Below are 72,089 nucleotides of genomic sequence, written 5' to 3'. Positions count from 1 at the left end.
CTGTTGGAGGAAAACATTCCATTTTTATGGAACTGTGTAATGTTTTTCGAGCTAATGTCCATCTGTTGCCACAAAATGTGTAATCTGTTAAAAATACTTATGGTTTGTTGTATTGTTTAGTTCATGTTTTGCCTTTTTTTAATGATGCACAAGTTATTAAAAAGATATTTTATATATAATAAATGATAACATTACATTTACAACAATGATTTAAATATATAAAATTACACCACAAACAACAACCCAAGTTTTTGTTATTGCAACGATCATGGTGGATTACGATCGGGGCATGTAGTTCTTTTGTGGCCAGCGCGCTTACATACGGAGCACATGTTTCTTCTTGATGAAAATGATTCTCCAACTCCACACCTCTTCTTATATGGCTTTATTCACAGTTTGATAGTGCTTGGGTCAATTTATGGAGGAGGTATTAATCTCCCCATAAGCTCTGCAGGAACAACCCAAGATTCTTCGAGAGGCACCGGAGTAATATGCCCACTATATGCCATTTTATATTTTTCCACCGAATAATATTGAGAGGAGTTATTGTAAACTTCAGATCCATATTTATGGCCATATTGATCTCGAAGAGCTGCCATAGCATGTGGATAAGGTATTTGTCCAAGTCAAAAACTCTGCACGTACAAGATCTTGTTTGAAGATTGACTGTGGAAATATCACCATTACTGGTGATACTGAATTTGTAGTCTACTATTTTATGAGATAATAACCTATTCCTCAAACTGACAATTGTTGATATTATTTTTTGATTTCGAGAACAAATCGGGTTCTTTTTTTGGACACTTAAACTGTACATGCCTTTCGTTAAAAAATTAGCCATAAATCTTGCTTATTTTTTCAAACATAGCCTTGATGGAGAATTCTCTTTCATCGCCAAATAATGAATTCACCGATTCAGCTATATTTGATGTCATAATATTGTACCTATACAAATGAATCACCTAGTATGACATCATACTAAACTTGTAACTCAAATAAGACAATAAATCGATAAGAATGTACCTATCTGCCAGACAGAATGCCCAGGTCCATCTCGAAACCGACACGTACGAGAAATTCTGCTACCTTGGGATTCACATCCATTATTTGATTGAAATGGTCTAAAAATTCCTCTCTACTATATGCTTTAGCTGCTCTATAGAAAAGGGTTACGACCCTTTCGTTGTGATAGTTGGTCCAAATGTTCTCTCCAAGATGCCCGATACAACAACCAAAGTAAGCTCAAGTGAAGAGACGTGAACCCATCTTTGAAATACTTGGATGCCTATCCGATACAAAATACAACTCTTCGATATCTTCGACGCAGCTTCACAGTTGTTAAAAAAAAACCATAAGAGGCATCACATTCCTTGTTTGCTACACAAAAAGTGACAGGAAAGATGTGATTCTCTGCATCCTGCTATACTGTCGCTTGCAGAACCCCATTATACCTGCTCCTCAAGAAGATACCGTCGACAGCTATGCCTTTTCTCAAATATCAAAAACCTTGAATCCAAGCACCATAGAATACAAAAAAGTACTTGAACCTTCCATTTTTATCAAGATGTAATGCCATCTTACATCCGGGATTTGTGGACACAATCATGTAATGGTAGGCATCTAGGGCTGCATACCCATGGTAGAGTGTCCCCCTAACCAAGTCCTTGGCAATCCCCATGGCCATATGTATATTTTAATAACTGACCAAGACACCTAATTTTGTAATAAGTTGATTGGCCATAACCTTTGTTGAAGGGCCTTTGCCATCGGGGAAACTACTCCTGAAATATTCACCGAGGACCTTTGCCGTGGCGTGAGAATTTTGGCCCGAGTGCTCTCCGAACCATATGTGTGATGCTTTTCATGTTTATGAATGACGAATCTATTAGAACTTGCGTACTTCACCGCTCCCAACCACCATTTGCAGTTTGAATTAGCACATTTGAAGCAAAAAACACTGTTTGAGTTAATCACCTTTTTTATTTTGAAAGCTTTTTTCAAGCAAGAAATAAACAAAGTGGTAGATAGTTCATTATTTTCCTTGAATGAAATTTCAATAAAAAAGCCAGTCCTGTCGTCTTGAAGATTTCCAGACTGTGTCGATTGAGAAGAACTGCACATCGTACTGGTCGCATCAACGGGCATAGGTGTTTGGTCATCATCTGGAATATTCATGTCTAGATCATCCAACCTATCATCAAAGATGTCTTCTTATCGTTCCTCTTCTATGTTTTGGTTCTCATTCTCTCTCGTCTTTTCAACCACGTACCCCCTTAACACCGGATTGGATGAATCACTAAGATAAGCACGTAACCAAACCTGATCGGTTATCTTGAAAGGCAGTACCCTCTGATTTTCAAAGGAGCTGTGCATGTAACTGATGATGAGTTCTTCCGATTGATAATTCAGTCCACAATAACTAATGATTAAGTTCATAAAATCATCATACAAAACATCACTTTGGACTATCAGAGCTAACATCTCTAGCATTTCACCCTCGTTCCAACGCCATACATATCGATTTCTCTTCTTGATCCACTGACCATGACAATCCACCCCTATTGTTATTGATTCCTCCATTAGTAGTACCTAAATAAAGTTATTTGTTAAAAAAAGTTAATAGTGATTTTATAGTGCCATAAATGAATCCCAACAGATGTGTAATCAGTCACAACAGATTACTTACCTGTTAGGATTCATGTTATGCTTCTAAAGCTGATTTCAATAAATGAGTCATTTGTTGTAACAGGTGAATCATATGTTGCAATAGACTATATATCTATTGGATTGATATTACAGTACTGAGGCACCTTTGAAGTTGATTCCAATAGATGAGTGATATGTTGCAACAAATAATTAACCTGTTCCAATAGATGACTCAACTGTTACAAAAGACGACGATCTGTGGGAATCGAGGTTAGGTTCTATCGCAACAGGTTACTAATATGTTGCAACAGATATTTACCATCTATTGGAATCAAGTTCGGGTTCTATTGCAATAGGTTAATAATCTGTTGTAACAGATATTTACCCTGTTGCAACAAAAAATACTTCTGTTGGAATCAAGTGCAGTTCAATTGCAACAAGTTAATAATCAGTTGCAACAGATATTTATCACATTGCACCAGATAACTAATTTGTTCAAATAGATAAATCATTTGTTGCAACAGATGACCCATCTGTTCGATTCATGTTACGACCTATAGAACCTTAAACATGAATCCAACATATCAGTCTTTTGTTGAAACAGATGTCTCATCTGTCGCAACTGATGATTTATTTATTTAAATAAATGGATCTTATGTTGGATTCATGATCGGATTCTATCCATTATTTGAAAAATAGCATAATAGAAGTTACCCAGATAAAAAATTCAACTAAAAATCATAATTTGACTTATCAAAGTCTCCTATGAAGTAATGCCAAAGTGGAAAGTGATGTACGAAATAAAATTTGACCTAAGAAATTGGTCTAATAGCAATAGCAGCGGTAACAACAACAACAACAACAACAACAATAGTCAACAAGAAGAAGATGAAGATGATAATGAAGTAGAAGAAGATGATGAATAAAGCAACAACAACAATGAACAACAAAAAAATTGCTAAGAGAGAGAAAACAACAATGGATGAGAAGAGTGAAAAATACGCCTTTTTTTCTCCGTTTCCCATTATATTAGGTAAACATTTGGATCAAAGTATAAATTTAAAAACTTCTGGGTTATTCTCAAACTTACCAAACTTTCTTAATCCATAAAAAAGTAATTGTCACCTCCACTCAATAATTAAGATTTGTGTCGCCTATATCTTATTTTAAAACTCTTTTGTCACCTACAGTCCAAAGCCCCTACTAACATATGTTCCATAAAAGATAAAAAAAGTAAAATTAACTTTGGCCGCACATATAATTGCGTAAAGAAACTAGTGCTATATTATAGTAAAATAATAATAATGAAAATACTCATAAATTTGAATACGTGTTTAACTATTAAATACAATAAACGATTCCTCCATAATTTCAAAACTTCACATGATACATATCATTACAAAGATTTATAATACATATAATTTATGAAAACATAATTATTTACTAATCACCTTGTTAAAATTATTTTAAGCAATTTATATAAAATGTAAAGTTTTTTCATATATCATAAATTTGATGTCTGATCAAAATGATATGCAAATACTAACATATGTTCCATAAAAGATAAAAAAAGTAAAATTAATTTTGGCCAAACATATAATTGCATAAAGAAACTATTGCTATATTATAGTAAAATAATAATAATAATAATAATAATAATAATAAAAATACTCATAAATTTGACTAAGTGTTTATCTATTAAATACAATAAACGATTCCTTCATAATTTCAAAACTTCACATGATACATATCATTACAAAGATTTATAATATGTATAATTTATGACAACATAATTATTTACTAATCACTTGTTAAAATTGTTTTAAAAAATTTATATAAAATGTATATTAAATACCTCGTGTTAAATTACTATAATGTATATCATGTTAACTTTTTTTAATTCTTTTGATTCTCTATATTTGAGGTAGTAAATTTCTCATTAAGTAGATAAATCACTTTAAAAAATAATTTCTTATTTATTATATTAAATTGATCTCCTATTTTTGACTTATATAAGACAAGATATAGAAACAATTCTTTAACATTGTGATTCATTAAAACCTTATTCCAATTGGCCCATTTTTGTTTGTCAAACCCCCATAAAGCAAATTTGATTATATTTAAAATCAATTTATGTATGGATTAATACTATTTATTGCTTAGTATGATTTTATGAAAAAAGTTAATTACTATAATTTTAATCTATTCTCTTGTATTATTTTAAATAAACTAGAAAAAAATATTAACATCAGTTATTTAATCTAAGAAAAATGTGTTTGACTTGATGGTAAAATAAGCATTAGGGTATATGATATTTTAATATTAACTATGAAACTTAAATAAGTTGTAAGCTAATATTTGATTTTGTAAAAATAAAAAGTTATATTTTATTATATAGTGTGATTTTTTATTATATATTATAGAAGAGTCAGTAACAAGGACGACCAAGGGAAATTTCGTACAATAATATAAGTTTCATCTTGAAATAAATGTAAATGCATCAAGAACAGTTAAATGACAAAAAAAACCCAACTAGCTTTTATATAAGAGAAAATACATCAAATCACCCTTGAACTTGTGGCCAAAACTTACTTTAAACCCTAAACTAATCGGACAATTATATACCCCCTTAATAACTTTAAAGTGAAATTTTTACCCCCCTAAAAAAATAATACCACTCTCACTGTGGAGAGTGAAGTACACAGGCCCCAATTTGATCCACGTCAATGCCATGTCATTGCCACGTAAGAAATTATAATTATATATAATATTTTATTTAAATTTATATATATATATATATATATATATATATATAAATAATACATATATATTTTTTTACCTTTTTAAATAAATATATAAAAATAATATATGTATATAAAAATAGTACATGTATGGGATTACTTTTTCTTTTTAAAATTTTTTATAATTTCTTACGCGGCAATGACATGGCTCAAATTTGGGCATATGTACTTCACTCTCCACAGTGAGAGTGGTATAATTTTTAGGGGGCAAAGAATTCACTTTAAAGTTATTAAGGGGGGTATATAATTGCCTGATTAGTTTATTGTTCAAAGTAAATTTTGGCCACAAGTTCAGGGGTGATTTGATGTATTTACTCTTTATATAATTATTGATGTTCCATCTACCACTCACATCACATCATCAAAATCCCTACATAATACTGAAAATATGGGCCCTCCCTCGTGTTACTCCAGTTATTAAAATATTCATACTTAGCATTCAATTCATTTTGCTTTCTTTTTATTTTATTTTGCTACTTTCAATTAAAGTAGATTAAAGGAACGTTTAATACGTAGACTAAATTATTTTGAAATTATAATTTTAGTTTCTAGACTATTTTATATCATTTGTGAGGTGGTATAAAATAATTCAATGTTTGATTGATAATATAAATTATCACATATCCATAATATATCTCACCTACCTCCTACCAAAAGAGCCTTAAGAGTATTCACTGAAAAAAAAAACATTTTCCCAGATTCGATTTAGCGTTATATGTAGATCAAGTATGAAATGTAAAATGAAATTTTATGATCTTAAACTAAAAATTGTGTGAGATATTAAATGTCCTTTAAATTTTAAGATTAATACATAGTAGATATTAAATGTCCTTTAAATTTTAAGATTAATATATAATTACACTCATTAAATTTATCAGGGTATTTCACTTAGATTCTCAAACTATAAGTCTTTTTTTCAACTGAACAATTAATAATTTTTTTGTGTGTGTTCTCACCATCCATTAGGTAGTGAACGTAACCGCATAAAACATGTCATCTTTTTTGATTAAACGCATTCGCCTTAATGAGTCTGAAAATTCATAAAATTTTAATTTGAGGCTGATAAGGTTGAGCCTATATTTTGAATTTTATGGTGTTAAACATTTCATGCAGAATTTTAAAAAAAAGATATTCAAAAATAAAAAATACTATTTTTTAAAAAAGCAAAATAATATACTTGAACAAAATGAGTAAAATAATTTTAAATAGAAATGATGCTTAATTTAAAATTCATTTCATTTAAATATTAAAATCTAATTTATATATGCAAACTAAAATAAATTTGATTTATTTTCAAACTTAACCTAATTAAAATTTGATAGAGAAAAAGTAAAATTTGGATCCAATTTACATTACTGACAATGTAATCATTTAACATTTATAATTAGCCACATTAAAATTTTATCACTTTGAGTAGATTGCTTGAGTTTCTCAAATTACCAAATAATTCATTATACTGTTATACATTCTTTTGTTCCAGACAAGAAAAATGACAAGATTTCTTTTTATAATAAGTTTTATTGATATATACTATAATGACAAATTTGAGTTTCCATAAGCTTTAAGTTTATACTTTAAATCTATCATAAAAGTTTTTTGGTCTAAAGCTTTTTATTGTGATCTTGAATTAAGAGTAGTGTTTATTGATGCCAAAAGAATTATCAAGAAAATAATTTTAGTTGAATTTCATGTTTGAATCAGTAAAGAAAATTTCGCGAATATTCATGAAAAATTTCATTATTTCAAGCTATTAAATTTTCTCTTCATGAATACTTGGTCAGAGTAAAATAGAGACTGTAAAGGAGAAGTAAAAGCAAAAAAAGAGATGAGATAGTCGATAAGACTAAATTTGATATTAGCTTTATATCATTTTTGGTTAATAATATAAATTTATCATAAATTCATAAGATATCCCACCTTAAACCTCCTACCAAATGACCCCTAAAAGTACCCACTAGGAAATAAATATTTTCTCAATTTCGATTTAACATTTTAACTAGATAAAGCATGGAATGTAAAATGAGATTTTATGATCTTAAATTAAAAATTGTGTAAGAAATTAAATATTCCTTAAATTTTAAGATTAATACATAATTAACCCCTTCTAATAAGTATTTCAGTTACACACTTTCAGTTTAATTTAATATTTTTTTTTTGTGTGTGTTCTCATCATCCATTACGTAGTTAAGCTAACCTCATAAAACATGTCATCTTCTTTAATTATATGCATTTGCCTCAATAAGTCTTAAAATTCATAACATTTCATTTTGAGGTTGATATTATATTTTTTTATAAAATATAATTTTTTTTATAAAACATACTATAGAAAAAAAATATTTTGTAATTGCTAAAACAGAGAAATAAAGAATAATTATACTTTTAATATAAGAAATATGTTTTAAAAAATCTAATAAGGAACAAAACAATATTTGTAAAAAATTATTCTATATAATCCAATTATAGTGATCTAAATGAAAATGATTATTATATAATAAATGAGAACAAATATAATAATATGTAGGAAAAGTAATAACACACGTAATTCTATTGCATGAATTTTTTTGTGAGGACTATCAGTCTTGTCCTATTGTCCCTTATGTAGAAGTATAATATGAAAATTTTAATCTAAAAATTGTGTAAGGTATTAATATCCTTTAAATTCTAAAATTAATACATAATTAAACTCTTCTAATAAGTGTTTCAGTTACACACTTTCAGTTCAATTTAGTAATTTTAATTGTGTATGTTCTCATCATCCATTAGGTAGTTAGCATAAAACATGTCATCTTCTTTAATTATACACATTTGTCTCAATAAGTCTTAAAATCCATAACATTTCAATTTAAGGTTGATATGTATAATTAAGGAGATAAAATATTTTATATGATTAACTTAACTATCTAATAGATGAATGAAAATAAGTGTAAATAATTTTTTTTTCAAAATTCAAATATATTTTATGATGTTAAACATGTCTTGGAAAAATTAGAAAAAAAGATATGCAAAAATAAAATAGTCATTCTTTTAAAAAAATATACTTGAATAGAAAGAGGAGAATAATTTTAAATAGCAATTATATTTAATTTGAAATTCGTTTCATTTAAATATTAATATTTAATTTATACTTCAAATTTATCATACAATTTTTTTTATCTAATGCTTTTATTTTTTATTTTGAATTAAGAGAATTGTTTATTGATGTGAGAAAAATTATCAAGTAAATAATTTTAATTTAATTTCATGTTTACACCTCAAAATACTCATAGTAAATAAAATGTTATTGGAAAATCCTTTATATTGGGTCCGTGCGAAGCACGAGCATACTTATCTAATATATATCTATAATCTATATCTATAATATATTAAAAGTATGAAGACCCTTAGAAAAGTGATTTGAACTTTTTACCCTTTATTAAAAGTCTCCGCAATAGATAAAATTATCTTTTCACTTATTTCCTAAAATTATTATATCATTATATTTATAATAAATAAAAGAATCTTAAAATATATGATAAGAAAAAAATATATGAAAATTTATTATTGATGGATTTTTTTCCTCCTTGTGTACTTGAGAAAGGATTCCTAAATACAAAATAAGAGGAAAAAAAAGATGATTTTTATCAAATTAAAATAATAAATTTAATAGCATCCTTTTTTTTTTTATAAATTAAAAGAAGGAAAATAACTAAAGCACGAGAATTTTTTTGCTTCAAGATTTGGTAGTATTAGACCTCTATTTTTTTTACATAATAAAAAGAAATATAATTTTAATAGTATATTATTGTTCGAACCTGCAAGAATTATGCTATATTTGGGAATCTTTATTATTTTTATATTATATTATTATTAGAAAATTTTATGAGTGCACCCTGGATGAAAAGCTTTCATATTTAGTTAATCCTTTTTGGACAATAGTTTGGATTTCTATAAATCGAGGACTCTTTCTTTCTATAATAATATAAAAGCATTTACAAGCTAAATTTTGGTGGAGCAAATATTTTTATAACTATTTTTTTGATGAGCTTTAAAGATGTTGTCTAATAATCTCAAAAGGTCAGACTTAATTGTATTGTTCTAATATTTCAATTATCAATTGTTTGTTGTAGCTAGTTTCTATTCTATTCAAGTTTATATTGAAGATGGATGTTTCGTCACATCTTTGAAGATTTTTTGGTGTTACGATTAGGTTTAATGGTATTGTTCTGAGATCTCGATTGTTGTGTAATACAGGTGGTAGATGAACGTTCAGTTGGACTTTGAGGAACTTTTTTATTAAGGTTACGGTTTAATCGCCTCATTCTAATATGTCAAGTATCATATTATTTTATTGTAGTTTGTAGGTGGTATATGAATGTACGGTCGAGCTTTGAGAAATTTTTGTGTAAATGTTAGTTTAATCATATTACTGTATATTAATTCACTAAGTCATGGAAAACACTAAGTCATGATTTAATTCAACAAATGATAACACTAAAACACTAGGAATCGAATAACAACAATAACTTCATTAAAACATGGTATTAAATCAAAGTTCATGGAGATTAATGGATGAAATCATGATTAAAATTAAATAACTTACAAAGATCATAACTTTATAATTAAAAAGGTTACTTGAGCTCCATGGATGAAAAGAATCCATGGATGAACATCTAACATACCTGGGATAATGAATTTGGGAGGATTGATGGAGAGTTCTTGAGAAATTGCCTTGAATTTGAGAGCTAGGATTTCTTGTTCTTGAAAGAGCGATTTTTGATTGTGAGAGGAATTAAAATAATGATGACTACTTAGGGTGTTTAGGGGTTAAGTTTTGTATTTTAGGTTAATTAGGGCTGTGAAAAAAGACCTAACTACCCTTAAATTAATTTAAAAATGGAAGCTGAAAACTGACCATCCTGATTTTTGGCCTTGGAGCGATGCGCTACTATCGCGACAAGCCACTGGAAAATGGACAATTGGGACTTGGACAAACGTTACGATGTGGTTCCATCACTGTAAAGCTTTGGGTGCCATTTTGGCCACCTCTACGACACGCCAACATCGCGTAAACCCACTGAAAATTGACAAACAGGAATTTGGCCTTCTCTGCGATGCGCCATGATAGTGGAGTCACACTGGAAGTTGGAAATTGTCATTTGATCTTCCTATGTGGCGCGCTGAGGGTTAAAATGACGGTGTTTAATGACTAAAACTTAAAATCCCCATAACTTCTTACCCGGTTATCGGATTTAGGCGAATTTTATATCGTCGGAAAGCTAATTGAATTTTCTACACAATGGCAGGCTCTAAACTGAAAAATAATGAGAGTTTCAGAAATTTTATATATGAATACTCATGCACTGGGACTTAGATTATGCTAGGGAAATATGGGGTGTTACAATTTCTCCCCCTTGGGATCATTCGTCCCCGCATGAAACTAGTTAAGATAAGGAAAACTGTTGTACTGATCTTACACACTGAAAATGCATATTTGATGCATGAAATGCATAACTGAACTGATTCATAAATGCACGACTGACATGAACATGATGTACAATTGAAACTGAGCATGATAGAGAAAAGTCTTAAGAAGATTTGGTACCTTATACTGAATTTTGATTCATGGAGAAGAGATGAGGGTATTTGGTCCGCATATCTTCTTCTGCTTCCCAAGTGGCTCCCTCAAGATACTGATTCTGCCAAAGAACTTTGACTAGTGAAACTTCTTTGTTCCTTAGTCTATGAACTTGATGATCAAGAATTTCGACTGGAACTTTCTAAAAGGAAAGGCTGTTCTGAATATCTACATTTTCTAAGGGAATAACTACAGCTGAATCACCAATACACTTTTTTTAACAATGAGACATGGAACACTAGGTGTACCAAGGCTAAATCGTAAGGCAACTCGAGCTCGTAAGCTATCTTTATGAAATGACTAAGAATTTTGAAGGGATCAATATATACGAGATTGAGTTTCCCTTTCTTGCCGAATCTCCTCAGTCCCTTCATTGGGGATATTTTCAAGAGCACAAGATCACTGACCTCTAACTCAAGATCCTTTATTGTCACATCTGCATACAATTTCTATCGGCTCTGGGCAGCCTTAAGTTTTTCTCTGATCAACTGAACCTTTTCTAATGTATCAAACACCAAGTATAGCCCTAGTACTGCAACCTCACCTACTTTAAACCAACCAATTGGAAATCTACATCTCCTACCATAGAGAGCCTCAAATGGAGCCATACGGATACTGGAATGATAAATATTATTGTATGTGAATTTAATCAAAGGCAAATGTTCATCCCAACTACCTTTAAAATCAATAACGCATGCTGTTAGCATATCCTCAAGAGTCTGAATGGTCCTTTCTGCTTGACCATCCGTCTGAGGGTGAAAGGCTGTACTGAGCTAGACTTGGGTACCAAAACCCTTTTGGAATGCTTTCCAAAAGTAAGAGGTAAATTGGGTACCACTATCTGAGATGATAGATAAGGAAACACAGTGAAACTTAACAAAATCTCTGAGATAGAGCTTGGCATAGTCCTCACTTGAGTAAGAGGTATGGACTGGCAAAAAATAAGCTGATTGGTCATCTTGTCTATGATAACCCAAATAGAGTCATGCTGACGATGGGTACGAGGCAAACCTTTTACAAAGTCCATGTTCACTTCTTCCCATTTCCACATGGGAATACTGAACTCCTGCATGGACCCACTAGGTTTTTGGTGCTCAATCTTAACTTGCTGGAATGTAGAGCACTTAGCTACAAACTCTGCAATATCTCCCTTCATCCCACTCCACCAATAGATCTCCCGTAAATTGTGGTACATCTTAGTGGCCCCTGGATGAATAGAGTACTGTGCACCATGCACTTCTGCAAGAATTCATTACCTCAACTTATCTACCCTAGGCACACACAATCTACTCTAACAACGCAAAATGCCATCTCCCCCTTCGGATAAAATCTCCACTTTATGATCTCTGACTGAATCTTTCAACTTAACTAGACTGGGATCTGTATCCTTCTTTTCCTTCACCTCAGAGACTAAAGATGACTCTGAGCTACTTTACACCCATACACTACCTTCTGCTGAATCGAGTAAACGGACACCTAGTTGAGCAAGCTGAGATTTCTTGAGCTAACTTCTTCTTACCATTCTCAACATGAGCTACACTACCCATAGACACTCTAATGAGAGCATTAGCTAGTACATTGGCCTTTCCTAGATGATACAGAATGCTCATGTCATAATCCTTCAATAATTCTAACCATATTCTCTGATGCAAATTCAAATCTTTTTGAGAGAACACATACTAAAAGCTTTTGTGATCTGTGAACACATCTATATGTACCCTATACAAGTAATGCCTCCAAATCTTTAAGTCAAACACTACAACTGCTAGCTCGAGATTATGAGTCAGATAATTTTTCTCATGAGGCTTAAGCTGTCTGGAGGCGTAGGCTATGACCTTACCTCTATGCATAAGGACACAACCCAAATCTACTCTGGATGCATTACAGTACACAACAAAACCATCTAAATTGTCTGGTAGAGTCAAGACTGAGGCTGAGGTGAGTCGAGGCTTCAACTACTGAAAACTCTTCTTGCATAAATCTAGCCACCGAAACTTAGCTTTCTTTCGAGTCAATTTGGACATAGGGGATGCAATAGAAGAAAACCCCTCAACAAACCAATGATAATATCTAGCTAAACCCAAGAAAATCCTGATATCTGATGGAGAGATAGGTCTAGTCCAGTTTCTCACTGCTTCAGTCTTTTGAGGATCAACTCTAATGCCATCACTGAATATAATATGACCAAAGAATGCTACTGATCTTAGCCAGAATTCACACTTACTAAATTTAGCAAAAAACTGATAGGCTATAAGAGTCTGAAGCACTATGCTTAGATAGTCTGCATGATCACTTTCGCTACGAAAATAAACAAGAATGTCATCAATGAAGACTATGATGAACATGTCCAAGTACTGCTTGAACACTCGGTTCATCAAGTCCATGAAGGCTGCTGGGGTATTTGTAAGACCAAAGGACCTGACTAGAAATTTAAAGTGACCATACCTAGTTCGGAAAGCATTTTTTGGAATGTCAAGTGCTCTAACTCTAAGATAATGATAGCCTGATCTGAGGTCTATCCTGGAAAAGTAATTGGCACCCTGAAGTTGGTTGAACAAGTTTTTAATTCTAGGAAGTGGATATTTATTTTTGATTGTGACCTTGTTCAACTGACGGTAGTGTATGCACATTATGAGAGAACCATCTTCCTTATGCATGAATAGAATAAGTGCGCCCTACAGAGAGATACTGGGTATTATGAATCCCTTCTCTAGGAGATCCTTTAACTGTTCTTTTAGTTCTTTGAGTTTAGCTAGAGCCATTTTGTATGGCAAAATAGATATAGGCTGAGTCTCTAGGAGAAGGTCTATTCCAAAGTCGATTTCCCTTTTGGGAGAAACTCCAGAAAGATCTTCAAGAAACACATCTGAGAATTCTTTTACTACTGGGACTGACTTAAGTGTAGGAGTTTATGATTTAGAGTCTTTGACTCACACGAGATGGTAAATATACCTCTTCAATATCATCTTTTTGTCTTTAAGGTACGAAATCAACTGACCCCTAAGAGTTGTAGTACTACCCCTCTATTTAAGGACTGGTTCATTTGGAAACTGAAAATGAACTATTCTGTTTCTACAATCAACTGAGGCATAGCATGAGTGAAGCCAATCCATGCCAAGAATGACATCAAAATCCATCATCTTTAATTCCACGAGATCAACTGAAGTAACTTTTTGAGCTATTGTGATCAGATAGTTCCTGTATACCTGCCTAGCTATAATAGAAATACCTACTAGGGTAGACACTAAAAAGGGCTCTGATAGCTATATATGGAATTACAAAATAAAGAGAAGCTCCAGGGTCTAGTAAAGCATAACATGTAAGTGAAAGTCCTGGAGCGTACAAAATTCTACATCAGGAGAATTTTCCTGATCTTGGCTGGACTGAAGAGCATATAATCTGTTCGGATGCTAACCATTGGTAGTACTAGAAGCGGCACCCTGCTGAGTCGGGTGATCAGATTGAACTGACGACTGATGGGACTGGCCTTGTTGGCATGCATCCCTACCTTTCTGAGAAACTACCCAACACTCCTAAATCCGATGGCTTAGCTTGCCACACTCGAAGCACACATCACTACCCGCTCTACGCTTACCCTGATGGTGTCTGCCACACTTCTGACATAAAGGATTGGTATAAGCACTGCTAATACTGACCTGGAACTTAGAGAACGGTGCCCTATCCCTATTGTCATTTCTAAATTTAGGTACTGGGGCACTGACTGAAGAAAGTACTAGGGTTGAAGATCTCTGATGAAACTGAGGACGGTTACCACTTTTAACTTTGGTTGATTGAAATTAAAACTACCCATCCTAGCTCTCTTGTTTCCTCACTCCCTCTCTTTAACCTTCTTCTCCTCTATTTATTAAGCATGAACCATTAGCCTATACAAGTCCATCTCACTAATTAGAATTGCGTTCCTACACTTCTTGACCACACATCAGACGCGCCAGACACAAACTTACTCATCTTGGACCCATTATCAACTACCACATGAGGAACATATCTAGCTAACTGAGTGAACTTGAGAGATTAATCCCTCACACTCATGTTGCCTTGCCTCAAATTAATGAACTCCAACACTTTGGCCTCTCTCAACTCCAATAGAAAGAATCTATCTAAGAAAGCCATGGCAAACTCTTCCATTAAAGGCCCTGCATCAATACCTCTATCAACTTTCCACTTCTTAAATCAAGTATGGGCTACATCCTGTAATTGATATGCAACCAACTCGGTACTCTTACTAGACGTCACCCCCATAGCATCCGTTACCTTCTAAACCATATTTAAGAATTCTTGTGGATCCTCTTCAGATTTAGATCCCATGAAAGAAAGAGGATTTATCCGGGTGAAATCCTAAATTCTAGTTGCAGTAGTATTGGCCACTGGGTTGGCCAGAACAATGGCTGGCCGTTTATCTTGTGCTACTACAGAGTTTACTAAAGTAGTGAACACAACCCTGAATTTTGCATGGGAAACATGCTCGTCCAGCGGATCTGCCTGGACGGGCTGAGGGGCTGGCTGAGTTCCTGTTCTTCTTGGAAGGTATGTTCTATAAATAAAAAAAAGAAATGAATTATACTGAGAGTTTAACTCGAGATCATGCTCAATTGCACGACATGAATACTTGAAAGAAGGGAAACTTCTCCTAAACGCCTTGTAGCCTCTCGTCCATATGTGTGGCGTGCTACACACCCATGCATAAGATTCTACTCGATGCGACTTTCAGACTTCCTAAGATACTTTAAAACCTTAGACTCTGATACCAAGTTTGTAACAATCCGAGACTACCCCTGGTCGTCACATGGTTCTTACAGTCCTGAGGGACCATAAGCTAACCCATGAGCTGGTACTTGCTATGAACACTGAATAGTATAATCATGAATTACAGAAGAATAACTGAAGTGCCATAAGGTTTTAATATATGAATTTAGACTGAAATATAAATCTTGAAAAACAACTGTCTGAATTTGATAAAGTACTAATAAACTGAACAACTAACTGACTGTAATGTCTGAAAAGCCTCTAAGACTGACTGACTGAGAGTTGATGGGACAGGACCCAGCTAACTCTACTGACTATCGAAATAAAGACATGAAATAATATAACCTGTCCTCGGGTGATGAGGAATCACCACTGCTACTGTATTACAGAGAATATGAGGGACTAAGTACGATCTGGGAACTGAGCATCAACACCTATGATATGAGACATCATAGCACAAAAAAAAGTATGTGATCAGTACTTTGAATATATTGGTATGCTATATGAGGTAGGCTAACATGCAAGGTTTCATGAACAGGAGTAATAGTCTATCCGAATATACATGTAAAGCATGGAATACTGAATAGAGAACATGAAATCTATAGATACTAAACAAGCATGGAAGTCTGTAAAATACTAAAAATACGTGAAAATCTGTAGATACTGAGGATGCATGACCAAACATATGACATGAACTAGATGAAATATGCAAACAAAAATACTAAAAATGACTGAAATTTGTATGCTTTGGTCAAACAACACTAAGATTGAATAACTGAGCTAGGACTGTAACTAAGACTATATATTAGACTGTGGGAGGTATCATCTAACCGACATTCCCTAATTTGAGCTAATCAGGGTCCAACCTATAATCCCAATTGGAAAGGTGTTAATACCATGCCACGGGTACTAACGTTGGCTGTATGGATCCACTAAACTGATATCATGTCCAAAGGACTAAGGGTGTCAAGCCTGAACTGATGAGTGACCCCTGCGAGATAGTCAAGCCTAATCTGATAGGTGACTACTCATATCCTATGCTAGATACGTAGTTCTAGAGTATAGGGACTGATACTAATGACTCTGCCTATCTGACGGGGAAGCTACCATCCCTACACTCGCTCAGTTCTTAATCCTACTCCCAACTGAATGAGACTAAAACACTAGACTATTTTGAATTTAACTGTCTGTTCTGATAATGCTCATGATATAATCTGAAGTTATTCTGAAGATACTGAGACAATATTAAATAAACAACTATGATTTTGCGTATTCAATACCCCCAGGACTTAAAACAATAGTAGTAGCATGACATTAAAACATTGAAGGACACATCATGATGACTCTTATTAAAACAATTGCTCTTATAGGCATTTTATCAAACACTTATAGTTCATGGTTTAAAATAATCATAGAATTACTAAAGAACCGGCATAATTGACATGGAATTATCATGGAAAACACTAAGTCATGATTTAATTCAACAAATGATAACACTAAAATAGGAGGAATAGAATAACAATAATAACTTCATTAATACATGGTATTAAATCAAAGTTCATGGAGATTAATGGATGAAATCATGATTTAAAATTAAATAACTTAAAAAGATCATAACTTTATAATTAAAAAGGTTACTTGAGATCCATGGATGAAAGGAATCCTTGGATGAACATCAAACATACCTAGGATAATGAATTTGAGAGGATTAATGGAGAGTTCTTGAGAAATTGCCTTGAATTTGAGAGCTAGGATTTCTTGTTCTTGAAAGAAAAATTTTTAATTGTGAGAGGAATTAAAATAATGATGACTACTTAGGGTGTTTTAAGGTTTAAATTTTGTGTTTTAGGTTGATTAGGACTATGAAAAAAGACCCAAATACCCTTAAACAAATTTAAAAAACGGAAGCTGAAAACTGACCATCCCGATTTTTGGCCTTGGCGCGATGCGCCACTATCACGCCAAGCCACTAGAAAATGGATAATTGGGACCTAAACAAATGTCGCAATGCGGTGCCATCACTGTAAAGCTTTGGGTGCTATTTTGGCCACCTCCGCGATGCGCCAACATCGCGAAAACCCACTGGAAATTGACAAGCAGGAATTTGACCTGCTCCATGACGCCATAATTACGGAGTCACACTGAAAATTGACAATTGTCATTTGATATGCCTACGTGATGCACTGAGGGTTAAAATGATGGTGTTTAACGATTGAAACTTAAAATTGTCATAACTTCTTTCCCGGTTATCGGATTTGGGAAAATTTTATATCATTGGAAAGCTAATTAAATTTTCTACATAATGGCAGACTCTAAACTAAAAAGTAATAAGCGCTTAAGAAATTTTATATATGAATACTCATGTACTGGGACTTAGATTATGCTAGGGAAATAAGGGTGTTACACTAATGAACTAGTTAATGAACCTTGCTTAGTTGAATTATGGTACCTAACAATAGTTGATGCATTGTTAATGGTATTGTCACGTTTAGCATAGGTGAAGATTAGTTGTTATTAATGACTAAGTTTACGATGCCGCTTAGTTGTTAAATGAGGATTTTTGTACTAATGAGGTTAGATAATAAAAGAGGTTAGTGATAAGAGATCACTAGTTAATAATGATTAACAGATGTAGGTTGATACGTGTATAAATGATGTATAGTGATCTTTTGCTAGATGATGATGACTAGTGAGATTATGATAGTTAGAAATATTTATTGGTTAATTGGAAATTAAGGTTTAGTTGTGAATCTTATCAAACTGTTAGATATTGGCTATGATAATGAATAATGTTTATGTGAAGAATTGGTTAGGCTAATAATTAGAGATCAGATGATGATTAGTGAATTAGCGGTGCAATAATGAGTACTGGTTAGTTAACAATGGGTAGATAAAATATATTGATGAGATAGTTATCTTTATGGTGTTACATTTATGGTTATGAGTAATTACTTTATGTTATTCTTTTATGTTAATTGATGATGATATATTGATACCCAGAAAGGCCATAGGATACTATGATAATATATTGATAATCGGCAAGGCTAGAGGATACTATGATGATATATGATACCCGCTAAGGCCGTAGGATACTATGATGATATATTGATACCCGAAAAGGACAGAGGATACTATGATGATATATTAATACCCAGCAAGGTTGGAGGATACTATTGTGTTGTATTGATACCCAACAAGGCCTAAGGATACTATGATGATATATTGATAACCGGTAAGGCCGGAGGATACTGTTGTGGTATATTGATATACAGAAAGACCGGAGGATACTATGATGAGATATTGTACCCGACAAGGCTAGAGGTTGATTATAGTTATGATGCTCATGACGATGATAGTTATGATGAGTTGTGATATTGATTGTGTACCTTGCATTTATTCCTGCATGCACATCACCAGTCACCAGTATACGCCTATGTCTATCAGCCAATAAGGGACGACTGTATAGATATGGCTGAAGAATATACCTTGTGTAACACTCCAAAATATGATCTCGGAATGTCACACGATGCTTAAGGCCACGAGTAGCCCCAAGCTAACCCTTTGAGCCTGCTACTATATTTAAACCTTACTTTAAGATAATCTAGTAAAGAAATAATATTGTATGATACCAAAAACTGAGCTGAATAAACTATAAACACTGTCTGAATAACAAATAATGAAAGTCTGTAAATCAACTAATAGTTTGAAAAGCCGTTACTACTAATGAACTAGAAAGCCATTGGGATAGACCCCCAACTGACTCATACTAACTGAAAACGATAATTCAAATACTATATGAAAGCTAAAAATCTGAAGAAGTAGACCCTCGAATCATGAGGCTTCACCAACTGTGGGAGCGTAGATAGAGATGCTCAAACTACTCAAGCTACTGATACTGAGCACCTGAACCTACATCATAAGAAAATGTAGCACATAGACATATATGTGGATCAGTACTTTGAGGATGTACTGAGTATATAGGGGTGCAATGCATAAGTAAAACATCATCATTCTTTATATGCAAAAGATGATTCATGTTAAACGTGAATGGCTCACATAAGCTAGAATGTCTAAAATACTAAAATATAAATCATGCATAGCAATTCAAACTTTATAAAATCTAGTGAGCCATACGTTTAGTTCTAAAAGCTGTACTTAAACATTCTCTTTAAGTCATACCATCTAAGTGTAGAGGGAGCTCACATAAAAATCTGAAATCTGAAACTAATAGCTTTCTGTAGAACTTAATCTGAGTAAAAACTTGTGGGCCTCTACGCTTAGTTTTCTAAAACCTTTTATGTAATTCTTTTCTTTTAGGACAAATAAACATTAAGAGCTTTAGAAATTTTGGAACTTTTGGACTTAGGGACTTTGAGACTTTCTTCTAACCGACATAAACCATGTGAGCTGACATGGATTCCAACGTCTTGCCCACATTAGGGAGAGCAGTTCTACCCTTGTCATCGAAATAGAGCCTTACCTTAAGTGATCACTATCTTCGCCCACTATGAAAAAATCATAAACCTATGGTGGCACGTAATTCTGGGGCATGAGACCTTGGAATCATACCCAACTTGGTGCTAAATACTAATCCCATACTTATTGCTCAGAACTTTTATGAAATCCACTTTAAAACAACACAAGGGTTTATAATAAAAATCAATTATGATTCTCTTTGTTTTAAATCATAAACCATATAAATAATGAGGATTCCTAAATTAGCTTGGATCAGAAGATCAACTTTCTTTATCAAAATCTAAAAATAGCTAATCATGGGATGCTTAAAACATAGTCATTCTTGAAATGTCAACATACAAACTAGGGCATAATGACCCATGCTTCAATTTCATGTAAAACACCATAAGTTTCATGCTTGATGATGCAAATATTCATAATTCAACTTAAAATCTAGAAAATATGATAATACACATTAATTCTTCAAAAGTAGACATGTAATTCAATATCCAAATCACTTAAAATCTCAATATCATGCAATTAGCAACATTGGGTATAAACCCTAACTTTAATTTCATAAAAATCATACAAAATTCAGTAAATTTGTAATTTAAAGTAAGTTTTTGGGTACAAGGTTGAAATATTTATCCTTGTTCAAAACCCCACATACCTTGGATGATGAACTGGATGAACAACCTTTCTTTTGAGGCTCTATTTGTGCTCTTGAATGATGGTTCTTGAAATTCTTGTGTTGGGAATCTTGAATCTTGAATTAATTTTGAAAAATAATGGTGGAATCTTGGGATTCTTGAGGTTAATTGTTGAAGCTTAGGGTTTTGGTTGAGAGAAATCTTGAGAAAAATCTCATAAGATGCTTGTAATAGCCTTAAATCTTGTGTTTTGATGGAATTGGGGGCTGGAAAAAGTCCAAAATGTCCCTTTTAACTTCGAAACTGAAAAAAATGAACTGGGGTCCCAATTTAATGGGCCACCGCGATGCAACACTATCACAGTGGCTCACTGGAAACTGACAAATGGGAAATTTGCGTCCTCCGCAATGCGGAGCTATCGCGTTATCCCAATAGATTTTGATACTTGGGACTTGAAACTTCAACGCGACATGCCACCATTGCGGTGTCCTATAGAAATGCCAATCGTGTTGGGCTACTGGAATTCAACAATTAGGAAAATAGGCCTCTCCGTGATGTGCCAATATCGCTAAGGTCCACTGGAAATTGACAAATAGGAATTTGGAACTCGTCACGACATACCAACATCACGATGGTCCACTAGAAAGTGACAAATTATGAAATTGTCCTTCACCGCGATGCGGTGACTGCCCAGTTGGCACACTGTCAACTTAAAAATGCTCTAACTTATTCACCAAGCGTCGGATTTAGGCAAATTTGATATCGATGGAAAGTTTATTTAATTTCCCACACAATGAAAAGTTGAAATCTAGAAAATTCTATGTGAAATAAATATTAATTATTTTGGAAGACATCCCTTGACATTCTAGGAACAAATTTAAGCTAGAAAAAGTTTGGGGTATTACAATATCTACCCCTTGAGAACATATATCCTTGAATGTGGTTAGCGAAATTTAGATGATGAAAACTAAGGCCATAACTAGAATATACAACTGAAAGCATGAATAAACTAATTGCAATTGCAAGAACTATCAAATAAATGGCTATATAAAGCTGAAACTTAGAATTAAAAGAGATGATATGAGGAAACTTGTTACCTTAAACTGAATCTGAATCTATAGTAAAAAAATAAGGGTACTTGGTCTGCATATCTGCTTCTGCTTCCCAAGTGGTTACCTCAATGGATTGATTTCGCCAAAGAACCTTGACTAAGGGGACTTATTCAATTTAATTTACCACATAATGAAATGTTGAATCTAAAAATTCTATGCGAAATAAATATTAATCATTTTGGAAGACATCCCTTAACATTTTAGGAATGAATTTAAGCTAAAAAATGTTTGGGGTATTACACCTTGTGTTATTGCGTGTTGATTGAACCTTTTGAGTCTTAGGTAGTGGGGGTACGCATATGCTCGGCTAGGTATTTGGTTGTTTGGAGTATCCAGTTATTCACACTGATATTGATATTATTATTATCATTGTTATGATCATTACTATGGCTAACTTATGAAAGATTGGTCGTTTATCTAGTATTGGGATTTGAGGTATGTATTCAGCCTATTCTATATTATGATCGCATTATTATGCATGTTTATATCATGTCTATATATGTGGATTAAAAACCCTGAGTATAATGGTATTAAATCCTGATAGTATTCTAATAGATTCTAATGAGGTCTTACTATGAGAACATGATGACCTAGGTTATGCTTTGAGATGGCCTCACATTTATATATATATATGTGTGTGTGTGTGTGAGAGAGAGAGAGAGTGTGTGTGTGTATAGCTATATGAAGCTATGACATTATCGTATATCCCTGCTTTCGTTTGTTCTTATTGTGTATTCATTTCTTTGCCTTGTATATTGCTATATATCTTTCATTTGCCCTTTATTCGTATATTGGCTTGGGATATACAGTTTAGCATTGACGTCTATTTAATGTAGATGGAATAGAATAGTTCACCCTTGATGCTTCCTTAGTCTTATTATGTTAGTCTCTTGGACCTAAAAAGGATAATTGTTCCTTATTATCTCATTGACTTGTGATATAATTTCTGGACTCTTGGGTGTAGTTTCCATTATGTTTATATATTGTATATATTTACTTTATCTTTTGAGTTTAGCTGGCAGTTTCTTACTAAGTACCACTCGTTTGGTACTCATACTACACTTCTGTAGCCTATAGATAATAGTACGGGTTATCACCGTTGATGTGTGCATCATGCAGAGAAGCCATGGTTCAGGGACTTTGAGTGAGCTCCTAACATTTAGAGTATTACTTATCTCTCTCTTATGTATTAGACTAGTCTCTACATTGTATTCAGAGATAAGTTGTATCAGTATAATTTCCTTCATATTTCTTTGTTGTATTCTTAATATATTATAAGCTCTTGTATTAATACCATTGGGTTTTAGGATTTACTTATGTAATGTTTTTTATCACATTTATTCAATATTATTTTGCTTATATTATTGGGTAGTCCGCTACTATCTGTTTTGAACTACTGGTTGGCTTGCCTATTGGTGGGTTATGGTAGGCGCTATCATGACCTGGGAAATTGGATCATGACAAATTGGTATCAAACCTTAGGTTTCATCGGTTTATCATTACAAAATTTAACTATTAATAGAGTCCCACGGATTGGTACAGAGACGTTCGTATCCTATATTGGGGAGGCTACAGTGAATTTTTTGGAAGTTTAACTATTGACTCCTTATCATGTGTCCACATACCTATGAACCTCGATCACATTCTTTGACTCTATTTTATCCTCGAAAGATGATGCGACATTATCAACAGATACAAATGGGACTTTAATATGCGTTTCTAGAATTTTAAGGCAACGTCGGTCTAAAAAGTTAGAGATAAATATTGAAGATATTTAGAAGCAAATAGAAAGGATTTGGGATAGTATAGGATCTAGTAAAGCTCGTGACTACTTCAGCTTTGAGGTTCGACATTGGGAATTTGAGTTAGGTTGTAGATCCCTCTTAACCATGGATGACGTTTCATTCATTGAGTAGTCCTCATACCGGAGTGAGTTTATTGACATTCATTAGGGTTCTTTACCAGTTTTGAGTACATGATTAGAACTCTCGTATGGTTCAGGCATTTTTCTATGTTATATCCTTCTGATCTGGACATTGATGCATGAATGTGTTAGAGGATTAGTATTGTCACTCCGTTTGGAATCGGAGTACTTGATAGTAGCTAAGTCTTCCTTCCCTTAGGATATTAATTATGAGAAGACTACAGAGAACATGTATGGAGACTTATAGAAATGGCGGCAAGAGGCATGCCATTAGTATATTGGTATTGTATCTCAAAGTAAGGATCCTTCCAGTAGAGTTCAGCTTTATTTGTAGCTCATTGGTTCTACGCATTTAGTATTTCATACTATGAGATAGTTGATTAGAAAAAGTTAACATGTATTCCATGCCAACCTAGAGTCCCTAAGATAGGCTACAATTTTGGGAAGGATAGATATTCTACTAGAGTTTGCTCCCAATGTCAGTTGGATAACCATTAGGGCTTAGTTTGTGTTCCTTACCATGATTAGCTTCAGGAGTTTTTGCTACCATAAAGAGAGCGGTTTTTGATCTAGAGTGTGTCTCCAGCATGAGATTTCTAGTCATTCAACTTATTTAGATAAACCTCATGATGATTGTGACATCTTCAGTTAGAGATAGTGCGTTTGGCTCCTTAGTTGATGATTTAGTTAGTCAGTTTGAGTTTGGACCCATTCAAATTTATTCTCCTCATGCCCATCAGGCATGTGAGTGCAGATTTCCCCATGATAGGTGTACTTTTATTTCCCACATTTATCTTTTATGATATGTATTGGTGTTTTCATACCCATTGATGATGATATGCCTTGATGAATTGATATTGGTTATAATGTGCCTTATTATTGAATTCATGATTATGTTACTACTCCGTGGTTTATTTTTTTAGTAGTAGATAGAGTAGATCTGTGATGATATTTTCATTGTATGTGTAGCATTTGGGTTCGAGAGCCATTTATCTTAGCACTTTGGCCTTATTGTGGCCCTTTGAGTGGTACATGATATTGATGTTTATTTTGGTATCGCCTATTTAGTATGCTGATATTGATATTGTTATTGATATTGGAACCACTGCGTAAGGTTATTTATATTACTTGATGTAATTAATTCTTGTTGGGTAGTTATATAGACTAATGTTATCTAGTTAGACTTTCAATTTCCTGTGATGTCAGTTGGTGGCTCGAGCAGATATAGCCCGATTTGATGATTTCTTTCCTCGAGCGTAGAGAGTTTGATTGTGTTCCCTCTTGGTTAGCTATATTAGATTGATTCGGGGATGTATTGTGGTATTGAAGTTAAGTTGACTTTCCATAGTCCTATGTGGTTTCTCGGTCAACAATTTAGTTACATTCCCGGTTCTTGAGTTGAGACTCTTAGACTTGCCTTCTAGGTTGTGAAGGTTTTCGCTCGGGTTATTCTTTTCTATATGGCCCATTTGTTAGATTGACCAGCTTGAAGTTTGTACTTTGTTTATGGCTATTTCATTGCCCGATAGTGATTTGATATTGATGTTGAACTATCATGGATTCATCTCATAGGTTTGTTGGGTTGGTTCCCTATGGATGTTTTGTTGTTAGTATGGAGATTGGATACTCCTTTGTTGTTGTGATATGGTTTTGTATAGTGGAGTTTGAAAGTTAGAGGTAGGTGGCCTTTCCTATGATCGCTTCTTGAGTTGGCAAAATGGAAATTCTTTATCTTGAGTTGTTGATTATCTAGTAATGGTTTTGATTTATTTACCTTAGTTTTGAGAGTGGAATATCTCTTCTTTGATGAGGTGATTCTTGGGTGGATTTTGAAAATCCCCATTTCAGAGTTTTTTTAGTCTAATGAGGCTTAGTGGAGTGGTTCTCCTTGATGATATGTGCTTATGGATAGTTTTTGCCGATACAGAGGTTTGGATTAGTTATTTTTTGGTTTAAGTTGCATTTTTTTCTGAGTTGCTAGAGTTATTGCCCTTGCTGGTGTGGTGTTCTGCCTTGGGGTAGTTTTGAGTATGTGTGGTCAGTTCATGCCCTCTAATGGATATGGAGTGGGTAAATTACATTTTCATCCTTTTGTATGGTTTTTATTTTGGTAGCTATATTTCGTGCCCCCATCTGATATAGAGTTGGTTGCTTGTGTTATAAGTCGGTGGTTATCCCTGTGGTGATTTTTGTTCTTTAGATATGTCTCGACTATGGTGTGGTATGATTTATCTCGGATATTCTAGATTTGGATACTAAAGTCGATTTGAGATAGTTGACATTGATATAGCCTTAGTGGCTCAGTTTTTGATTTGATGCCTTGGAATGGCGATTTAGAAGTATGATAGGTTTGGAATATGAATGCCTACCCGTCTTCAAGTTTGGTTTCGGGGTTGAGATTGAGCGATTCAACCTTGGTATTGAGATATTATCTTGGTGTTGTAGAGCTTGCGTACAACATTCATTTTAGACTTGTTTGGGTTCAGATTTCATTTATAGGCTAGTTGACCTTGATTCTCCAATTTTCTTTGGGAATTTTGGACGATATACTCAATGGGGGTATTATACTCGGGTTGGATTCTGTATGAATTCATTCTCGGGGAATGAGACATCCTGGAGCAGAATATTTCATGATGAGTAGTTATACTCTAGATTTTGAGATTTCAGTTTGATTTTTATCCAAACTGGTTGCAACATTGGCATGGATTGCATTCCTCAATTATCTCCATTTGCATGCCCAGATAGTTTCTTATGAGCTTATTCTTATGTTTGTTGTATAGACTTTCAGCTGATTAGCTTCAGTTTCTTGAGTTCTCTATGATGAGACTGTGTGGACGAGGCTTATGTGATTTTCCTCCTAGGTTGGAGTGGATAGAAAGTTCAAAATGATAAAGGAAGGATATATTTGGATTTAGAGTTGGTGGTATGACTCATGTCTTGGGTTGGTTTTGGTTCGGTTGAGCCTTTGTTTATTTATGTGGATTTCGATATGGTACCAGTGTGTCGTCGTTCAGTTTGTATGCATCAGCCTTTTCAGTTCAGTTGGAGGCCAGTTAGCGGTCGATATTGAGTTTTGGCTATTTGCAAGTAAAGTAAGGGTGCTGATAAAAAGGGGTACCTGTGTTGAAATTCCTTGGAAGTGTTCCCTTGCCGTGGAGGTTACCTGAGAATTCATGCATGGAGCATGCGGGCCTAGTACCTCATCTTTTTGAGGTTTTCAGATTCTTTCTATCCATTGCCTTCGGGGCCAAAATCCTTTTAGTAGTGGATAATGCAATGACCCTTCAGGTCATTTTTCATATTTTTACTTATTTTCGCTGTTTGATCTTCTCCATAGCTGCCCCAAGTCACTAATGACTTACTGGGACTGACGGTTCGGTTACCGGCAGTTCATTTGGTTTTTAGAGTCAATTCCCTGTTTTGAAGTCTTTATTGGTTTCAAATTGTCGCCGGACGAAAACTTTAGTGAAACAACCTTGAACGCAAATTTTGAATGCACCAACAGATCTGTAATATTGATTTTACGCTAGGTAGACCTTTAGTTTGGGTCCTAATGCACCCGAGCTCATTTCGACCTATTGGTCGGCAAGTTGGACAATAACAAATATGGGTGTGGAACCAATATTTGGTCGAAATGACCTCGAATGCAAAATTCGACTTCGCTGGAAGATCCAAAATATTGTTTTAGGACGATAACATATTGGGTGTGATTTTATAGCTTTTAAATCTCATTTTGACCCTCAGTTTGGAAAATTGTGACTTTGAGTTTCGGGGTAAACTTTGTGAAAACGATACTTTTTTGAAAATCTGATGTCATCATTGATTCCAAGGCATCTAATTTAGTATAGTTACATAGTCCGTTTGCGTATATCAGACTCCAAACGAATTTTGAGCACCCCGTCGAGTATTGTCTGGAAGGGAAAAAAGCTGTGCAGATTTTTCTGCAGTATTTAAAACAGTTTTGAGCTCATTTTTCATCTATCCTCTTGAGAGTTAAACCCTAAAATAGTGTGTGAGCGTAAAAGTGAAGTTTGTGGAAGCTAGGAAAGTTAGATTAATATCTATTTTTTGATTCTATTACAGATTTAAGGTAAGAATTCACCTTTTTCTTAGCAATTTCTTGTTAATTTCTCAAAACCGAAAAAATCTTAGGGCTTGATTTTAAACCCCAATTTCACTCCTTTTTCACTTTAATTAGAATTACTAGTTTTTCATTAATTTAACCTTCAAAACAATTTCGATTCTTGATTATAATTCGGATTTCAAAATTTTACCCGGTAAAGCTCAAAAATAATTTTTCTTCGATTTGAACCTCATTCGGATTTTAAAAATTTTACCCGGTAAAGCTCAAAAATAATTTTTCTTCAATTTGAACCTCGTTTTTGACTCGATTTGACTTGAGTTTTCAGCTATAAGTTTCTAAAAATATGAGGAATATATTTCCAAAGTAAAGTTCTAATTTTGCCCTTCTTTTTCGAGAACCCATTTCGGAGGTCCATCTTGACCCCGAACCAAAAGTAGTCAATATGGATATCGTTAGACTCGTATTGATGAGTAGATTTCTCTTTTGATAGTGTGATGGCATTTTGGGGTTATGAAGTGAAGATGGGCGCTTGGAGAACGATTTTAGATTTTGTGGTTTGGCCTTGAGGTAGGTTTCTGTCTACTCTTCTCCGTAGATTATGTGTGATATATATTGCGTGTGAATGTGAATGTAGGGTTTAATTATGGATAGAATGACTTGGTATTGAATATTGATGTTTTGGGAATTAGATGAGGGTTTTGGACCCGTAAAGTGGAATGCTTATGACCTTTTAGAATCCTATTGCTTTCTCCCAAGATTGGACTAATTTTTAACATGAATATGATATGATGCCAGGTTTGGAATGTGGTTTGAATGTTGAAATCATGATTAGTATGATTAACCTTAGTTGGCTAGTCTAGTGGTCTTGAAACCATAAGTTGGGTAGAGTTGACTTAAATGCGCATGTTCTTAGATGAAGTTCCTATCTTAGGATTGGTTATGGCTTACTTGACATCTAGAAATGAACTAGATACCTTAGCCTCATTTGGAGGAATACATTGCCTAAATATGAAAATTGAGGATTAGAAGCAGGTTCGTCCGACCCACTTAGGCCAAGACTTGTATTAGCCCTTGTGGACTTAGTTGCGGATGTTAGGCCTAGTTTGGACTAATGAGCCTTATTTATGAGCTTTTCTTTGTGAATTAATAAATTATGATGACTTTTTCTGAATTATGATTAATGGCCTATAGAGATGTTAATTCCTCTTTGATGCGATATTGGGCCTTTAGAGACGCTACTTCCTCTTAGACATGATGTTGGGCCCTTAGAGATGTTATTTCCTCTTAAACATGTTATTTGGACTATAGAGACTCTATTTTCACTTAGACACAATATTATGACCTATAGAGACGATATTCCTCTTAGCTATGATGATTAACTTAGAGAGATGATATTCCTTATAGTCATGATGTGTGACCTATTGATATGCGATATCCTATGTGAGAGATGATTATATAATTATTGATATTATACCTCCTAGATATGAGAGAGAGATTATTATATGTGTATTGAGATCATACCTCTTATATGCAAGATGCCTCCTATACATGAGATGATTAGAGATATGCTATGGCTTATAAATATGATTACATATATGTTTTTTAGATATGTATATGGGCCGAAGGACATGATTAAGTTATTTTGATTATTTCAAATGTATTATTGGGCCGAAAACCATTTTAAGATATTGGTTGGATATCCAGGAAGTATTTATCCTTGTAAAGTGTGTAGTTACAGTTTATGAATTTATATGTATGTGCGTATAATTATCTCTCCGGTATGGGATGGAGAAAGATGTGATATGATGCTTATTATTCTACTTATTGAATATTGTGATGGCATGCATAGATTCGGTACATTCATATTAATTATATTGGTAATTGATGAGATTCTATATAAGATGCGATCTTATGACTGTTCTTCCTAATTAAGGGTTAAGCTACATGGTAATTAGTTGACTATTAGATAACTATAACACTTGATGACTAGGAGTTTAATGAACTAGTTAATGAACCTTGCTTAGTTGAATTATGGTACCTAGTGATAGTTGATGCATCGTTAATGGTGTTGTCGAGTTTAGCATAGGTGAAGATTAGTTGTTATTAATGACTAAGTTTACGATGCCGCTTAGTTGTTAAATAAGGATTTGTGTATTAATGAGGCTAGATGATAAAAGAGGTTTGTGATCTGAGGTAACTAGTTAATAATGATTAACGAATATAGGTTGATAAGTGTCTAAATAGTGTATAGTGATCTTTTGCTAGATGATGACTAGTGAGATTATGATAGTTAGAAATATTTATTGGTTAATTGGAAATTAAGGTCTAGTGGTGTCTCTTATCAAAGTTAGATATTGGCTATGAAGTGAATAATGTTTATGTAAAGAATTGGTTAGGCTAATAATTAGAGGTCAGATGATAATTAGTGAATTAGCGGTGCAATAATTAGTAATGGTTAGTTAACAATGGGTAGATATAATATATTAATGAGATAGTTATCTTTATGGTGTGACGTTTATGGTTATGAGTACTTGATTTATGTTATTATTTTATATTAATTGATGATGATATATTGATACCCGACAAGGACGAAGGATACTGTGATAATATATTGATAATCGGTAAGGCTGGAGGATACTATGATAATATATTGATACCCGTCAAGGCCGGAGAATACTATAATGATATATTGATACCCGACAAGGATAAAGGGTACTATGGTGATATATTGATACCTAGCAAGGACAGAGGATACTATTGTAATATATTGATAATATCCATTAAGGCGAAGGATACTATGATGATATATTGATATTTGGCAAGGGAAGAGGATGATTATGATGATGATGGTCATTACGATAATACTTATGATAAGTTGTGACATTGATTGTGTACCTTACATTAATTGATGATGATATATTGATACCTAACAAAGTTGGAGGATACTATCATGATATATTGATAACCGGCAAGGCTAGAGGATACTATAATGATATATTGATACCCGAAAAGGACGGAGGATACTATGATGATATATTGATACCTGAAAAGGCCAGAGGCTACTATGATGATATATTGATAACTGACAAGGCCGGGGGATACTATTGTGATATATTGATACCCAGAAAGGACGGAGGATACTATGATGAGATTTTGATACCCGGAAAGGCCAGAGGTTGATTATAATTATGATGGTCATGATGATGACAGTTATGATTAGTTATGATATTGATTGTGTACCTTGCATTCATTCCTTCATGCGCATCGCCTATCACTAGTATTCACCTATGTCTATTAGCTGGTATGGGATGGGTGCATAGTATGGGTGAAAAATATGCCTTGTGTTGTTGTGTGTTGATTGAAATTTCCGAGTCTGGGGAGGTGGGGGTACACATATGATCGGCTAGGTATTTTTGAGTGAACACATACTGCAAGCTTTTGTGATTAGTAAAGATGTCAACAACACTCCATAAAGGTAATGACTCCAAATTTTAAGTGCAAACACCACAACTACTAACTCTAAATCATGGGTGGGATAGTTCTTTTCATGCATCTTCAAATTTCTAGATGCATAAGAAACTACCTTACCATGATGCATAAGTACACACCCAAGTCCTACCTAGGATGTATCACAGTACATAACAAAACCCCCAGTAACCTTTGAAAGGATCAAAACAGGTGTCAACTTGTCCTTCTATTTCTCAAAACTATTCTTACAAGAGTCAGACCACAAGAATTTCACCTTCTTTTAAGTAAATATGGTAAGTGGGGAAACTATGGACAAAAAACTATCTACAAATCTCCTGTAATACCCTACCAAACCCAAGAAGCTTCAAATGTCGGTTGGAGTCGTGGGTCTAGTCCATTTTCTTACTGGCTCAACCTTTTAGGGGTCAACCTTAATTCCCTCACAAGAAACAATATGCCCCAAAAATGCTATTGCACTAAGCCAGAACTAAAACTTCTAAAATTTGGCATACAACTCATGGTCTTTAAGAGACTGAAGGATGATTTAGAGGTGATTGACATGCTCCTCCTCATTCTTAGAGTAAATCAAGATATCATCAATAAAAGCTATGACAAACAGGTCTAAAAACTGGTGGAACACCCTATTCATGAGATCCATAAACACTATGGGGGCATTAGTCACTCCAAAATACATAACTAAAAATTCCTAGTGACCATATCATATCGGGTTCTGAAAGTTGTTTTGGGGTTGTCAGCCTCCCTGAACTTCAACTGATGGTACCTTGAACAAAGTTCTATTTTGGAGAAATATTTAGCACCCTAGAGTTGGTCAAAGATATCACCAATTCTAGGAAGAGGGTACTTATTTTTAATTATGACTTTGATCAACTGACGGTAATCTATGGACATACGAAAGGAGCCATCTTTCTTACGTATGGAAAGCACCAAAGAATCGTAGGAAGAGACACTAGGATTAATAAAGATTTTATCAAGAAGGTCTTTTAACTTCTCTTTAAACTCTTTTAATTCAGCAGAATCCATTTTGTATGGCGGAATAGAAATAAGCCGAGTTTCTAGCAACAGGTCAATGCCAAAATCTATCTCCCTATTCAGGGGTATCCAAGGGAGATCATCAGGAAAGACTTCTGGAAATTCATTAACTATAGGAATAGACTGGAGGGAATGAATCTCAATGTTAGAATCCTTGAATTGAACAAGATGGTACAAGCAACCCTTAAATATGAGCTTACAGGCTCTAAGATAAGATATAAACTTCCCGATAGGTACATGACAACACCCTTCCAACTTGGTTACTGGCTCATTTGGAAATGAGAAGGTGACCTTTCTGGTTCTACAGTCTAGCATAGCATAACATGAATGAAGTTAATCTATTTCTAAAATAGCATCAAAAGTAACCATGTCAAGTTATACAAGATCAACCATAGTATCAAGACACCACACAATTTCTATAAAGTCTCCTAGCCACAATAGAGTCACTAACAGGGGTGGAGACAGAGAAAGGTTCAAAAATATTTTTGAGCTCAAAATCAAAACCAATAACCACATAAGGGGTCACATAAGACAAGGTATACCCAGGATCAAGTAACATATACACATCAAGGGTGAAAATTTGTAACATACCCGTAACAATATCTGCTAAGGCCTCTGAGTCTTGGAGAGTAGCCAATACATACAACTGGTTATGGTCACCTTTGGTAGTAGAAGTAGTACCCTTAGGTGGCAGAGCTAATGAATTTTCTTCAACCTTAGTACCCCAAACAATTCTCTGTGCAGAGGGGCATTCCCTAAGGAAATGGCAGGCATGGACATAACCATAACACACCAAAGTTCTATACTGATATTTACCTAGGTGATTCTTCCCACAAGTATTACAGTTTGGAGGAAATTTATAGGGCTGGTTCATGCTCCCCTGAGACTTAGTTCCTTGAATACTCGACCCGATGCTAAGATGAGATCTATGCTCACCTGAAGGTCTGGGTTCAGGTGCACTAGCTAAAGACTGAGCATTACTCCAAAATTTCTTCTTAGACTATTTCTTATCCCATTTTCTTCCTTGCTGCTGACTGACATTCTGATCTGCAGACTTAACCCTCTTAGCGTGCCTTTTTTTTTCCTCTACCTCAGCCTGCCTCTTCTTCTCCTCTTCTACCTACTACATATACACTGTTAGCTTGGCTTTATGTCCTTGTTTAGCATTTACCCCTTACATTCTAACACCAAATCATTTAAGAGGCCAGCTACAAACTTTCTCATACGAGCCTTTATGTTGCACACCAACTCTGGATCATAGTGGGATAGATGGATGAATTTCAATGCATATTCTTTTACACTCATTTTTCCTTATTTTAGAGTTACAAATTGCTTAGCCTTGGCCTCCCTCAACTCCTGAGAAAATAAGTGACCCAAGAAAGCCTCTAAAAACTCCTCCCATACAGCAAGTATAGCACTCTCACCCCTTAACTATTCCTACTTCTCGTACCACCGGTTGGTTACGTCCATTAGATAGTTGGCCGCTAATTCTATCCCCTCAGTGAACCCAGGTGATTTCAGAAGAACCAGGCACAGAACTCACATCTCCAGAACAATGAGATTGAGAAGCCACAAGCTGAGAAATCATGTGGATAGACCAGTGGAACTCAGTATTTGAGACTTCTCTCTAAGGTGACTGGGTACGGCTAACACTGGACCGAGGAGCCTGAGGAGGGCTAGTCTGGACTGGAGGAACCCCTGAAGTAGCAGTGAACTCTGAGGTATGAGCTCTATAACTGGTTTGCATCCCATGAGTAGGGCGGGCATCATTAGAATTTGTCCCAACAGGGATGGAGGCCTTAGTGGAGGTGTTCCGCTAATTGAATCTATGGGGAGGCATGATCTGAAACGTAGAAATTCAGGAGTTTGGAAACATTCAGAACATTCAGACTCTATAGCATGAACTAGAACATGAAGAAAGGGGAAAACATTTCTAAAAGCCTTATAGCTTCCCTCTTATAAGTGTGGCACAATACACACCCATAAAAAGGACTCTACTCGACATGAATTCATAGACACTTTGGGACCCTGAACTATGCTATGATACCAAGCTTATCACTACCCAAATTGAGGCTCAGTCCGTGATGGTATCCCTAAACAGGATGACTCGAGAGACCCCTTAGCATGTAATCATAAGCATAACTCATATGAAATAAATGTATGAAAGATAAATTGAAAATATGGTAGTCCCATAATCAATCTTAAAACTTTTCAACATCGACTCATAAGGAGACCTAAATCCATCCGAGACAATCTACGAAGTCTCTACTAAACTGAACATACTATTCTATCTAAGCTGGGACAAGGCCTCTAGCCAGACTAAAAACTAAAAAGGGAACAACGCATGGGAAAGATGTCTTCCAATGTAAAGGAGGCTCACTAACTCTGAAAGTCTAAAATTAATCTACTAGTTTGTGGGACCATGAGATTGTGCCTCAAACCTAAAATATAGGGGGTCAATACTCAAAAGTACTAGTATGTAGAACAATCCAAAATAACTTATAATTCATGCGAAATAAGTGATAGCAATTCAAAATCAATCTAATATAATATAGGTAAAAACACATGGGCATAACTTAAAGAGCTTCAAATCATTCTTGTAAATCACGAACTCAACTCTTTGCTTTAGTTTTGAGCTAGATAGTATACCCTACAAGTCTACAATCTATGGGCTATAGGTAATCCTCCATTTACTCGTCGGCCAAACCCCCAAATCCAAGTTTACCGCATAGATTGGGGTCCTAAATACTAGTTTAGTATACCAGCACCCATAGGCAAGTACACATTGGTCATTCACGTTTCCGAAATGCCAATCATATCTCCCAAGTCAGCGAAACATGATTTTGGGAAATAAGTTATCTTAACTCGTGCCTTATTCGAGTAACCATCTAACTCTCTTAGAGACTATTTTTAGTCCTTTAAAATCATGCTTCATGCTCAAATTATTCATTACTTTCATATTATGGACATTCCATAATAGGTATCGTCATACATGACATTCCATAATAGGTATCGTCATACATGACATTCCATAATAGGTATCGTCATACATACACTTGCAAGCCTTATCATATCATATCATATCAAAACCATAGCCCCGCTTATTCAAAATAATGCAAATAACCACCAAAAGATTTATCAAATCATATAAGAGTTCTTATATTAAAAAGCATATAAAAATTATGCAAAGACACTCTCTTTTCAAGATTTTAACACATAGTAGTCAATTCTTTCATGAATCACATGCAGTTTCTTCATTAGGAGACAAAAACCTGTAGAATAAGAATTGCCTCTTTGAAAACATATAAAATAACAAAGCATAATTGATAAAGAGGAATTTATAACTTGAGAATTATCATCATTCATAAAACAACCCCAATATTAGTTATACATAAACCTCATGATAAAAATAAGGGACTTACAATTCATGCTCTCAAATCCATTTCACAATTCATAACGTGTTAAGACCCTAAATGTCATCAGGGGGAAAGAAATTTCATAAATCATACTCATAAATCACCTTTTTAAACTCATATCATATATGCACATAATTCTAAATCAAACTTATGGAAAAAAACCATGATAAATACATACTTTCATCAAATTGGGTTCATGATGCATGCTCTTTAAACAATTTTCCAAAACTCATTACATATACATAATTATATATCTTTAAATCTTGTAAAAATGATAAAACTTATGCCCATGGAGTTAGGATAGTCCCACACACCTCAATAACGATGAAAACATAGAGAAATTTGACCACTGGATACCAAAATTCTCAGCCCTAGGTAGTTTTCTCCTTTCTTGATGTGGAAAGATTGCTTAGGGATTGTAAAAAGGGATTATAATGATTAGGGGATATTTTAAGTTATGGGGAATGAGTTTAATGGGGAAAAAAATCAAAAAGCCCCTCTAAAACTTTAATTAAATATGTAGGAAAATGCTGCTCCCACGATGCGGGGGCTATCGTGGAGCCTATCTCCGCACTGCAGACCCTATCGCAGGCACCAGCCTCCGTGACATGGGGCTATTATGGAGTCTCACTACCTCTGTGTCCCAAAACTACCTCGAACCCTGTCCAAAAATTTTGAAATGCTTTTGGGTTACCCTTTTAACATCCTCGAACATGATTTGAGTTAAAAATTGATATTTCAAGTACGGGAAGACCAAAAATAAAATAGCTGAAGTTTGAGGGTGTTACAACACCCAAGTAATGTGAATGAAGAGAGTGAAATGGGTAAACAAACAGATAATGTGAATAAGAAATGAATGAAATGAGTGGTTTATTAACGAAAATTAATAAGGTAAGGGATAAATTTTACCTTGTAAGGTAAAACAATCTTCCTACCTTGCATGATAATTGAAATAAATTCTTCATTAAATACTTCCTCCGTCCATAAATACTTATTTACAATGGTATTGAGTTTGTGAATGAGGTTTGCAATACTATATTTAAATAACTAGGTATCATTCACCAAATAACATGTTCCTATTCTCCTCCGTAAAATGGTGTAGATGAGAGAAAACATAGGCACATATTAAAGGTAACTATAGCCTTGAGTATTCAAGATAACATCCTAGTGAAATTCTGAAATTATTGTGTCCAAACTACTGTGTATATAATTAGTAGGTTACCATCTTCTGTGATTGGCATGTCTCCTTATGAAAAACTGTATGACAGAAAATCTTCATTAACTCACCTTAAAGTATTTGGCTGTTTGTGTTATGCCAAAATTTTTCCTCAAAATGAAAAACTTCAATCAAGAAGCAAACCAGCTGTGCTTATAGGATATTCACAGGTTCAAAAGGGGTATATATTGTATCATTTACGCACACACACTTTCTTTGTAAATAGGGATATACACTTTAATGAATCTGTGTTCCCATTTCAGGACAATGAAACAGTGTTACCTCCATTTCAAAATACTGTTCCATTGCCTGATGATCAACACACTTCTTATATATTTGATCTTATCCCTACTAACAATAACAATGACAATAGTTCTAGAATTGCAGGCGAGGATACCACTATGAATGACCAAGATTTGCATACTGATCCAATGCTGCATTTACCAGCAGTAGCATATCCACAAACTCAACAATCTCAACCTGCACCTGTTCCTGTTAGAATATCACAAGGGACAAACGTCCTCCCATATGGATGAAAGATTTTGTGTCTATAAGCACTCTCAAGCAGGATATTCCTTATGCTATCTCTAACTATGTTTCTTATGACAATGTTTATGTCAAGTATCAAGCCTACTTATCTAACTTTTCTTCTAATATAGAGCCTACTACCTACTTAGAGGCAATAAAGGATCCTATATGGATAAAGGCTATGCAAGATGAGATGAATGCTTTACAAAATAACAAAACTTGGGAGCTGGTAGCACTTTCTGCGGGAAAGAAGTCCATTGGCTACAAATGGATCTACAAGATCAAATATAAGGAAAATAAAGAAATATAAAGATTCAAAGCTAGGCTTGTAGCTAAGGATACAGTCAACAAGAAGGGATAAACTACTAAGAAACCTTCTCTCCTGCTGTTAAGATGGTTACTATGAGGACAATATTAGCTATTGCAGCATCTAAACATTGGCACATCCATCAAATGGATGTGTACAATGCATTCTTACAATAAGATCTTATTGATTTACCAATCAGGGGGAACAAACATAAGTGTGTAGATTGGTTAAATCCCAATATGGATTGAAGCAAGCACCGAGGCAATGGAATACCAAATTAACTGAAGATCTACAACAAATAAAGTTTGTTCAAAGTCAATATGATCACTACTATTTGTAAGGAAATCTGGAAAAGGCACTATGATTTTCTTAGTATATGTAGATGATATCCTCATCACAGGGGATAGTTTAAGTCTGATTGAGGAAGCAAAGCTATCTTTACAACAGATATTTAAGATAAAAGATCTTGGTGAGCTAAAATATTTCCTTGGAATAGAATTTGCAAGATCAGAAAAAGGTATCATCATGCATCAAAGGAAGTACTCGTTAGAGCTAATTTCAGAACTTAGTTTAGCAACTTACAAACCTGCTTGTAATCCTTTTGACACTAGTGTGAAGATGACCACAAGAGAATATGATGAATACACAAATAGAAACTATTAAGAAGATCCTCTTATTCCAAACAAGGGCTCTTATCAAAGGCTGATAGGTAAATTGCTATACCTAATAGCTTTAAGACTTGATATCTCCTATAGTATTCAGACCCTAAGCCAATATCTATAACATCCCAAAAAGTCTCATATGGATGCTGCTCTCAGGGTTGTTAGATACATTAAGGCTCAACCTGGTCTAGGAGTATTAATCTCTAGCAAACCCATTGACAAAGTGACAGCTTTCTGTGGTGCCCATTCTAGAAGATTAGTATTAGGGTTCCTAATAAAGTTAGGAGAATCTACTATATCCTGGAAATCCAAGAAACAGACTACCATCTCAAGGAGTTCTGCAGAAGAAGAATACAGAAGCATGGCCTCTACAGTCTCTGAACTAACTTGGATACTTGGTCTACTAAAGGAACTCAATGTGAAGATTACTCTACCCTCTCAGATTTTCAGCTATAGCAAATCAGACATTCAGATTGCAGCCAATACGGTGTTCCATGAAAGGACAAAACACATCAAAATTGACTGTCACTTCATCCGGGAAAAGATTCAACAAGGAGCTGTTCAAACTCAATATATTACAACCTCTAACCAACCTGCAGGCATTCTTACTAAGGGTCTTTCTAGAGTCCAACATCAACATCTTTGCTCCAAGTTAGGTGTACTTAATATATTTCAAGGCACCTAACTTGAGGGGGAATGATAAAATACCTCATCTAGTGTAATTACTCAAATTCACATTGTTAGTTAGTAATTATAGTTAACTAACCAAACTAACTAATCAAGTAGTTAGGAATTATGCTGACTAAGCAATGATCTTCCTGTTACTAAGCTTAATTATACTTGTATATATAAATATATCCTTAACTCTATGTAAATGGCAGAATGATTACAGATTAATCAATAAAATTCTCTATACTCTCTCTGTTCATTTTTCTTTTCTCTGCATTGCTTCCCTCTGTTTTCAGATTCTTCTTCTGCTTTCTTCTTAAACTCTATACTGAGTTCATGCTTGAACTCATAGAAGAAGAATAAGCATTCTTCACTAGTATTTGCAGTGCTGTCAAATTGCAAATAGATGAAGGGACCTCCCCACTCAGATTATTTTGTGATATGAAGAATATCTCTGTGGTACTTGGTGGAATAGGTAGTGAACCTTGAAGCAAATTGGACCGCAAATCAATGATATAAACATACTGAAGAGGAATCGAGTCCACACTTGTGAGCATGTTGTGGGATATATTAAGACGTTGCAAAGAAAACATGCAGTTAGACCATACCCAATCAGGAGTTCTTCATTGAATCTTATTGTTTGAAAGATCGTGTGCCTGATACAAATTATACCATATCTGAATTAGACGATCAAGAAAGCAATTCTGAATTTCTCCATGATTTTTGGAAAGCTGCTCTTATGGGTTATGGAAGTGGACTATGTATTGGATTATCCATAATATACATCATGATCTCAACTGGAAATCCAATATGGCTTGCAAAAATCATATTGCAACTGAAGCACAAAATTATTAAGAGAAGGAAAAGAAGCAGCGACTTCTAAGGAATAAAAGAAGAAGAAACTATCCCTGGACAAGTTACTGATCAAGCAAGATTTGATTTCAGAATTTCACGTATTCAAGTTAATATAGATACTCCTCTTTTATTTCCATGATTTTGAATTGCTCCGCCAGACTTAAACTTTCTTTGTGTAAGATTAAAGTCCAACTGTAATTTGATTTAAATGTAAAATAAAAGTAAAATGTAACTTTCTTTTTTGTAAACATCAGACAGTAAATAAACGAAATGGAATACGCAGGTGCATGGAGGAGCTTTAGTGGAATGCTCGAGACGTAATAATATCAGATGTTAAAGCTTAAGATGCTGTATTTAATTTTTAGTTTCTTTGTAATATTATGAATTTGATGTTACATTTATCAAGTTCACGGAAGATTTTAATGTATTCATATTTATCAGTTTTTTTTTTATCAGCTAACCTAAGCTGACTATATTAACTCTATTTCTGAAAATGCTTGGTTGATTTTTTCCTTTCACAATACTTTTTCATGGGTAGAAAGATTTCCACAACTTGAAATGTAATTGCCAAACACTCTTTGAATTTTAATTTACTTTTTTTTATTGAAAATGAAACATTGACTCCTAGTCTTTCTAAATTTATATAATATATGCCATTTTCAACAAGAAATTAAAAGTACTAATTCTCTACTTTTTTGGCTACTTATTATGCTTTCTATTGAAATTTCCATAACAAGACTTCTGCATTGACCTGCAAATTAATAACAATATTTCCCTATTTCTTTCAAATTTATTATGGGTCAGGGCGAAATTTGGAAATAATTACATTGTGGAATAAAATTATAAGCATTGACAAAATCAATTTTATATTATTAAGTTGAAACCGTGTTATTTGAGATATTGACAAAATGCATAGAGACTAAGTCATGATCCTTGGACATCTAGAATAAAGAGTATGTTCTGAGTATTCAAATCAAAATGGAAAATCAAAGTGAAAGGGATAATATGTGTTAAGTAGCTTCCATGAAATTCCGATTGCAAGACTTGTGCAAGGACTTGGAAAACCTTTACTTATCCTTTTATGCAAGTCGCTAAAGATGGATACAACTCAAAACCAATAAGTTGAACTGGATTTAATAATTTGGGATAATAAATGATAATATTTTCTAATGTAGGAAGTGATTGATAATTTGGTATGGAGGTAGGAATCGGTCCTTGTTTGACTTTTCTCTTTCTTCCTTTGAGAGAAAAATTCATGTTTTATTTCACCGTATATTATTTTATATCTTTGTCTCTCAATTTAACAAGGGCAAAAGATCTCATCTCTTCAAAAATTGAGGAGTCCAAGACTAGCATAATGAAACACACAGAGCTTAGCAGTACTTAGCAGCAACTTGGACTAGTCTAACCAAGCTTGGTTGGCCTAGTGGTTAGCTCACTAGGTCGCTTAAGCAAGTGTCGGGGGTTCGATTCCCGCCTTGTGCATGCAAAAATCAATTGGCCAGTGGCAAACTCTTAAATGGAGCTCAGATCCGCGGGGGATTAGTCCTTGGCTTGTCGAGCTAGGGGATACCTTGGAAAACCAAAAAAAAAAAACTTGGACTAGTCTAACATATATCTGCCTATATATATTTGTGTAGCCCTTTTCTTAATTCCCACAACCAACTGTCATACCTTAATTGCATACCTTTTTCTTAATTCCCACAACCAACTTTTGAACTATTTGATCCTACACATGGCTTATAACCAGGGGCGGATCTATTCATTGCAGTGGGGGTAACACGCCACCCAAAAACTTCGATGGAAACTCTATGTATATAGGTATATATATATATATACTGATATAGTCAAATATTAAATCTGTCACCCATAATAAAAAAGCTCTATTTAGTGCAAGTGGCAAAGCAACATTTTTGTTTCTCATAGGTCGTGTGTTCGATCCCAATTTGAAGCATTTGTTTTTTTAATACTGATATTGTCAAGTATTAAATCTGCCACCCATAATACCAAAGCACTATCTAGTGCAAGTGGTAAAGTGACACTTTTGTTGCCCATAGGCCGTGTGTTCGATCCCGATTTGCCTAAAACACAAGTGCTAAAGTGACACTTTTGTTGCCCATAGGTTGTGTGTTCGATTCCGATTTGCCTAAAACAGGGCACCAGGCGTACATTCTACCATTTAAATGAATTATGAATATTATAGTATGATATTAGTAATATTATTGAAAGATCAAGTTTTGTCATTTTATTATAGTTTTTTTTAATTAATTGGTTGGTTAATTATCTTATATATCAAAAAATGAATAATTTGATTAATTTAATCGATAAGAAGTGGCGGAGCTAGAAATTCAACGAAGGATGTGCAAATGTTATTCTCAACTATGTTAAGAGTGTACAAAATTAAATATACACTCATTATGATTAACATTTAACCTCTATTCACCACATAATTTTCCGACGAAGGATGTGCATCTAACCACCTTTCATCGAAGGTGACTCCGCCTTGATTGATAAGTTTACTTGGCACCCAGAGAGTCCGGATCCTGGATGTGCCTCTGCCTACAACCAATTCTCATCTCTTTTTCTTTCTCTATTTCTGCCTTCTTTCTTTTTTTTCATCCATACCCCATCCGTGCCGCAAATATGAAAGAATTTCCCTTCTAAAATTTAAGGAAACGCTTACCCCAAAGGATCTCTCATTTGTTTCGTGTTTATTACCCTTGGTAGAAATGAGTTATTGGAACATGAGCAGAGATTGCTGCTTATGGGATGGAGTGACATATGATGAGATGACTGGCCATGTCATTGAACTTGACCTTCATTGCAGTCAACTTGTGGGGAAGATTGATTCTAATAGCAGCCTTTTCCAACTCTCTCATCTCCAAAGGCTTGATCTTTTGCGTAATAACTTCTCTAATTCTCATATCTCCCCTGAATTCGGCAGGTTCTCGAGCTTGATACATCTTGATCTTTCTGATTCCTATTTCAAAGGTCAAATTTCTTCCTAAATCTCTCATTTTCCAAGTTACAGTCTCTTTTTTCATTAGGAGATAAGCTCAAATTTGGACCTCATGATTTTAAATTTCTCCTTCAGAACGTGACCCAATTAACGAAGCTTGATCATACTCTCATAAACATCTCTTCTGCCATTCCTCTAAATTTCTCTTCTCATTTAACAATACTGACCTTGAAAGAAACAGGATTGTATGGGATAATACCTGAGAGTATTTTTCACCTGCCCAACCTGGTAACACTTGAGTTAAAATTCAATGATCAGCTCCATGGTTATTTTCCAAACACCAAATGGAACAGCAGTTCATTTCTCAGAGTGTTAGATCTCAATGAAGTGAATCTTTCTGGTAATTTCCTGCCTGAGTCTCTTGTCTATATAACTTCACTGCATTTTTTGTCTCTTGCATATTGCAACCTTAGAGGGCCAATTCCTGACTCTCTTTCAAATCTCACCCGCTTAGAGTCTTTGGTCCTTGATGGTAACACCCTGAATGGAACAATACCATCAGGGATATTTTCCTTTCCATAACTAACGGATTTACACTTGAGTAATAACCACTTTTCTGGTCAGCTTGAGGATTTCAAGTCCAATTCACTAGAAAGGATTTATTTAAGAAATAATCAACTACAAGTCCATCTTCTCAACTCAATTCAATACCTTGTGAAACTAACATCGCTTTATCTTTCCTTCAATAATTTTAGTGGTCATGTGGATGCGAGCCTCTTTTCAAACCTCAAACAGCTTTCAGATCTTGATCTTTCATACAATAATATTTCATCGACCAATGAGAAGAAAGTTAATGTTACTTGTGTTGGGTTCGAAATCGAGAGGGCGTCATGCGGAAGCTTATAGTTTGCAAATCATGAAACGAAAAATCCGACGACAAATAAACAATACTCAAAAAAAATATATTATTGATATTATTTGGTCAAATGAACTACATATCAAAAAATAATATTGAAAAAGTATAGAACCTATTGGGAGAAATCTCCCCCTAAACCAGACTATTTTGAGGACTACATTGTGGATACTAATGTGTTATGGTATGAGAAATGGTCTTCTATTTATAGATGTCCAAAACCTTTCCTCCAAGAAAGAGGTTAGCCAAATATGAAAAAGAATTATATTTTTTCTTTCAGGAAAAGTAAAAGTAATTATGGTAACTTTTATTTTCCTTCTAAGAAAAAATAAAACTTAAATATAGTAAGAAACTCAGGGCAAAAACCCTAACAAATCTCCCCTTTTTGGCTTGATTTTCTTCAAAATATTGTTGATCCTCCTTCTTCTTGTGCATGATCTTCGTTCTTCATATATATTCTTCATATATCACTGCTGTTTGGCATGTTTAAAAATGAAGCTTTTGGGGTTAAAATATATATTAGACCTTTTCGGGTTAAAAATATTGGAGCCCTTTTGCGGGGTTAAAAGTGAGCTTTATTTTCAAATATGTGACAACAAGATAGTTGAAAATATGATTGACAATTATCTCCACATATAGATTTTGGACATATATCTTCATTATCATCAAATTAGTTGCAGCTTGATTTTGAAACCGCTTTGAACCTGTTTAATCTCGTCTCACCACACCATTGGACCATTAAACCGTAAGCTCTAATACCACTTGTTGGGTTAGAAATCGAGAGGGCGTCATGTGGAAGCTTATAGTTTGCAAATCATGAAACGATAAATCAGACGACAAATAAACAATACTAAAAAAATTTGTTATTGATATTGTTTGGTCAAATGACCTACATATCAAAAACTAATAATGAAAAAGTATAGAACCTATTGGGAGAAATCTCCCCCTAAACCAGACTCTTTTGTGGACTACATTGTGGATGCTACTGTGTTATGGTATGAGAAGGGGGTCTTCTATTTATAGATGTCCAAAACCTTTCCTCCAAGAAAGAGGTTAGCCAAATATGAAAAAGAATTATATTTTTTCTTTCAAGAAAAGTAAAAGTAATTATGGTAACTTTTATTTTTCCTTCTAAGAAAAATTAAAACTTAAATATAGTAAAAAAATTAGGGCAAAAACCCTAACAACTTGGCCAGAATCTCTTAATACATTACAATTGGTTGCATGTGAAGTGAAACAATTGGAGTTTCTAAGATCCGCAAAGCATCTTTGGGAGTTGGATCTTTCAAATAATAAGATTCAAGGAAGAATTCCGGATTGGGCATGGTATAACTGGATGTACTCATGCAACGTCTTAATTTATCCCTCAACATGCTGACAAGGGTGGATTCAATAATCCCTCTTCAATATGTAGATACCATTGATTTACGGTCAAATGTTCTTCAAGGTTCGCTACCTATTCCACCAAATTCTACAAGATATTTCTTCATATCAGACAATAATCTTAGTTAAGAAATTCCTTCAACTATTTGCAATTTGACTTCACTGATGATGCTTGATTTGGGAAGAAACAATTTGCATGGAGAAATTCCTCAATGTTTGGGAAAGATCACTGCCCTCGAGGTTTTGGATATGCGCCAGAACAATCTTTCTGGGAATCTTCCAAAAACATTCATCAGTGGAAGTTCATTGAGAAGCCTCAACTTGCATGGCAATAAACTCAAGGGGAAAATTCCCCGATCTTTGACCAATTGCAATGAGTTGCAGGTTCTTGACTTAGGAGATAATCATATCATTTCCACATTCACGATGTAGTTGGGAGCTCTTCCAAAGTTGTAAGTTTTAAGCTTGAGATCCAATAAATTGTATGGGTTCATTCAATTGAAACATCACGTGTAATATTATTCAGTATTTCTGTTTATTTAGGACTAGTCTAGTTTAGTTAGTTTAGGACTCATCTTAGTTTATCTGTAACTTTATTTAATACGCTTTATTCTTCATTAATAAAATATCTTCTTCTATCAGCACTTACTTTGTGTTTACATGGTATCAAAGCTCTATACTCTCTAATGAGAACGATCCTATTTTATTTCTCCCTTCCTCACACAAATCAGTAGCAATGGCCAACAATCCCAAGAGTTGTTAATGTTGATAACACAACGGGTGATAACATTATTATTCAATTCAACCCTGCGTCCCAATTACCCATCAAACTCAGTGGTGGCCACAACTTTGCCACTTGGAAAGCTCAATTCTCCATGCTTATGTATGGTTCTAATCTATTTGGCCATCTCGATGGGACCACTCTTGCCCCTACTCGCACCTTGACCGTTGGCAACAACGTATCTCCCAATCCTGCTTTTTTAACTTGGTTCCGTCAAGACCAACTCATCAAAAATGCCCTCATGGCATCTGTTGAACCCACCATTGCTCCGACTGTTGCTGCAGCCAACTCATCCAAATTGGCTTGGGACGCTCTGCATATTACTTATGCAAATAGATCACAAACGCGTGTCTTCAGCCTGCATGATCAACTTGCTCGCGTTGCTAAGGAATCTCGCTCCATCACTGAATATCTTCACACTAATCGGTCCATTTTGGATGAGTTAGCCACTGCTGGTTCTCCCGTTTCAAATCCTGAACTCATCGTCAAAATACTCAGCGAGCTAGGTCCTGAATTTTGTGAAATATCTGCTGCCATTCATGCACGTGATATGACTGTCTCATATGAAGAATTGTTTGAAAAGCTACTTGACCATGCGCTCTTCCTTCGTCACGAGGATGTTAAGAAAAATTTCAGTCCCATAACTGCCGTGGTCGCAACTCCCACCAAATCCAATACCAATAACTGTAACAATCCTAGGTAGAATAATAATTCTCAAAAGTGGCACCCCAATTCACGTCCGAACACTATATCATAGTAGCAGTCCAACTCCAATCCAAAGTGGCAGTCCAACTCCAATCCAAAGACAATTACCCGAAGTTAACTATGCGATAGGATTGGCCACACTGCCAATGTTTGTCGTTCAAAATCTCATAATCACTTTGAGGCCAAAGCCAACTATGTTGCTGGATTTACCGCTGCCACTAACCCTTGGATTGTCGACTCCGGAGCCACCGATCTCATCACCACAGAGCCACACAACCTACAACCATACCACAGTAATGAGGATGTCTCCATAGGTAACGGTAACAGAATTCCCATCTCTCACACCGGTTCTACTCAATTAATGCATCAAATAATGTTTTTAAGCTATCTGACACTCTTTGTGCCCCATCTATTAAACGCAAAATTCTCTTTGTTTTAAAATTTTGTCAAGACAATTCAAAATCCATTGAATTTTTTCCCTTTGACTTTGTTGTGAAGGATTTGAAAATGTGGAAATCGCTGGTGCATGGTCGGACCAATAATGGACTGTATAAGTGGCCTATTTCATATCCCCAAGGTCACATGACCACCACATCTACTCCTCTCACTACTTGGCATCAACGTTTGGGTCATCCCCACTTTAGAGTTCTTCGGTTTATTTTAAATAAATTCTCGCTACCGTTTCATGAGCAAGACAAACCTTTTTATTGTAATTCTTGCTTCTCTAATAAAGATCATCGGCATCCTTTTACTCAATTATCATTGTGTAGCTCTAAATCGCTTCAAATAACTTTAGTCATTTATGGGGGCCATCACCAGTCTTATCTCTTGACAAGAAATTGTATAATTGTAGTTTTGTTGATCAATATACGAAATATACTTGGATCTATACATTAAAAAATAAAAGTGAGGTCAAAGAGATTTTCCAAAAATTTTATCCTATTATGGAAAAGAATTTTGACATCAAAATTTTATCACTGTACACTGATGGTGGAGGAGAATATAAAAGTCTTGACCCTTATCTCTCACTTAATAGAATTGAGAACCTCTCTACTCTACCATATACACCTCAACGAGTTGCGCTTGCAGAACGACAACATCGCCATATCGTTGAAACTGCAAGAACGCTCTTACATGAGGCATCCCTTCCTCCCCAATTTTGGTCTTTCGCGTATCATCACATGGTCTACCTCATTAATTGTTTTCCCATCTCTCAACTAGATAACCAATCCCCATTCCAGCGTCTACTTGGAAAATTGCCTGATTATAGCTCCCTGCAAATTTTTGGTTGTTTATGCTATCCATGGCTTAAACCATACTCCAAAAATAAACTTGAACCAAAATCCACCCTGTGCGTCTATCTCAGATTTTCCTTATCTCATCACTGTCACCAGTGTTTTGACCCTATTTTTGCAAAGGTATATTTATCTCGCATTGTGCAATTTATTGAGAATATTTTCCCTTTCAAAACCATGTTCTCCAATATTTCCATTAAATCACCTCACCTAAAATGGGACAATATCACGGTTTCAAATTCTTCTGATCCCACACCCAAACTTACCATAACTATAGAGTTTCCAATTCCATTAGAAATAGAGAGCCTCGCTCAGTATCTTCTCCTTCTCTAGCAGAGTTATAGGCCAACTCACGCTCATAATCCAACTCTGATAGTGAACTAACGGTGGATGCAACTTCTCCTTTCCCAGGTAAATTTCTATCACCCTCATCTTCTACAATTCCAAGGCTCCCAGAATCCTCTCACCCTACTACCCAACAGCTTACACCACTATCCCTCCCTACAAATATACCAACGCATATACCCATAAAAATAAATTACAGCTCGCGTCCCCTCCTTGTTTATCATCGCAGGAACATAATTCCATCTACACCCATGGTTCATCAGCTAGTCCGTCCTATCCCTGAGTTGGAGCTCACTCCCTTATCTCCTAAATATCTCTCTCCTCCTACCCGTGTTGTCACTCGCTTCCAAAATAATATCACCAAACCCAAGCAAATTTTTGATTACTTGGCTAAATTAAACCCCACCACCACACCCACCACTGTTAAACAAGCGCAAAAATATCCTGAGTGGAATGAAGTGATGAAACATAAACTTGATGATTTAATTAAAAACCAGATTTGGGAACTTATTCCTCCTGACCCAACTAAAAATATTATTTCCTGCAAGTGGCTTTTCAGAATAAAAAGGAAAGGAAACGGGTTTATTGATAGATATAAAGCACGACTGGTTGCAAAAGGCTTTACTCTAAGGCCGGGTATTGACTTCCACGTGACTTTCAGCCCAGTCGTCAAGCCTACCACAGTCAGAATAATCCTTTCTGTGGCACTTCTCCACAGCTAGAATCTCCGCTAGCTTGATGTCAACAACGCATTTCTCTAGGGCAACCTGGACGAGGAGGTGTACATGGAACAACGTCTGAGTTTCACCAATGATGAAAAACCCACTCATATATGTCAGTTACGCAAGGCAATCTATGGCTTTAAACAAGCCCCTCAAGCATGACAATGCCCTCATGGGTTATCTTTTTTCCATAGGATTTATTAAGACAAAATCAGATGCCTTTCTACTTGTCAGGGTCTAGGTGACACAATATTTGTCCTTTTCTATGTGGATGACATCATTGTTATAGGGATCAACACTTTCCAGGTTGATCAGGTTATTGCTTCCCTTGCTTCTAAGTTTTCTGTTAAAGATTTGGGTAATCTTCACTATTTTCTTAGTGTTGAAGTGATACGCAGCTCTGACGGTTTAATTCTCAACCAAGCAAACTATGTGAATGAGATCCTGAATGATGAATTAATGACCGACTGTAAAAGTATCCACACGCCAATGAGTGCATTTGAGATAATCACTATCTGATGGTAATCGTTGGGTCTTAGGCAGGCTTCAATACCTATCTTTCACTAGATTGGACATCGCATATGCAGTAAATAAGTTGTCTCAATTTATGCAAGCACCATCAGATTTCCATTAGAAAGTTGTAAAACGTGTTCTTCATTACCTACGTGGCACCATCCAACTAGGCCTACGTGTAACCCCCATTGAGGACTTCAATATACATGTGTACTCTGATGCGGATTGGGGTGGGGATATTGCTGACAGAGTTTCCACATTCGGGTATAACCTGTTCCTTGGTTACAATCTGATTAGTTGGCCCTCAAAGAAGCAAAACACCGTCTTTCACTGCTCTACTGAGTCTGAGTATAAGGCAGTGGCTAATTCCCTTTCTGAAACCCTGTGGGTGACCAATCTCCTCGCTGAGGTACACTTTCTAGTACATCAGATGCCTACCATTTATTGCGACAATCTTAGAGCCATATTCCTGAGTAAAAATCCGATCCTCCATAGCAAAGTGAAGTATGCTGCAGTGGACTTTCTCTTTGTTCTCCACCATGTCAACATTAAAAAGGTTCGAGTTGTTAATGTTCATGCTGCCGATTAAATCGCTGACACTCTTACCAAGACACTGCCTAAGCCTACTTTTGAGAAGAATATATTCAAGTTAGGCTTAGTGACTCATCGCCTAACTTGAGGGGACGTATTGAAACATCACATGTAATATTAGTCAGTATTTCTATTTATTTAGGACTAGTCTAGTTTAGTTAGTTTAGGACTCATCTTAGTTTATCTGTAACTCTATTTAATACGCTTTATGCTTCATTAATAAAATATCTTCTTCTATCAGCACTTACTTTGCGTTTACACATTCAACCTTCAATGATTGAAACTACTTTTCCCGAGCTTTGAATCATAGATCTCTCTTATAATGCGTTCTTGGGAAACTTACCTACGAGTCTGTTTCAACAATTGAAAGCCATGAGCACAATTGATCCATGAATTGAATCACCAAGATATTATACGCTATATATTACCAAGATTGTATTACTGTTGCAACCAAGGGAATAGAGCGTGAAATTTTGAGAATCTTGTATTTGTACACTGTTATCGATCTATCAAGTAATAAATTTAGAGGGCCAATTCCAAGTATTATGGGGGATTTCATTGCACTTCACATACTGAATTTATCTCATAATGGATTTCAAGGTCATATTCCACCATTATTCGGAGACTTATCTTCAGTTGAATCATTGGACCTATCAGGAAACCAATTTACCGGAGAGATACCACCACAACTTGTTTCTCTTATGTCTCTTTCATTCTTAAATCTCTCCCACAATCATCTCCAAGGATGTATCCCTCAAGGAGCTCAATCTCACACTTTAGAAAACAATTCATATGAAGGCAATGATACACTACGTGGATTCCCAATTTCAAAAAGTTGTGGCGCTGATCGGGTTTTAGATACAAATTATACCGTATCTGGACTAGGCGATCAGGAAAGCAATTCTGAATTTGTGAGTGATTTTTTGAAAACTGCTCTTATGGGCTATGGAATTGGATTGTGTATTGGATTATCCATAGTATATTTCATGATTTCAACTGGATACCCGAAATGTCTTGCAAGAATAATTGTGGAACTGGAGCACAAAATTATGATGAGAAAGAAGCAACAAAGGTGAAGGAATTACAGAAGAAGAAATAATCACTTGTACTGTAACATTGTGACGTTTAATCAGTTTTCAAAGCTTTTTGTAGTCTTTTAAGCAATAATATTATCAGTTGTGTCTAACTCGTAGACTTTATTCCTTTGATTTCACCTCCTCACTTGTGCTTTTCGCCCCTTTCTTTGATAATTAGGCCACTTTATATTCATCATTAAACCACACATACTTCTTGGGCACCCATAACACTCATAATTGTTTGTAACTAATTTTTTTTTCAATAAAATAAATTGAGGACAACATCATTTGCGCTATCATTTATTAAAAAAATTATCCTTTTTTTTCTTCGAGAAGAATTAAAAAAAGTTATTTTCTTTATAGTTCAAACTAACTACACATGATGCTTGATGATTAGAGTAAAGAATACGTTTAGTTAATGATTAGTAAAATCAAACGAAAATTCCAAGAGACAAGGATTTGCGTGTTGTAGTTTTCATAAGAAATTTTCACAACAAGACTAGTACAAGGGCAAGCAAAGTCTTTCTTGACTTTATTTTTCCCTGCTCTTTTTTTCTTTTCCTTTGGGACCAAATAAAGGTCTTTAATTATTTGACGCACAAAAATTATACAGATTTACTGCAAAATAAAAAGTGTATCATGCATCAATTTCATCCCTCAACAAACTAATTGATTAGTTTTTGTTTTGTATCTTGCATTTTTCTTTTATTTTTTTCCTTCACTTTGATTTTCTATTCTAGCACCTATAATTAATTGTCAATATACACTCATTTGTCACATCCAAAAGAAACATCTGTTGGAAGAAAGAAGAGTAAAAGAAGCTGAGAAACTGATGAGACAGAAAAAGATCGTACTATTTTTTTACTTCTCAATTCAACTGCAGAATAACAAGAAATCTATTGCCCTTTTATAGGTTTACAACTCAAAAACTTAAGCTAAAATATAGGAACTAACAAGTTGTGGTGAAACATGACATAAACACCAACATTCCCACTAATAGAAAACAGAAAATAGAAAAACATTGACCAAGTAAAACATAACTCCACCAAGACTAAAAAACAGGACCTCTAAGACTAAAAAACAACGGAACCATAAAGAAAAGTTTTTCCAGTGATTGATTATTTGAAGAACTAGTCAACACTCCCCCTTTCTTCAAAATCACATACTCCCATTTGTAGCTGTCATGACCCGAATCGAGGCCTTGGCCGTAACAAACATCTCAAACATGAAGGACCAGGCATCCCATGCAGAATTATTTAACAGAACAAAATCATGGTAATAAGTCCAATATAAATTCAACAAGGGTAAATGAAATCCAAAACCATCTAATGACATCTGAAAACCGTCTGTGAAATCTCTACTACATGACTAATAACAATGTCTGAAAATTGGGACAAGGCCCCCAGTATACCAAAACCATAATTGATAATAAATGTCTGAAAATAACAAGGCCTTCTGAAATATAGAAGGCTCACCGACTAGACCCTGCATTTCTGTCTGAAGAAATCTGCTGCTTATCAGGACACCTAGACTGTGCCTTAGAACCTGGAAGGTAGGGGCGGGGTCAATACAGATGTACTGGTACGCAGAACAATCTAGAATAAAGTTTTTAATAAAAATAAAATAGTTGAGGGCTATCCATAAAAGATCACATACGATATAAATTCCGAAACACATGGGCATATTTGATAATCATAAAACTTTTCTGTCAATGCAACCTCTGATCTTTGTATTACTTCTGAGTTAGGTGGCACTCCCTATAAGTCTGATATTCCACGAGCTATATGGAATCCGCCATTTACTCGGAGGGGAAGCTCCCAACCCAAGTGTGCCGCTAGGGTTGGAGTGTCTGAGTTTGATATGCCACAAGGTACTAGGCCAGCGTATAATAATTACCCGAATCGACAAATCCCGGTTTTGGAAAATGAGTTGTCTGAACTCGTGCATTTTTCGGGGAAACACCCAAGCTCTCTTTATGCCCAATTTTAGTCTGTTTTGAAACATGCATCATTTTAGTTTCAAAAATCTAAAAATCTGATTTCAAACATGCATTCTATTCTGTTCTGAATTAACATGACATTATTTGAGCTGGTGTCGTCACACCAAGACTTGCAAGTCTTTTTTCTGAGCCATAATTCATCATGCATGATTCTTTCATCAAAACTCAATTCTGACCACCCAAACATGCAAATAGTATAAGAGATTTCATGTTCCAAAACAACATATGGTGATCATGTTCTTTTGGCAAAACCATGCAAGAATTCTTCAAATATATGGTGATCATGTGCTTTTGGCAAAACCATGCACTCTTTCATTATATGTATATTCAACATTTATCTACATGCACAACCCTCTCTTTTTATTCCATAATCATGTTCAAATCATAGAATAAATCAAGACCTTTCATATCTTGCTTTTCAAAATAATCCATATCATACGAATAATAGGAAAAATCATATCAAGAGAGGGATTCATTATAATTCATGCTCTCAATTGAATATTCATCCTTAAACACATGCATACATATATATAAAATTTCAAATCAATTTGGAGAAAGGCCTAAAGACCAAAACAGTGTCATTGAGACTTCTAAAACATGATTATAAATCATAAATCTAAAACCCTTTTCTTAAAATCATGATTTATATGCCCATGAGATTTTTAGGAAAACCCCACGTACCTCAATATTGAAAATAATGAATGATTCTTGAAGCCTACTGTTTGGGGATTCCGAATATTCAATCGATCTTGAAAAGCCACGGTTAAATCTTGAGTTATTTGTTTTTTTTAGTTTGAAACATTAGAGAGTGTTCTTGTGAATTTTTGATGAAAATATATATAACATGGTCACTTGGGAGTGTAATCCCATGTTTAAGCTGATAAGGAGGTGGAAAAATACCCAATATGCCATTAATGATATGAACAACATATAACTAGCACCTCGATTTTATGGGCCACCGTGACGTGCCACAATCGCGATGGCTCACTGGAAATTGACAAATGGGATTCTTAAAATCACCGCGATATGGAGCCATAGTGTTGTCCCACTGGTTGGGACCTGAAACTTCAGCGCGATGCACCACAATTGTGCTAAGCTACTGGAATTTAACAATTGCTAAGTATACCCCCTCTGGGATTCGCCAAGTACCAAAATGATGGTGTTTTACGACTAGGACTTAAACTAGCCATAATTCTTGCTCGGGTATCAAATTTGTTCTAATATTATATCGACGGAAAGCTCATTCAATTTACCATATGATAAAATGTCAAAATTAGGGAAATTATATATGGTTTAAACTTTACTCACTTTGGAAGTAAAAAAAAAAAGAGACTAAGTCTCTTTGACACTATTCTAGTCATTTAACTCTAAGAGCATATTACCACGAGCTAATGCAATGATGATACGGGGTGTTACATTATCCCCATTGGGATCATTCATCCCCGAATGATGATACAGAACACAGATCTCCAAAACTGAGAAGAGAATTGCGTACCTCGGTCAGAAATGATAGATACAGGTGCTCTATAAAAGAGGACTATTTCTTTAATGTAAAGCTTGGCATAATCATCTCCCGAATAGTTGGTCTTCATAGGTAGAAAATGTTCTAACTTGGTCAGCCTATCAACAATCACCCAAATAGAATCATACTGGTTTTGGGACCTCGAAAGTCCCGTTATAAAGTCCATATTGATCATCTCCCACTTCTACAAAGGTAAAGCTATCTCGTGGGACGTACCACCTGGCCTCATGTGTTCTACTTTAACTTATTGGCAGTTCAAACACTTGGAAACATAATTAGCCACATCATGCTTCATATTATTCCACAAATATAAGGTCTTTAGATCATGGTACATCTTAGTAGATCTTGGGTGAACAACATACCTCAAAGTGTGAGCTTTGTCAAGGATTCTCTTTCGTAACCCATCTACATCTGGCACACATAGTCGACCCTGATATCTTAAAATACCATCACCACCTATTTCAAAAGACATTACCTTCTGCTGACCCACATATTTCTTGTTCTGCATTAAGATGGAATCTTCAACCTACTTCTTTTTAACTTCTGCATAAAGGGAAGATTTATCTATCTCATGAACAACCACTCCCCCATCTTTGGAGTCCAAGAGTCGTACTCCTAGATTTGCAAGTTGGTGAATATCCTTCACCATCTCGCTCTTTCATTTTTTAACATGAGAAAGATTGCCCATAGACAACCTGCTAAGGGCATCGTCTACCACATTTGCCTTGCCCAGATGGTAGTGCAGGCTCATGTCATAATCCTTTAAAAGATCCAACCAATGCCTTTGCCTGAAGTTTAATTCTTTCTGCGAGAAAACATACTGTAAAATCTTATGGTCAGCAAATATATCAATATGTACCCCATAGAGATAATGCTGCCAGATTTTAAGCGCAAACACCACAACCGCTAACTCCAAGTCATAGTTGGGGTAATTTCGCTCATGCATCTTCAACTATCTAAATGCATAGGCCACCACCTTACCGTGCTGCATAAGTACACACCAAAGTCCCACAAAGGATGTAACAAACCCCTTCGTACCTTTTGGAAGAGTCAAAATAGGAGCAGTTGTCAACTTATCTTTTAACTTCTCAAAGTTATTCTCACAGGAGTCAGACCACACGAACTTCACTTTTTTCTGAGTCAACTTAGTAAGTGGTGCCGCTATGAAAGAAAAACTCTCTACAGATCTTCTGTAATACCCTGCCAAACCCAAGAAGCTCCGAATATCAGTTGGAGTCGTGGGTCTAGTACATTTTATCACTGTCTCAATCTTTTGGGGATCAACCTTAATCCCGTCACTATACACGATATGAACTGAGAAAGCAATAGCATTAAGCTAGAATTCACAGTTGGAAAATTTTGCATACAACTTATGATCTTTGAGAGTCTGAAGGGTGATTCAAAGGTGATTGGCATGGTCCTTCTTACTCTTGGAATAAATTAGAATATCATCAATGAAAACTATAACAAACAGATCTAGAAACTGATGGAACACCCTATTCATAAGATCTATGAAGGCTTCAGGGGCGTTAGTCAACCCAAAGGACATGACTAGGAATTCATAATTATCGTATCTGGTTCAGAAAGCTGTTTTGGGAATGTCTGACTCTCTAACTTTCAAATGATGGTATCCTAAATAAAGGTCTATCTTTGAAAAACATTTAGCACCCTGAAGTTGGTCAAAGAGATCATCAATCCTAGGAAAAGGATATTTATTTTTAATAATGACCTTATTTAGCTAGCGGTAATATATGCATATATACAGGGAACCATCTTTCTTTCACATGAAGAGTACAGGTGCACCCAGGGAGAAATATTGGGATGTATAAAACCTTTCTCTAGAAGGTCTGCTAGATGTTCTTTCAACTCTTTCAGTTCTGCAGGAGCCATTCTATATGTAGAAATAGAAATAAAATGGGTGTCTGGCAACAAATCAATACCAAAATCTATCTCCCTATCAAGTGGTATTCCTGGGAGATCATCTGGAAAGACTTCTAAAACACATTTACCACAACGACTGACTGGAGAGGAAGACTTTCAGCATTAGAACCTTTAACCCGAATAAGATGATACAAACAACCTTTGGAGATAAGTTTACGGGCTTTGAGATAATATATAAAGTTCCCTCTAGGCCCTAAAAAATGCCCCTCCCATTCTATCACTGGTTCATTCAGAAAAGAAAAGGTGACTCTTCGGGTTCTACAATTTAATGTGGCATAGCATGAATAAAGCCAGTCCATCCCTAGGATAGCATAAAAATCAATCATAACTAGGTCAGTGAGGTTTTCCATGGTATCCCAACCACAAAAAATCACCACACAATTTCTATACACTCTTTTAGCCACAACAGAATCACCCACTGGAGTGGAAACAGAGAAAGGTTCTAAAATTACATTGGGCTCAAACCCAAAACTGACAGCCACATAAGGGGTCACATAGGATAAGGTAGACCTGAGATCAAGTAATACATAAGCATCACGGGAAAATATTTGTAATGTATTGGTGACTACGTCTGGCGAGGCTTCCGCCTCCTGGAGGTTGGACAATGCATACAGCCAGTAGCTGAGGTGGCGCCCTTTTGGGGTGGTGGTGGTGCGGAAGAATTTTCCTGAGATTTAGCACCACCAACACTCCTTCTAGCCAAAGAAAAATCTCTCTGAAAATGATCTGATTGCCCATATGAATAGCATACTAGAAAACCCAGCTTACACCTCCCTAGATGATGCCTACCATAGGTTTCACACCGCAGAAACGTAAGATGCTGCTAAGCTACGCTGCCCTATGACTGGTTATCCTGAGCTCTCGATCTATGATTAGTTTGGAAACTCTGAGGTCATTGGTCTACTGGAGGTCTGGGCACTGGGGCGCTGGCTGCGGACTGAGCATTACCCCAATTCTTATTCTTCTACCATTTATTTCCCCAATTACCACTCTGTGGCTAAGTGTGGTTCTAATCTGCTTTTATGGCTCTCTTTGCCTGTCTGTCCTTCTCTCTAGATTCAACGATTCTCTTCTTCTGCTCCTCTACCTACTACATATGCACTAAAAGTCTAGAGAAGTCCATATCCCTGTTCATCATAGCCCCCTTACATTCAAGTACTAAGTCATCCAAAAGGCTAGATGCAAATTTTCTCATTCGGGCTCTCATATTACCAGCCATCTTCGGAGTATAATAATCCAGTTGGTTGAACTTTAGAGTGTACTCCTTGACACTCATTTTTCCTTGCTTAAGGTTCATAAACTCCTCAGCTTTGGCCTCTCTCATTTCAAAGGGAAGAACCGATCAAGAAAGGTTTCCACGAACTCGCCCCACACTGTGGGCTCAGCACTCTCACCCTTAGAATTCTCCCACTCATTATACCATTGGTTCGCAACTTCTTTAAGCTGGTAAGTTGCCAATTAAACCCCTTCCACCTCGTCTTCATGCATCACCTTGAAGATATTCTCCATCTCATCCATAAACTCCTGTGGATCCTCTTCTACCTTGGTGCCTGAAAACTTGGGCCGGTTCATTCTCATGAACTGACCCACCCTAGTAGCCTTAGATGTGACCGATACAGACCCAATATCTTCTAACTATTGAGTCTGTGTGGCTACAAACCGAGCAAGCATGTGAATGGACTGTCTGAATTCTGCATTTGATACCTTTCTTTCACGAGGCTGAGTGTGGTTAGTCCCCGTCCGGGGAGCTCTAGGTGCCCTAGATGGGATGGTCTTAGTAAGTGGGACTCTCAGAGTAGCATCAATCTTCGAAGTCTAATCGCTATTTCAGGTCCTCATCCCATGAGTGGGATGGACCTCACCTGCCCGTGCATTCTAATTGATAGTATGACGGGGAGGCATGATTGTTTTTTTGAAATGCAAGAGATCACGAATTAGAGGACAGATTAGACTCCAAAGCATGAACTAAATTACAAATAGGGGAAATATTTCTAAATGCCTAACAGCCTCCTGCTTATAAGTGTGGAACGCTACACACCCATAAACAAGAATCTACCCAACGCGATTTTGTAGACCCCCTGGGACCATGAACCGTGCTCTGATACCAAGTTTGTCACGACCCGAATAGGGGCTCTGGCTGTAATGGACATCCCGAACCATGAAGGCTCGGGCATCCCTATCTTTCTGGTAATCATGCACAACATTCATATAATAGAGGGAAAATGCAAAATTATTTAATAGAACGGAATCATGGTCATAAGTCTGATATAAATTCAACAAGGGTAAATGAAATCCAAAACCATCTAATGACAACTGAAAGCCGTCTGTGAAATCTCTACTACATGACTAATAACACTGTTTGAAAACTGGGACAAGGCCCCCAATAAACCAAAACCATAACTTATAATAAATGTCTTAAAATAACTAGGCCTTCTAAAAAATAGAAGGCTCACCGACAAGACCCTACACTTCTGTCTGAAGAAATCTACTGCTTATCAGGACCCTTAGACTATGCCTCAGAACCTGTAAGGTAGGAGGGGTCAATATAGATGTACTGGTACGCAGAGCAATCCAAAACAAAGCTTTTAATATAAATAAAATAGTTGAGAGCTAGTCATAAAACATCACATACGATATAAGTTCCAAAACACATGGCCATCTTTGATAATTATAAAACTTTTCTGTCAATGTAGCCTCTGATCTCTGTATTACTTTTGAGTTAGGTGGCACTCCACTGCAAGTCTGATATTCCACAGGCCATATGGAATCCTCCATTGACTAGTCGGGGAAGCTCCCAACCCAAGTGTACCGCATGGGTTGGAGTGTCTGAATCTGATACGCCACAGGGCACTAGGACAGCGTATAATAATATACCCGGATCAGCAAATCACGATTTTAGCCAATGAGTTGTCTGAACTAGTGCCTTCTTCGAGGAACCACCTAAGCTCTCTTTATGCCCAATTTTAGTCTATTTTGAAACATGCATCATTCTAGTTTCAAAAATCTGAAAATCTGATTTCAAACATGCATTCTATTCTGTTCTGAATTAACATGGCATTATCTGAGTTGGTGTCGTCACACCAAGACTTTAAAGTCTTTTTTTTGAGCCATAATGCATCATGCATGATTCTTTCACACCACCCAAATATGCAAATAGTATGAGAGATTTCATGTTCAGAAACATAAGTCAAAACTATGCAAGAATCTTCAAACATATGGTGGTCATGGGATTTTGGCAAAACCATGCACTCTTTCATTATATGTATATTCAATATTTATCTACATGCACAACCCTCTCTTTTGATTCCACAATCATGTTCAAATCATAGTATAAATCAAGACCTTTCATATCATGCTTTTCAAAACAATCCATATCATACCAATAATGGGAAAAATAATATCAAGAGAGGGATTCATTATAATTCATTCTCTTAATTAAATATTTATCCTTAAACACATGCATACCTATATATAGAATTTCAAATCAATTTGGGGAAACACCTAAAGACCAAAAAAATGTCATTGAGCCTTCTAAAATATGATTATAAATCATAAATCTAAAATCCTTTTCTTAAAATCATGATTTCTATGCCCATGAGATTTTTAGAAAAACCTCACGTACCTCAATACCAAAAATAATGGATGATTCTTGAAGCCTACGGTTTGAGGATTCTGAATCTTTAATCAATCTTGAAAAGCCACAGTTAAATCTTGAGTTATTTGTTTTTTTTTTTAGTTTGAAACCCTAGAGAGTGTTCTTGTGAATTTTTGATGAAAATATGAATAATGTGGTCACTTGGGAGTGTAATCCCGTGTTTAAGCTGATAAGGGGGTGGAAAATTACCCAATATGCCTTTAATGATACGAAATAAAATATAACTAGGAGCCCAGTTTTATGGGCCACCGTGACGCGCCATAATCGCGGTGGCTCACTACAAATGAGATTCTTAATGTCACCGCGATGCGGAGCCATCGTATTGTCCCACTGGTTGGGACCTGAAACTTCAGCACGATGCACTACAATCGTGCTAGGCTACTGGAATTTGACAATTGCTAACTAGACCCTCTCCGCGACGTGCCAAGCACCAAAATAATGGTGTTTTACGACTAGGACTTAAACTAGCCATAACTTCTTGCCCGGGTATCGAATTTGGGAGAATCTTATATCGACAGAAAGCTCATTTAATTTACCATATGATTAAAAGTTGAAATTAGGGAAATTATATATGGTTTAAAATTTACTTACTTTGGAAGTCAAAAAAAATGAGACTAAGTCTCTTTGACACTATTCTAGTTATTTAACTCTAGGAGCATATTACCACGAGTTAACGCATTAACGATACGGGGCGTTACAGTAGGCTGAAGTAGTCATGATTGTTGCGCGGAAGAAATTTCATAAGAACATCAGCAACCTGATCATTTTTGCCACAAAATTTCAAGGAAATTATTCCACCAGCAACTAGATCGCGAATGAAGTGATAGCAGATGTCGATGTGCTTCATCCTACAGTGAAATGCAGGATTTTTTGTCATAGTAATCACTGCCTTGTTGTCACACCATATTTTAGTTGGACCAATCTGCTCTTTTTAAAGATCCACTAACAATTTCCTTAACTAGATAGCTTAGCAACCGGCAGAAGTTGCAGCCATTTATTCTTCTTACGAAGATGACAAGGCGATTGTATCTTGTTTTCTTGAACTCCATGAGATTTCTCCAGAACCAAGACTAAAGACATTCCTAGATGTGCTCCTGCGATTTTCAAAGCTACTTGCCCAATCACTATCAATAAAACCAATTAATTTGAAATTTGAAACTTTTGAGTACCAAATTCCATAACTTATTATTTCAGCAACATATGACAAGATCCTTTCGGCTTCACCCAGGTGTTTCTTCGAAGGACTATGCATGAACCTTGATATCAAACTGAAAGAGAATGCTATATTGGGCCTTGTGTGTGATACATAAGTAAAACCACCAACCAGGCTTCTAAAATAAGAAGCATTTGCTGCACCTGTACCATCATCAAGTACTATTTTCGCATTCATATTCATGGGCGTGGGGATGGATTGCAATTCAGCATGCAGAACTTCTGTAAAAGTTCAGTAGCATATTTTCTTTGCGAAATAAATATTCCATCCGAAACTTGTCTCACCTCAAGCCCAAGAAAATAATGCAGCATACCCAAGTCGGATATTTCAAATTTACACATCATGCAACTCTTAACTTCTGAAACAATAGATTCACAAGAGCCCATATATATAATATCATCTACATAAAGACAAACAACTAGAAAATAACCATTACCTCTTTTCTTCACATAAAGTGTGGGTTCATTCTCACTTCTTCTGAAGTGCTGCTCTTGAAAGAAGGTATCAATTTTGCTATACTATGCCCGTGGAGCTTGCTTTAGACCATACAATGCCTTTTTCAGTCTATATACTTTACTCTTGCCTTCACTAGAGATGACGTCTTCAGGTTGAGAGACGTATACTTCTTCATGTAAGTCGCCATTTAGGAAGGCATACTTAATATCAAATTGGAACACAGGCCGACCAAGTTGAGCAGCCAAGGCTAGAGTAGTTCTAACCGTTTCAAAGTGAGCTACCAGTGAAAATGTCTCTTCAAATTTGATGCCTTGTTTTTAGCAATATCCTTATGCAACAAGTTGGGCTTTATTCCTTTTCACACTTTTATCAACATTGTACTTCACTATGAAAATCCATTTTAGCCCAATAACATTCTTCCCTTCAGGAAAATCAACCAACTCCCAAGTCTGGTTTTTCTTAATGGACTGGATCTCTTCAATCATTACGTTCTGCCACTTAGGTCGCTTTGCGTCTTCTTCATAACATGTTGGTGCAACAGTTAACAAGGAAAAACTGCGAGATGCATAAATATCTTCTAGCAACCAAAACTTAATTGGTGGCATTTCGCTGAATGGCGCTGAAGATGGAGAGTAGGATCTTGTTGGATTAGACTTGTTACTACTACTGCCATGAGAAGAATGATTAGCATCACTGCTGGAAGAAGAGAAAGGATCAAAACTTGTAGATTCAAGAATCATAGTATGCTCTCCTTCTGATTGGACCGGAATATGGATTACTGAATCTTCTTTCTCGCTATTCCACTCCCATGCTACTTCTTCATTGAAAACAACATTCCTGTTGATAATCACTTTGCCACTAGTAGGATTATATAGTCTATATGCTTTGGATTGAGGACTATAACCAATGAAAATGCATTTCTCTGATTTTTCATCTAGTTTAAAACATATATTAACTAAAGCATAAGCTATGCAACCAAAGACTTTCAAGTGGCTTACTCATGGTTTTCGTCCCATCCATGCTTCATATGGAGTTCGATCTAAAAAAACTTTTGTTGGAGAGATGTTCAGGAGGTACACAACTGCAACCATTGCTTCTCCTCAAAAGTGAATTGCAAGTCCCCTTCCATTAAGTAGGCTTCTGGCCATCTCAACCACTGTATGATTTTTCCACTCGGTGACTCCATTTTTCTGCGGGGAGTACGGTGTTGAAAGATCCCTATGAATTCCGTTCTCATCACAAAATAAATTAAAATCATTAGATAAAAATCACAACCACGATCTGTGCGAAGAGATTTTATGTTGTAGCCTAATTGCTTCTCCACGAGAGCCTTGAATTTCCTGAAATTCTCAAATCGTTCAGATTTGAACTTGAGAAAGTAAGCTTAGCTTATACGGATATAGTCATCAGTAAATAGAAGAAAGTACCGACCCCTAACTAATGACTCAGTTTTCATCGTCCCACACAAGTGAGCGTGTACAAGCTCAAGACAACTACTATCCCTCCAAGATTTTCCTACTGGGAAAGATTTTCTACTTTGTTTTCCAAATATGCACCCTTCATATAACTCAATATCACCCACTTATGGTAAACCAACCACCATATTCTTTCTAGTCAACAATTTCAACCCATTAATGTTCAAATGACCATATCGAAGATGCCAAAGTTGAGTTTCATTAACACCTTTAGCAACTAACGCATTTTTAACAATATTTGAAACATTAAGGAGAAATATGTTGTTCTGAGTCATAGGTACAATTGCAGCACTTTGACCAGATTTCTTGTCAATAACAATGCATGAATCATTATCAAACAGAACAGAGTAACCATTAACCATCAATTGTCCAACACTTAGCAAATTGTAAGCCAAACTAGGAACAAATTGCACGTCACAGATAAGTTTAGAATTACCTTTCATTGTTTTGATGGCTATGGTACCCCTGCCTTCAACTCGTACTTACTTGTCATCACAAAGTAGAACTTCACTTTTTCTCGACTCATCAAGATCTCTAAATAGAGACTTTGTACCAGACATATGATTCGAGTATCCACTATCAATAATCCAAACACCATTAGAATTGTCAGTAATTGGAGAATGAACCATGAACTTACTTTCATCCTCAACTTACTCAGAGAGATTGGCATACTTCTGTTCATCTCTTTGTTTGGTCCAACAATATACTTTAGTGTGGCCAGACTTCTTGCAATACCAGCATTGTAAGTCACTCTTGGGTTGACATGACTAATTAAATTATCCTCTACCTCTGACGCGGCCTCGACCCCGACCACAAAATCTGCCTCTTTCTCTACCTCTACTAGGAAAATTTGAGGATTTTTCTTTGAAGAAAGAAGCCTCTTCTTTCGCCTGGAATGCTTTTTCTTCAACCTTCTCATAAGACCTATTTAGCCTATCTTCATGAGCTAACAAAGAACCCATTAATTCATCAAACGTATAGTCATATAAGTTCTTAGATTCTTCGATAGCATCAACCACATGCTCAAACTTACTAATTAAAGACCTCAAAACCTTTGCTACAACAGTTTCATCTGTAATTTTTTCCCCATAAGACTTTATCAGATTAACAATTGCAGAGACTCGAGACATATAGTCTTGCATGGATTCACCCTTTTTTATGCTTAAATTTTAAAAATAATGACGTAAAGTTTGCAATTTAACTACAATTACCTTCTTATCTCCCATATACTCCTGCTGCAAAATTCCCCAAGCTTCATTAGATGTCTCCGCTGCTGAAATTCTAGGGAAGATTTCATCATGAAGAGCTTGTTGAATCAGGAACAACACCTTCGAATCCTTCCTATGATTTTCCCGGAGCTGTTGTGCGTGGCCTTCATCCGAGTCTGAAAATCCATTCTCCAGCAAATCCCATAGCTCTTGAGACTTAAAAAGATTCTTCATCTTAACACTCAAAAATTGATAACTAACCCTTTTAAAGATTGGAAGAGGTTGAGAATTTGAATTGGTGTTCACTGCCATTTTTTCTTATCTGAAGATGATGGATTTCTCTCTTACGTTTTACAATCTCTCCTTGTCACCCCCTTTCTCGTTCCCAGGTGAAGAAACCCGACTGCTCTGATACTAAAAATTGTTGGAAGAAAGAAGAGTAAAAGAAGCAGAGAAACTGATGAGAAAGAAAAAGCTCATACTATTTTTTTACTTCTCAATTCAATTGCAGAATAACAAGAAATCTACTGCCCTTTTATAGGCTTACAACTCAACAACTTAATCTAAAATATAGGAACTAACAAGTTGTGGTGAAACATGACATAAACACCAACACTACCACTAATAGAAAACAAAAAAGAGAAAAACATTGACCAAGTAAAACATAACTCCACTAAGACTAAAAAATAGGACCTCTAAGACTAAAAAACAGAACCATAAAGAACAGATTTTGCAGTGATTGATTATTTGAAGAACTAGTCAACAACATCAAAGAGAAGATATTTGTGTGTTAAGTAGCTTTTCATTTGAAATTTTCACAGAAAAATACAACATATATATTTCTCACTCACAATTTTTTTTTTATCTTTCTTGACTTAATTTCTACCGTTCTTTTTTTTTTTTTTAGAACAATGGCCAAATATATCCTAAGCTTTGCAATTTAGAAAATATATACCCCTTGTTAAAAAAAGTGGTGCATATATAACCTCGTCGTCTAATAAATGTTGTCGATATACCCACAAATGGTGCACATTTATCCTTTTCATCAGTAGGCTAATTTTTAAAGAATTCCTAAAATTGATATTGTTTTATTTTCAAAAATATCATGTGACTTTAAAAAATTATCTCATCCATTTTTTAAACCTTCTAGACTCTATCCAACTGAAAAAAAACACTATTTATCTTTGCCTCTAAATTGGAGATAATTCTTGACCTTAATAATTGTGATATTCTCACCTCTTTCTTCTTTGTAATTGTGCATACCTTAGAAGAGAAGAGAATCAACTGAATAATCTCAATTAACTGTTAGAGTGAAGAAATGTTCATTTGAATTGAAAGAAAATGTGTCGTAGAAAAAGTAATAGACATTATTTTCTCAAAATAAATGGACTCCGTCATTTGAAATTTCTTATGGAAGTAACTTCTGCATACTGACTTGAGAAGGACAATATTCAAGTCTTCGCAATTGGAGTTTTCCTTTATCATAAGTTTATGTTTTCATTTTAAAAAATTACTAACAATTGTTATAATCACATCAGAACACTAACGTAACACCCTGCATTTTGGGCTAGAACAAAAATCGTCATTTCTATACGTAGATGATCCAAAATCCATAAATTCTATGCAAATTTTTCATGTTAATCAATTATGTAGTGTGAAAAATTGAATGAGCTTTCCGTTGATATAAGATTTGCCCAAATCTGATACTCGGGGAAGATGTTATGGCTAATTTAAGTCCTAGTCGTAAAACATCATCATTTTAGTGCTTGGCGCGTCGTGGAGGTGGTCTATTTAATAATTGTCAAATTTCAGTCGCCTAGCGCGATTATGGCATGTTGCACTGAAATTCCATGTTCAACCAGTGGGACAATGCGATGGCTCCGCGTCATGGTGACCCCAAGAATCCCATTCGTTAATTCCCAGTGAGACACCGTGATAGTGGCATGTCGCGGTGGCCAATAAAATCGGCTCTCAATTATATTTTATGCCGTCTCATTAAGGGTATATTGGGTATTTTTCATCCCCACTTGTCAGCTTAAACACGAGATTTTTCTCGCAAGTGACCACATTATTCATATTTTCTTCAAAAATTCATAAGAACACTCTCTAGGGTTTCAAACTAAAAATCCAAATAACTCAAGATTCAACCGTAGGTTTTCAAAACTGATTGAAGATTTGAAATCTCCAAACTGTAGGCTTCAAGAATCATCCATCAAATTTCTAAATTGAGGTACATGGAGTTTATCCTAAAACTACATGGGCTTGTTGAAAGCACCCAATTATGATTCAAAAATCATCAAGCATGAATTTGTTAAAGGAGTTTTTAGATCCATATTTTTATTATGCTTTATGCATGTTTAATGATATTGTTGTTTTGTCCTTTAGGCCTTATCCCCTTAAATTGATTTACACATATAAGTATTGTATGAAACTTGAAATTAAAGATTTGTTTGAGAGCACAAATAATGAAAATCCCTCTCTTGTAATAACCTTATGTTTATGATCTTATGGTGATTAATTGAAATGCATGATTTACGGCTTGAAAATAGTTTACTAAAATACCATGGTATTTTGAGCACGATTTAGAGATTTAAGAGAGGGAGTTTCTCGATGTAAATATATTTTGTTAAAAGAGAAAGATTTGCATGAGATTAAGATCTTTGACATGACCACCTTGCATCATTAAAGTTTGACAAAGAGAGTAGCATACATGTGTTTACATGAGTTTTAGAGAAAGAGTTCTTTGAAATGATTTATTGATATGGTGGTTCCGAATTTATGTTTTGAAAACAGAGATTGAAATGTGCTGAAAATGGCTCAGAGATGTGACTTGCAAGTGAATGGTATGACAATACCATATAAATGTATTCCATAATAGAGTTAGAGTTTTTAGAGTATATTTTCAGAGAATGCATGTCTTAAAGAGTTAAAAATGGGCATAAAAAGAGATAGATGGTTTCCTAAAGAGGGCTAGAGTTCAAGTAACTCTTAGCCTAAAACCGTGATTTGCCGATCCGAGTATATTATTTTTACAATGGCGACGGTCGTGTGGCGTAGCAGAGTCAGAGACTCCAACCCTTCCGGCATACTTGGGTTGGAGGCTTTCTCTCCGAGTCAATGACGGATTCCATATAGCCTGTGGAATTTCAGAGTTGTAGGGTATACCACCTAGCGCAGAAGTAAAACAATGAGTGTCACAAAGTTCAGATGATTTTATAGAGTCTTTCGAAAATGACCATGAGATTTCTTACTATATGATATGTTTATGAACTGTTTTAAATTGGTCTCATATATGTTAAATATAAATTATTATTTTGGATCTGCTCTGTGTACCAGTACATCTGTAGTGAACCCTACCTCCCAGGTTCGGAGGCTCAGTTCAAAGGTCCGACTAATCAGTAGAGTATTCCAGAGAGAAGTGATCCGTCCAGTGGTGAGCCTTCTTTGTTCCAGAAGGCCTGTTATTTCATATTACATTATTCTGTTGTTTTGGTCTACTGGGGGCCTTGTCCCATTTTTCAGAACAGTTTTGAGATGTAGTAGAGATTTCGCAGATTGAGTTAGATCTTATTCAGATGTTTTGAATTGTAACTTTCATTCCTATATCTTGAAACTCAGAGTTAATGACCATGTTTTCGTATCAGATTATATTTTCGCATCTTCTCTTATTATATGAATGTTGTGCATGACTACCAGATAGAGTAAGACGTTCGGGCCTTCATGGTTCGAGATGTCCATCACGGCTAGGCCCTAGTTCGGGTTGTGACAAAGAAGTACATTATATTATGGTATTTGGACTTAGAGTAAGAGATACGTTTACCAAATGATTAATCACATCAAAATGAAAAATCAAAATGAAAGGGATTTGTGTGAAATTTTCATGGCAAGATTCATGCAAGGACTTGAAAAATCTTGATAATCCTTTTATGCAAGTCGTTAAAGGAAGATGCCTCTCGAAGACTAAATGTATACTAAGTCAATGATGATTGAGACTTTAGAGTAAAGAGTACGTTCTCTTACTAGTTATCACATCCTAATAAAAAAAAAAAATTAAAGTTAAAGAAATTTGTGTGTTAAGTGACTTTCATTTGAAATTTCTATGATGGACATGAATCAACGAATTTAATTAATTTCAGAATTTATTGAAAGAATGTTTGTTGTTGAAAAAAAATACTTGAAAGAAATTATTTTCTCCACAAAAATGGACCCTATCATATGGAATTTCTATGAATTAGACTGGGGCTAAGTCTTTGGAATTAAAGTTTTTGGAATTAGACTTTTTTTTTCCTTTTGAGTGTAAAATACATGTTTTATTTCATTCCATTTTATAAATATTTTTTTCTCTAAACTAAAAAAGATTATGGGTACCATTTTACCCTAATCTCACCTCTTTCTTCTATGAATTGTACACCAAAGGTCTTGGATCTAAGAACTTTTGGAATAAAGAAATGTCTCTGTTAACTAAATGTCTCTGTACTTATATGTTACCAATTGATAACTAGTTCAACAAGTGAAACCCTATTAAATATATTTGTGATACTTATAAATTACATATTATGTAATTTTTTTTGACAAAATACTATCAGTTATCAATAAGAAGTATGTTATGCTATTGTACGTGAATTGAAAATCCATTAGTTTTTGTTTCTTTACAATATTCATATACTATAAAACTACTGTTTTTAACTTTTAAAAGAAAAACTTTTGTGTTGCTTCCAAAAGTAAAAAAGGAAATAGAAGTTAAGTTCTTATTAATTTTAGATTGTCAATGATATTGTGAACTTAAACCTGATATGAATATTACTTGGCCTGTTTTACTATACTTCTTCTGAACTGTGTAGTTTGCACTGAAATCTAATAATCCAAAAGCTATATGGATCCAGATACCATTTGTAGGGGGTGCGGATAACTTGTGAAATAGATCTATTGCTAACTTTACTAGATGATAAATAGTTATTAAGTAATAAGTATTTATTTTTAAGTAAATTATTTCGTGTATATTATTGGTTGGTTTAATTTTCATTTTTATCCTCTTGACTTAAGATGTTTTATTAATTCATATTCTAAATTAGATATTATCGTAATTAAATTATCTAATGTTTTAGGATCTTCGCTAGTATTATATAATCTTTTGTATTCTAGGTATAAACTATATAGTTTAGTTTCAATATCTTTTAATGATTTATTCTTTTCGTAAGATGTATTCATTAATTTGTGTAGTTTATTATTTTATCCTATTGAAATTTAGCAGTTTCTGTGTAGTATTTTATTCTAACTTTGCTATATTCAATGCGTAGGTTTATGTTCTTTATCTGATTAACTAGTATTTGTTGTTCATGTATAGGTAATTTTCCATCTGTATTAAATAATTTTTCGTATATATTAAATAAATCATTATCTGTATCTTCTTTTTCTAAGGTTAATTTCATTTTAAGTAATTTTTCTTCTAGTTGTCTTTTTTCTATTTCAAGTTGATTTCTCTAATTAACTTCTTCATATATCCAATTTTGCCTATCTCTAATTTTTTTTTAATATATTCTAACATTTATTTATTCTGAATAATATCCATCTGAATCTAAGTAATATTGATGTTCATAATATATGTGTAAGTTTTCTATACTGTTTAATAATTCTTCCTCTTCATAATCTTGTAATTTTTCCCATATTATTTTCTTTATGTCTATAATTTTTATATCTCTAAGTATATATAAAACAAGTATTTTAATATCATCTGTCATTTAAGCTTGATAATATTTTTCAGTTGTTTGTTTTAGTCTTAGTAGTTCTTGCATATTTTCATTAAGAAATTCTATATATTTTATATCTTTAGTTTCCATGTATTTGTCTATATTTACTTTCATCTGTTTTTCTATTAACTGTATGTTCTCATATCTTTTTCCAAAAATTCTAGATATATGTAATTTATCATGGTAAGTATTTGTAAGAGTAGTTAGGTAGGTATGATATGTAATTTATTCTAGTCATATAATATTTACCAAATGCTTTTTCTAATATGATTTTTCTTATATCTACTACTTTTATATCCTTAAGTGCATACAAAATAAGTATTTTAAATTTATCTACCATTACATCAGATAAATAATTATTCATTTTCATAAAATTCTATTTTCAAAATATTCCCTTCAATCATGTACATAACAAAATATGGTCATCTTAGATTACTATATACTAGATTATTCTTATATAACATGTTCTTCGGTCACTATTAGCATGGTAATCTGGATACTTTTCCCTTAAACAGCGCCTCTACTCTGGTTACTCCCCACCATGGCTTCTTGCCTCATTGGTTTCACCTTTAAGATGACATAGTTCTTAGGGATTTTTCTCCTTTTCCACTTTGCTAATAAACTTCTTAACATATTATTCTTCGAATAATTCTACTATAAAATAACTAACATGAATTTATTTTATCATACCATGATTGTTGGGAATTATGAATTTAACTATTCATAATAAAAAATAAATATACCTGTTCGGGTAGGTTTGATATTTCTAAGCTTTGCTCCTCCATAGATTTTTCCATTGAAATATACCTGTTTTTTAATAATTAAGCAAAATATTTGTTGTGGACAAGAGAGAGTTTTTTGCTTCAACGCACGAAGGCTTGCTTTGCAATGCCTTCGGTTCATCTTATTGATAGACTGAAACTTTACAAGAGTATTCACGTTTCTAAAATCTTTACAAGAGTGTTCACGTTTCTAAAATTATCTACCTAGTCTACTTTACAAAAAGTCTTCTAATAAGACAAAAATTATTAATGCCTAGACTAATAATAGTCAAAAGCCTATACAAAAGTTTTCAATATTTTACGTAAAGCAAATTGTGAAAGTTTACATGTCGCTTTCACAATTTAATGGCTTGTCTTCTATTATTACTCCGTTGATATCTTCTCGTTGTCGTATCTGCTGCTTTTCCATATCTCCATTATTGGTTCTTATCTTGTATCTTCCAGATGGCGTTCTTATCTACTTGGTTGATTTTTTTTTATTCTAGATGAACTTCTGGGATATCATTATCTCCTCCATTACATTTTGAACATTTATGATCTGGATATTTATGTCCAATTGTCTTGCAATATCTGGTTAATAATTCTTC

The sequence above is a fragment of the Capsicum annuum genome, chromosome 12 (assembly GCF_002878395.1).
Source record: "Capsicum annuum cultivar UCD-10X-F1 chromosome 12, UCD10Xv1.1, whole genome shotgun sequence".
Lineage (NCBI taxonomy): Eukaryota > Viridiplantae > Streptophyta > Magnoliopsida > Solanales > Solanaceae > Capsicum > Capsicum annuum.
Note: the sequence above shows the minus strand (reverse complement) of the source record.